Source organism: Babylonia areolata, chromosome 28 (genome assembly GCF_041734735.1).
Source record: "Babylonia areolata isolate BAREFJ2019XMU chromosome 28, ASM4173473v1, whole genome shotgun sequence".
Lineage (NCBI taxonomy): Eukaryota > Metazoa > Mollusca > Gastropoda > Neogastropoda > Buccinidae > Babylonia > Babylonia areolata.
This window is the reverse complement of record NC_134903.1, coordinates 21,400,519-21,460,518: the sequence shown is the minus strand read 5'-3', so window position 1 is coordinate 21,460,518 and position 60,000 is coordinate 21,400,519. Positions and strand designations below refer to the sequence as shown.

General features: G+C 42.1%; 1 protein-coding gene across 1 annotated transcript; it reads right to left on the bottom strand.

The window, feature by feature from the left end:
- Nucleotides 1–10,869: 10,869 nt before the first annotated feature.
- Nucleotides 10,870–43,731, bottom strand: LOC143302094 (guanine nucleotide-binding protein subunit beta). Its single transcript, XM_076616613.1, has 10 exons — nucleotides 43,594–43,731; nucleotides 37,179–37,341; nucleotides 35,874–35,955; nucleotides 34,799–34,944; nucleotides 22,929–22,992; nucleotides 20,232–20,461; nucleotides 19,366–19,495; nucleotides 18,487–18,558; nucleotides 17,663–17,879; nucleotides 10,870–16,597 (listed from the first exon to the last, which is right to left on the bottom strand). Exons 3-10 carry the CDS (start codon nucleotides 35,931–35,933, stop codon nucleotides 16,491–16,493), a joined length of 1,026 nt encoding a protein of 341 aa, XP_076472728.1. The 5' UTR covers nucleotides 35,934–35,955; nucleotides 37,179–37,341; nucleotides 43,594–43,731; the 3' UTR covers nucleotides 10,870–16,490.
- Between the last annotated feature and the right edge of the window lie 16,269 nt (nucleotides 43,732–60,000).

Sequence of the window (60,000 nt, the reverse complement as noted above, 5' to 3'; positions counted from 1 at the left end):
TAATTGGGGAGGGTGGGTGTAGGGGGCATTTACAAGTTGTTCACAGTGCATGTTATCGATATCCGAGACCATGTATCTATCTATGTATGATAGTCGCGTCCGACTTAGACCGTCAGGACGGCAATCAACTCGATCAGTGCTGCTGGGAGAATAGAATTTGATCAGTATCAATATCAGTAGCTCAAGGGGGCGTCACTGCGTTCCGGCGTTCAAATCCATATACGCTACACCACATCTGCCAAGCAGATGCCTGACCAGCAGCGTAACCCAACGCGCTTAGTCAGGCCTTGAGAAAATAAATAAATAAATAAATAAAATAAAATATAAAATACAAATTGAAATAAAATAAAAATAAAATAAAATAAAATAAATAAAGTAAAAGAATTTGATTCTAATGGAGACTGTAGCGGCCCGAGTTCCATTCCCACTCTCCCGGCCAAGAGGGGTTATGGGACATTCGGAGTTGGGCCGGGACGGTTCCCAAAGGCTAACAAGCCCCCCGGCAAGGTTGCAGCACTAAAAACCAGTGCTATCTTAAATTGCCTTCTATAGTTTGAGAGTCATAATTCTTCACACAAGACTAAGCTGTAAAAATCAATTCCAGTTGCAGTGGTGAAACCACTAATGTACAAAAGCGGTGACAATCAAAACGTATTAGAAATAAAATAAATAATTAAAAAAGTGGGGGTGGGGGTATTGTAGAGTGCACCTGCGACATTGAACCATTCCAAAGCCACTGATCTAAAAACAGTTATTTTTACATCAGTGTACCAAAGCCCATGAGTCTCTCGTAGTATGGTTACCACCGTCATGACGTCATCAAAATCGTCATCACGTGAAAATTATGTAGTCGTCACGACCGGCATTTGCGTCACATTCTCAGTGATCACACTGCATGAAGACCTGAGAAGTAAAGGGGAATGTTGTCTGAAATGAATAGCTGCATAGTGACCTTTCCAAGCTCTATAATGCGCTTTATTACTACGTGATCTAGACTTCGATCTCTGCTCCATTTCCAACCAGGTCTGTGTGTGGCGATGCATCGAGTTTGTCAGTGTGTCAAGGTCACATCTGGGGCGGAGGATCAATCGGTGAGGAGGGTGGGGGGTGGAGGGGGTGGAGGAAGGGGGTGTAGGAGAGGGGAGGGAGGTTGTCACTGGATTGACTGACTTGCACGTGATGATCGTCGCCTTTGAAGTCTTGAACAGCTATACCCCAACCCAGTGACTGACTGGAGCCCATGAGGGCCTTGACTGGAGTTTGTTGTACTCCTAGCTACTGCTACTACTACTACCACTGGACATTTATTATACAGCGCGTTATTTATAATTGTTTATTTCCCCCAGAAATACTGCTCAAAGCGTTTTATGTTCGTTCCCCGCCTTCCTCCATACCGCCCCCCCCCTCCCCCCCCCCACACACACAAACACACACACACACACACACACACACTGACACACACACACACTGACACACACGTCTAATATCACTGACTCCGCAAAGTGAAAAGACGTTAAATGAAAGAAGAACACACACACACACACACACATACACGCGCGCGCACACACACATACACACACACTTTCCTCTAATCCATATCATCAACACTTTCTTACACTATTATTCACATGCATTCCCTTTCTTTCATCCACTACTGCTCCTCTTTCTGTCTAATAACACTTATAGTGAATAGACGTTAAACTGAAGATCTCTCTCTCTCTCTCTCTCTGTCTCTGTCTCTGTCTCTCTCTCTCTCTCTCACACACACACACACACACACCCACACACATGCACGCACGCACGCACGCACACACACACTCTTTGCCTCACCACGTCCGTCCGTCACAGCCCCTCCCTGCCTTCCTTTAGATCTAACCTCCAGACTTTCCTCTTCCAGCAGAATTTCCTCTGGACACTCTCTCATACATGAAAGAAAGTAGTTGACTGTGTGGTTCTATTTGTAACGCTGTGTTATGTGTGTGTGTCGGATGTATGTATGTATGTATGCATGGATGGATGTATGCATGCACATATGTATGTAGGCCTATGTATATATGCATGTATTTGTGTTAGTACTGTGCGTACGAGTTTGTATTTGCATATATATATGTTTATTGTGCATGATTTTCAGTTGAGGACTGGGTTTCTTTCGTATGCGTGTCTGTGTGGATTGTAAAGCGCTTTGTGCAATGAGGAAAATGCTAATAAATGTCCAGTTATTATCATTATTGTTACACACACACACACACACACACACACACACACACACACACACACAGAGAGAGAGAGAGAGAGAGAGAGAGAGAGAGAGGTATCAGAATACACTCGCGCAACTGAACCTTCTCTCTCTCTCTCTCACTCTCTCTCTCTTTTCTTTTTTTTTTCCCCTCAAGGCCTGACTAAGCGCGTTGCCGGTTACGCTGCTGGTCATGCATCTGCTTAGCAGATGTCAGTGGTGCAGCGTATATGGATTTGTCCGTACGCAGTGAAGCCTCCTTGAGTAACTGAACTGAACTGAACTGAACTCTCACTCTTGCCTCGTCTGTGTCCGAATTCATTTCATCCTCCCCCCCCTCTCTCTCTCTCTCTGTCTCTGTGTCTCTGTCTGTCTGTCTGTCTGTCTCTCTAAAACAGTAGCCTGTATTTGGGCATCGTCAATTGCAGTACTCTGTTATCTGTCATCTACATTATGACCATTCCATACAATGTATACGACGTACGTATGTGCGAGTCAAAGTTTATTGTCCTTTTTATTCATACCCTACCACCCTTTCATTTACCTTTTTTCTCTTTCTTCCTTCCACTCTCTCTCTCTCTCTCTCTCTCTCTCTCTCTCTCTCTCTCTCTCTCTCTCTCTCTCTCATTTCATTTCAGTTGGTCTGGTCCTCTCTCTCTCTCTCATGACTTCATTGTTATCTTCAGTTGTACTGACGATAGCGGCGTTGTTAGAAATATGTCTCTATAACTGTACAACTGAAATCCTTTCTTTGTGAAGTGATCAAGTGTGTATAGAGAAACTGTTGTTTTCGTAATCTGATCAAAGACTTAATTCTAATATTCATTTCTGTATCATATCCAGTGCTCTTTCACGTCTGGCCTTAACTCTCTCCATACGAACGGCGAAAGAGACGACGTTAACAGCGTTTCACCCCAATTACCATCATCAAAATATTGCAATCGGAAGGCTCTTATACTGAAGAGGTAAATGTTGACAAAGAATACCACAGTTCTGACGACGGAAGCTAAAGGTTGGGTCATCCAGACACCCACTGGACATCCGAGGGGTCTGTGTAGAGGAGAAGAGAGGACTGGCCGTACTGAGTGAGTTAACAACTTTAAAACCCACCTCCTTCTATAATAGCCTCCCTTCCCTGCTTCTTCTTTGTCTGCAGTTTCTCAAGTTCAGAGATATGTATGCGGTTGACTGAATGGTGTGAAAGCGCTTTGATTTCTCTCTGCACAAGATTTACCGCTATATTAGTATATGGATACTAATTATGACTGATCATTATTGTTATTATTGCTATTATAATTATCATTACATATTGTTCACATTCCCCTTCAGGAAGGGCTTAAGCCTTAATGTGAATAAACCATCTTTCAGCCTTCTCTCTCTCTCTCTCTCTTGACCAAACGATTTCACCATCGAACAATGTTATTTGCATGAATTCATGTCAATATCTGCGCAAACGACATGGTCACGTGCCGGATTCACATCCGGGCAACTTTGCTGTCGGCCGCACCCTCTGGTTGCCAGGAGCAACCCTGTGATTGACGTGATGAGAGATGACTTCTTCAGTTTCGCGAACGGCAGTCGACTCGACCTGGGGTGTATTGTGAGAACGCCTTTTTTCTGTTGGTTTTTTTTTTCCTTCTTTTTTTTTTCTCTCTCTCTCTTTTTTTCCCCCGTGCTTCCTTCATGTGACAAGGCATTGATGATGTTGATTAACTTGTGCGGAGAAGACGTTGCAGTGTGCCGTTGTGTGTGTGTGTGTGTGTGTGTGTGTGTGTGTGTGTGGTCAGTACTGTGTATGCGTGTGTCGTAGTGTGCGTGTGTGTGTGTGTGTGTGTGTGTGTGTGTGTGTGTGTGTGTGTGAAGCGACCGTGACACCGGGATGATTAAAATAAATCAATGAATAATCAGTATATATATATATAATATTTGCGAAAAAAGGAAAGGAAGGAACAGCTTTGTGAAATACTTTTGATGAATTATATCCCCTTAAAAAGGCCCTTGAGCTCATTAACGCACTTTCGTCACGTCTTGGAAATGATAAATAAATCGATTAACACACTCACTCACACACACACACACACACACACACACACACACACACACACACACACACACACACACTGAAACAAACAAACACACACACACACACACACACCAAAACAAACACTGAAAAAACCCCACCCAGGTAGATAAATAAATGAATGAATAAATCACTAAGTCAGTTAGTTTGTCTTCAGTAAAGCCTAATCGACAGCAAAGTCACATATCAGTTGAAAACAACACTAAAACTCCTTAGTTAAATCCGGATAAATGGGAGGAGAGAAACTATCTATGGATAGAGTTATACAGATCCATTACGGCAACCCAACCACGCAGATGTTATTGGTTATTGTCTCTGATGTTGGCCATTTCGCCACATCTAGTCGAAAGAAGAAAAAAAAAGAATGACACCGACACGCACACGCACATGCATGCGCCGCCCTTCAGTGTACTCACACACACACACACACACACACACACACACGCGCGCGCGCGCGCGCGCGCGCACACACACGCACACACACACACATGTGAAAAGAATGACAAAACAACAACAACAAAACAAAACAAAACAAACAAAACCCAGACATACAAAGCGTTCATTAAAACTCCGCAACTTTACAACAACAACAACAACAAAAGGCCAGCAAGGCAGTACACTTCTATACAGAGCGTGCCCCCCTCCCTCCCGGCACCCCCGCCACACACACACACACACACACACACACACACACACACACACCAGATTAAAGTTTTTAAACGAAACCATCGATCAAGTAGAGAGAGAGAGGGAGGGAGAGAGAGAGAGAGAGAGAGAGGTTTCTAAAATGAAGTTCCGTTGTATAGGCCTATATAGCTGATGTGTCAAAAGGCAGAAGATTAAAGCGAAAAAGACGAGGAAAAAAGAAAGAAAGGAAGAAAGAAAAAAAAAGAAAGAAAAAAGAATGAAAGAAACAACAGGTGAGGGAGTGAAAGTGATGACTATGGATGGAGGGTGAAGGATAGTAATAATAATGATAGTATTTATATAGCGCTGAATCTTGTGCAGAGATAAATCTAAGCGCTTTCACACCATTCATACACACGCATGTATAACTCTAAACTGAAGAGACCGAAGACAAGGAAGAGGTAGGGAAGGGAGGCTACCTTGTGAAGAGGTGGGTTTTAAGGCCAGACTTGAAAGAGCTGAGTGCGGAGACCTGACGAAGTGAAAGAGGAAGTTCATTCCTTGTCCAGACAAGGCCCCCTTCCTTTCGGACAACTCTCTGGTCTTTGCCTTAGATTAATGGATTTTCTGTCCGTTATTCTGCAATGTTTTGATGATGTTGTTGTTTTCTTCTTCTTCTTCTTTTCTTCCTCTCCGCCTCCCTCCCTCCTTGTTTCTGCCATTGGCCACTGACACCAACGTTGTTTCCTTTTCTTAACCTTCGTCGTACCACGTGGGTGAAAAATTACACACACTTTCATTTGTAACCCTGTCAGTTTGAAAAAAAATCTACTGAACTGAAATTTAATGACTTTGTTTGTTTATTATTTTTACATATCCCGACGAAAAATTGTGTTGTTTTGTTTGTAAACAAAGGAGTAAATAAACAATGAAATCGTTGTATTAAACTGACGTCAGCATATCTTCATGTGGTCCATTGAGCTTCTGCATGGTTAAAGAGCACTTGTTTTTATCAACTGGTCACTAATATAACCAGTCTATCTGATACTTAGTTTCGATAGATCAGAGGTTCTCCTCTGCTGTACCATCAGTACTTCCTGCCGCATGTGGGGAGTAAATCCAACTGAGCTCTGGAGAGCTGTCGGTACTACGGACTTACTGATGTTTACGTAAGTCCGTGATCGGCACTGGCTTCCAGATTTGACTTAATTAACGCTGGCCAGGTCACGATGCATGGACAAAAAAGGTTTGGAAAGTAGAATTCATGCCATGGAAAGGAGGTCATGTTAGATAACAACTGAGATGATAAACATCAAGATACACTGTAAATATAACCATAACAATTGACGGCAATTTTTTGTTTCAGTGGTCGTCGTTAATTAACTGCTAATCTATACTGATGTGTAAATAAGATGAATGACAGGTTTCTTCGTGCCTTTGATATTTTTAGGTGCTATCTATCAACGACTGAGTGACTCATTTTATGTCAAAAGCTTGCTTTCGTCACAGAGAGAGAGAGAGAGAGAGAGGGAGAGAGATCGATAAGTGCGCGCGTGCCAGAGCCAGAATGTCAAAGTGTCAGCCGATGATGTGTCTATATGTGGATTTTGTCGTTTCGTCACGGGCTATAACTGCGTGACGTCCGTTGCAACAGATCGTTTGCGATCGTTACCAACAGCACGCTTCGTCACAATATGTCCGTGTCCAACTGGGCGAGCCACTCGCCCACGGTTCGATCGCTTCCTGTCACTCACGTCAAAGACCGACTTGCCCGAGGCGTAGTCATGTAGCATTTCGTTTCAGCCTCACCTCTCCAATGGGAAAGGGAAGGAACAGATGAATGATTTATTATGAGGTTAATGCATACATAAAAGCGAATTGTTTTCTTTTTCAACCAGCCCTCGCCCCCCCCCCTCCCTCCCCCCACCTTCCCCTGCCTCCACACACACACACAAGCACGCAAACAAAGAAACCTATTTTAACACAAAGAGAGACAATGACAAAGACAAATGTTTTTGAGGGAAGAATGGATAAGCTAGAAGCTTCTTTACACCATGCCCTCACACACGCATACACATACAGCGAGAGAGAGAGAGAGAGAGAGAGAGAGAGAGAGAGACCATGTCCTCACGCACGCATACACATACAGAGAGAGAGAGAGGGAGAAAGAGAGAGAGAGAGAGAGAGAGAGAGAGAGAGAGAGAGAGAGAGAGAGACCATGTCCTCACGCACGCATACACATACAGAGAGAGAGAGAGAGAGAGAGGGAGAAAGAGAGAGAGAGAGAGAGAGAGAGAGAGAGAGAGAGAGACCATGTCCTCACGCACGCATACACATACAGAGAGAGAGAGAGGGAGAAAGAGAGAGAGAGAGAGAGAGAGAGAGAGAGAGAAGATTGTCCACACAAAAAGTATACTGACACTTTTCTCAGGGTTCAGTTCGTCTGGGAAGTAAGTGAAATATTCTGTATGTCTGTGAGAAACGTGAGCATGCTGCAGTGGGAGAATTACCTCAAAATATCCATCTCTCTCAGGAAACTTTCATGCGCAAGAAACTGACTTGGGAGCAAATTGTACACTTTTTTTTTTTTCGTGACAAATGACTTTGTTCAATGCAGATGCGTCATTTCATTTTACTATTATCATCAGCAGCAGCTTTGCTTCAAAGTGTAAAAACCATTTAGATGGCTGTATCCTGTTAGCCTTTAAGAACTTCGATAACAATGTCAGAGAATCAGAACTGTTTTAGTTGGTACGTTCTCTTTGAGTGAGAACTGAAAACAGGTTATATGATTAACACAATAAATCATATATGATATGACTATCATGCCGTGTTGTGTAGTACTGTATTGTACTGTTCTGCATTTGACACATTTCTACGTAATTACGGTTGCCCCCCCCCCCCCCTCCTCCATAACTCAAGTCACCATACCCCCACCACAAAAAAAGGGGGTGGCGGGTGGGAGGGATGGGGGAGATGGCGACATTTGATCAATAATGTATCTTTTTTTTCTGAAGAATTTTGATCGGGACAACTCTTGTTAGCACGAGTTCTTTAATTCGAGTTATGAATGTAAGCTGCATGCGTTACTCAGAGTTATGCTGCTGGTCAGACATCTTCCTGGCAGGATGTGGTGCAGAGTGTATGGATTTGTCCGAATTCAGTGACGCCTCCAATCAGATACTGAAACTGATCAGCGTATAATCAGGACCAGAATTTCATAAACCACCACTCAAGTTTTTTTTTGTTTTTTTTTTTAGTGGAGTGGACAGTGAAAAACTCAATTCTATGTGTGAATCGAATTTTTACAATTTCACAATCATAGGTCACTGTTTTTAGAAAGATATTTTAGTGTGGCTTGTTTTCGTCTTTAGAACATAAACATTCTATTTGTTTATACTATCTTAACCTTTCCAAAATATCACGTGCATGATGGAAAATATGACCAAGTGGTTTCCTGTGAAGAATGTCGACTTCCAGAATAACTTAGCCAACCGATTCTCTTATCGGATTCAGACACGTTTATGAACTCGTGCATGTTGCATGCATGGTGATGCTAGGCGCCATCCAAATTTGTACTTGGAGCACGTGCAGGTGGGGGAGCGAGCCGAAAGCAGGATAGAACGAGGTGTGGCACAATGTCTGGAATCAATGTGCCTGTCGGCGGCGTTCCCATTGATCTGTCACGGTAGCAGGCACGTGCATCTGTTGCACTTTACATTCGCTGTTGCTGATTCTTTGTCTCTTTTGTACTTGTGGCAGTGTGGGTGGTAATTTATGAGATTTGTTGTGTGTGTGTGTGTGTGTGTTGGCCAATGGACAGCGCAACAAATAAAGATGCGTTTCGCTTTTCATCCAGTGCATCAGTTGTCATCCCTGTAAAGAACTGTGCAACACTGAATTAAAACGCCTGAAAAAAAAAGTATGATGCAGCTTTTCTCACAGGAGGGTGTACTTATGCCATTCGACCTTAAGTTTGCTTATTCTATTTTCGTTGTTGATGATGCATGCATGTTCCATGCACCTTTTATGGACACACACAAGTATGAGACTTGTTACCATGGAAAATATGTACTGGCATGTCTTGCTTTCAAATGACAAGGATGATGGGGAGGTAAAAGGTGGATTTGCGTCTGCTTCCCTCCACACAAAGTTTATAATTTTTGAACTTCCAGATTTTAAAGTGTGATTGGGAAAATAAAATATTTCCTGAGTGACGGCAACTCATTTCCGGATCAAAGAATAGTATCTCCAAAGCGACAAACTGGAAAGATTTACTTCCTAGCTAGGGAAAGGTTCCAAGGTGATGTTCAGTAAACTGATGAAAAAAACAAACTTTTTATAATAATAGTTATTTTTCATTTTAGATATATGAAGTAATACCTGTACAATGTGTGCATTTAGTAGTAAGACAATGTTAATTGTGGAATGGTGCCTATGTTGTTGTGCATCGTCAGTCTGTTGGGAACAGCTGCTGCAAAGGTCACATCAATATCTGTAATGATTTCTTGTCAACAAGCATTTCAAATCCTGACAGAATGCCAATGTTAATGTTTACCAGGGACATACACATAAACGTCCCAAACATGATTATTACGAAGACCCACTTTGTTTATATGAAAAAAAGAAAGAAAAAAAAAAGAGGAAATAAAACTTATATCCTGTGCTTGTAGCTACATTGATATAAATTAAATTCGGGAGCATAACTCAAATTATGTTATCTGTGTCATCAAAAATTGCTTACTGATATTGCAATGAGTTTAATTATTTTTGTTGCGTTTGCCATTAAAATTAATTGCCGATATTGACACCAACTCCAAAGCAGAATAGACAGTGGTTCTTTGTACCAATAGTTTTGTTGCGAACAATTTTGTTGTTGCCGTCCCATCATCTGCTCTATTTCAGTGGCATTACACTGCTCATTCCCCCATACACAGCCACAGCTGGGTTCTTCTGTCACAGTCACAGTGTTGGCAGTCCACAAGGAACCACTGATGGTAGTTCAGTAGTGCCTGTTCTGAATTAACGTACTTCGGACACTACCTACTAAGCCCCATACTAAGGACAATAATAGCTTAGTCACAGAGCCACGGTGGCCGAGTGCACCCCTATAGTGGAAACGGCCACCACATCCCTCCAACAACAGTCCCTCATGAATCTGACAACACTGAAGAGTTTGACAGGATTCACCCCAAGCATGGATGTGGAGGGGGATCGAAACAGGTCATCATGAGAACATGGCATGAAAGGCCATAAAATCTGGGACATTTTGTCTTACTGATGATGAAGGTAGAGGATATTGATGACAATGTTGCTACAGAGGTCCATTTAGGTTTGGGACTACACGACAAGGCTGCACTCTGCACTTCCTTTCACGAGGACATCCTGGCGTTAACCAGGCCCAAGAAATACAGACACTTACAGCACTGGTAGGGAAATTTGAGCAACACACCCAAAGATGCATCAGTGAAGTGGATGATGTTTGACTGTGTGGCCCCAGTCTTCCCATTTAAGCCAGCAGCACACTCCAACTTTGGGTAGGAGCTGGCCGCAGGCCAAGAAAAACCCACCTCCACTGGGAATCGAACCTACATCTTCCATTGTCAATGACGCTAATCCCTTCGCCATGGCAGCTGGTTATGATGAATGATTTTCATTATACCTTTCTGGATATTGTTTTCAGTATGCATGAATCATTTTAACTAACTTTTTGGATGTTTTGAATAAGTTTATCTATTATTATTTTTTTTTTTTTTCTCTGTGAATGATGTAACAATGCTCAACATATACCTATATTGCGAATAATCAGACTGACTATGAATGCCCCACACCAAGACCCAACGTTTTACAAGCATCTAAGATGTAAAGCTGACTTCCACAAACTTGACAGAAAAAAAAAAAAAAAAAAAAAACCCACAGAAAATCATTAAAGACAAATAGCTTTATTTGACAAATCAAAAATTACATATACACATACGAAATGAAATGTCACAAAAGGTGAGAACTGTCCACTAGTTATGCAATAGTAGTGTCAGAAGAATGAATAAAGCCTTGCAAATTGTTCTCCATCTGAAAGGGTCTACCAATTCAGTTGTCATGTAAATATCAAACAGTAATCAAACGGCAAGCCGTCTTTACAATTAACTGCATACACACTTTAAGAAGGGGAATTGGTGGGAGGTAGGCGGGGTTGACGGTTTTAAGTGCTTGAACTATATTTTTTTCACTTCCATATTTTATCATATGCACCATGTTTTTATTTTTATTTTTTTTGCCTATTCCCTCTCCATTTACATGAAAGAAAGTGGAAAGTCAGCCACCTTAAAACTTTGATTTGTGAAATTGCGTCAGACAGTGCATCTGGCAGTTGTCATTATGGATATGGAATATTGTCGCGCCTTCATCTATGGAAAACAAGAACACTACTACAGTCACATGGAGGATGTAGTGACAGAGAACCTGTCCCCTGGAGCCAACGACTCCAGAACCCATCAACACCACACAAAGTGACCAGAGAACGATCGCCAAAAACAGTAAAAACTATCCCACGTCGAGAGTCAATGACAGCTGAAGAACATCACAAGAAAGTGATGGAATGAATACCAAGCAGCTGTGCTCCACACCACCAGTAGTTTACAATACTCAATTTGCACAGACTCGTTCACAGTGTTTCTAGATGGAAGTGGTGGCACATCATTACCAAACAGTTACACTAGACATCTGGAGTATTTGACAAAAGAAAAAAAAAAAGAAGAAAACTCCAAGAATGACAGTAAGAAAAGAGTCAAAACTAGCTGCAAGCAGCCAGTCAAGGCAAGCTATGTGGGTAAGGAAGTAACCCTGAATTCAACAGACTGTCACCACCACCCCCACAAATGAGGGGGGAGACTTTCTGCAAGAAACACAAGAGAGAAAAACCTCACTAGGGTGCCATGGCCCTGGACAGACAGACAATGCACTGTCAACCCACTTCACTCTCTACTCATTACCTCACTGATTTCCCCCACAGCCGTGTGGCAGATGCATCCATGCGACACACATTTCACACAGTTCTGGCAGATGGTCACAGGATAAAACCAAAGCCTATCTGGAGGTGAATAAAAACTGGTGGGACTGCTTCAACAGTCTGCTGGTTCCCAGAACATTAAAACCATTCACCAACCTCTCCATGTCGTCCAAGTACAGCTTCAATATGCTTTAACGGGAAAAAAAAGCAAGAAAAAAAAAAGAAAGAAAAAAAAAAAAGCACTGTCTGACTGTGAACCAATGCAATACAAAGTCATACATTATAGCGTGGACTGGACAAAATTGTTCCATCTTCATAAATAATGACATCAACACTTGTACCATAAAAAGCTTTTTTTTTTCTTTTTAATTTTTTTTTTTTAAATTGGTAATGCACATGCTTTCAAAACGGGTGACAGAAAGGGGATGAGACGGGGCAAGAGAGAGAGAGAGAGAGAGAGAGGGAGGCAGAAAGTTGTATGTAACAAAAGGGGAAAAGCATCTACTACCAAATGATACAGGTACTTGTTACTGTACACATAAGATTACAAGTGATGACTTGTAGAGGAGCACGTCTCAAAATCGGCCCTCTTGCTCTCTACACAAAATGTATATCATTCAATATACAGACCACAAATAACCATCACATTCTTCAACATACAGACACTGACTATGGTGTGTTTTGACGTGGAAAGGTGCAAAGACTTGGCCAAGGTGAACAGTCTCCGAAACCACCAGCAACACCTGACGCAATGAAAGGCAAAGCACTTAGCAGTTACGGGCCTACAGGGGGCGGGGGGGGGAGACACGATGACCTCCTGCTTTCACCACAAACACTCTACACCGAGAGGAAAGGCTCCATTCACACAGGCCTAGCCCCCATTTGGTGGCAGTGAGAAATGGGTCTACAGAGCAAGGACATGGGGTGAGACAGTGGGAGGAAGAGAGAGCGGACAATTCTACATACAGACTACATGTTGTACCACTGTCAGGTCAGTGTGGAGGATCTCCGTGTACTACAGAGGAGCAGACACACAAGAGGCACATCTTGAGTGGAGGAGGAAGGGTGGGGAAGAAACAAAAGAACCAAACATAAACTGGCTTCACCATGCAGTTATCCTGTTACACCTACGGATGGTCGTGGTCACAGAAAACAACACAGACATGCATTTCCACTGTAGACCCAAAGACGGGATGATGATGATGACAATGAGGATGATGATGATTCTGGAGAACCACACAGAATTGTAATGACAGTATCAAAATACAGACAAGCTTGTGCCATAAAGGTCTGCTCCTCATACACCCCTCCCCTCCCCCCTACTACTGCACACTGCAGCTGCCGCCTTGCTGGTGGCAGGCTCAGCTGCACTGCAAAGTGCTTGCCATCCCCACACAGCAAAGCTGCACCGTTTGACAGCCAGCAGGGAGCCATAACACACAACCCCCGCATTCAGTCCAACAGACCACAGACGTTGCCACTGAATCTCCTTACAGTGAGAAAGCAGACGTGGTGAACAAAGCTACGACATACAGATTCCAACGTTGGACACAACCACTTGTATCACCAACCACACCCTCAACACCACTCATACACATGCACACTCACCCACAAATGAGCAAGGTCATTTCAATCAATACACTGCTCTCAGATCCAAAAAATGTAAATGTGAAATCAGTTTCCCAGCAAAAACACCTTTTTTTGCACTTCAACAATGAAACAAAAACTTGTATAAGGTTAACACAGCCTCAAGCAACAATTCAAAATACAATATCCGAATGAACACAAAAAAAAGCTAACTTACAAAAAATCCTTGGCAGACAATGTGGATGGTAACTGATTGACCAGCTCCAATGAAGTTGGCTGAATGGACAAAACAATCACACCATGGGTTCACCTGGTTGTACAGCTAGACAACCCACTGCCAGGCAGTGCCAACTTGCAGGCTCTGTTCCTCGTCTCACCACACCTGGTGTTTAATTTGTGACTACAATCACCCCAAGCTTTTGTCTCCCTATTTTTTTTTTTAAACATATAGTTTAAATACCCACCCACCCCAAACAGCTCAATTCTCATACCTTTTTCCAAACAGCACAAATCAAAAACCCTTAACAAAAACCTGGTCTATTGAATATAACTGTTGTGGATTGTATGTATACATCTGCATTTGACAACTTACCATAACAACTAAAGTTTCAAACAATTACCATCCTGGGAGAACCAAGTTCAAAACAAACTAAGGGGCTGGAGATATGCTGTAAACCCAAGGGAGGGGTGGGGGGAGGAAACAGAACAATCAAAACTATGCCCAAGTTATCTGCCTGCAGTGGCCATCTTCTGCTGTTCCCATCCAGTTTCTTGGACACTCTCCATTTGCCCTGAGCGATGATCAAACTACACTCGTGTCCTCTCTCGGCAAACGCTCCAGAACTCCCACACACAAAGGGCCTGCACTCTGGCAATAGACAGTGTAAGAAGAGAGGAACACACCTAGGGTGCCCTGTCCTGATAGTGTATGACCTATCAGAAGAACGAGTGGTACAGCACTGAAAAGACAATGTCACTGATGTGCAGGACATCAAGCCTCCACCCACTGGTGGAGCACAAAGTCAATCAAGGAAACAGGAAAGCTGGACACTCACATGTAGAACAGTGAATAATGCTTGTCTAAGTTGCATTTACACAAAGCTTTAACCACAAAGAATAGACAACAAAATAAGGTTCATCATTCCTGTGATTACATTTACAGACACTCAAAATACAGTCTACAGTTTACATTCTCTCCTGATTTAATTAATCCCCTCCCCACACTTTCTTAAATACTTTTAATGCATACACAGGAGAAATTTCATTAAGACATTGCACACAAAAAATTACCACAGATTCCAAAGGGAGAAGTAAAAGAACATACAGAGTATAACATACACCCACAAGTTCACGCACGAGTCCTGGATAAGTGAATGACAGGTGCATATTCATCCAGTCTGAATAGAAGAGAGAAGGAGAGAGAGAGAGACAGAGAGAGAAACAGAGAGACAGTGAGAGACATGAAAGATAAAAGAGCGACATATCTGAGCGCACAATCAACCATGGTGATTTGACACGACGAAAACAGACACAGAGATGGGTGTGTGAGGGCAGAGAGAAGACAAAGACTCTTCACAGGAGAGTGTGTGTGTGTGTGTGTGTGCGAGTGTATTTGTGTGTGTGTGTGTGTGTGTAGATGTGGTAGCACAGCCCTTTTGGCAAGGATGAAAAGCTTTTCTGCACAGCTGTCCCCTAGCTGTCCTGATCACCACCATCTTGCTTCCCCACAGGCCCACACATACCTGTCTTCCCCACCCGACGGTCTGCAATGCTCGCCTGTCTACATTTACCTACCACCCCCTCACAGCAGTCAGTCTGCCAAACAAGGTCTGCATTTGGCAGACAGACAACTAATTCCACATCCTCCTCCTCTGCTATCCATGATAGAAATCACTGTGGTTATCTTTTATGCTGCACATTTTATTCCACATTCCCCGGTCTTCTTCAACCAAGCAGACTGAGAATGTAAAAATAGCTGGAAAATCAATGGTGTCATTCCCTCCTTCACCAAATGATTATCACTATCCCACCTCTCTTCCAAACAACCCTGTCCTTTTTACCCCCTTTGTCACTATTCAAAAAGTCCCTGTGAGAACTACTCTGGAGACAAGTTTGTAAGTAATATGCACTTAGGTCTTCTGCCAGGCAAGCAAAATCAACCAGACGCAAGTCGGCTGGAGCAAGTTACTTGACATTAAATACTAGCTACCACAGTGAAAACATCTACTTTCATACAAGTACACAAAAAAATCCAGCCCTCGCCTTTTCCTGTGAGGGGCTGTTCCTTCCAACACTTCCAAAGCACGCAATGATCTTGGACAACTAGGAGTCTTAATACTTCACCCACTAACCAAGATGTACACAGCCTGATGGAACTGGGGAGTTTTGATCATCTTCTCCTGAACTGGCAGATTATGCAGCTGGTGGTAAAGGATAGAGGGGACAAAAAAACAATAGGAAACTATAAGTCAGATGATAGAGAGGACAAAAAAAAAAAAAAAAAAAAAAAAAAAAAAAAAAAAAAAAAAAAACAGTGAGAAACTAAAGTCATTCTTTTGTAAAAAAAAAAAAAAAAAAAAAAAAAAAAAAAAAAAAAGGAGACAACTCATTTGCACTACTGAGAGAGAGCAGTTACCATACAGAGCCATCAAGGGCTCAAACCACAAATTTTTAACCTGGGGAAAAAAAAAAAAAGTTTTCAAGTTGTGGACTGGTTGAGCTTGGCTGTGACAAGCTGTACAAGGTCTTATGTGTGGTGTCCCTGCAGCTGTGAAGACCTGACCGAGACGTCGGTGACTGTGTTGGAGGAGGGGAGGGGAGGGAGGAGAGAGGGGAGGGGAGATGTTTTCTTGTTCATACAGGTTTGAAGAGGCTTGCCAAAGGAGAGGACAGGGACTGCACTCCCCACAGGGGCGAGGCGAGAGAGACGGGTGGGGACAGAGAAAAGCGTGCTATCAATTCCAGATCTTCAGGAAGCTGTCCCAGGAGCCTGTGGCCACTGCCGACCCATCGTCGGTCACTCCCAGACAACTGACGCGGTTGTCGTGGCCGGCCAGCACACCTGCACACACAATCATCACCACACTGTCACATGTATATCTGTCAGCATGCAGCCACATGTCCTATCATCAGGACATTTACACATGCACACACACCATGGTTTTTTCACAAGACCTTACCACAGACAGATTTTTAAAGTAAAGTACTGAATCATCAATGCTTACAGCAGAATTTCTTGTCCCCCGCCCTTCCCCCATGAAAAATGACATCAATGTAAACATCACCGTTTGAAATGTCAATGGTATTCCTTTTATGTAGTACTGTTGTTAGTAGTAAAGAAGGATCGATCATTTGTTCATGTTATCTGTACATTAACTTATTCTAATCAATACCGTTTACAAGCATCACTAATTCATCTAAAATATACTTCAAAAGACCCACCAGACTACCTGCAATGTCAGTTCTCCCAACAAACAAATCTCCAAGCATATGACCATCGTCATTTATACCTGACAACCCCTTACTTGACAGCAGAATTATCATAATCTGCTAGTCTCAAGTGCACAGGAATATCAACTGAGTGCTGCCTGCCTCAGACCAAAAAAAAAAAAAAAAGAAGGAAAACTAACTGACTGGAAATTACATGCCACTGACTGCTTACTCCCCTTTCACTCCAGCTCACTAATGTATCAATGTGATCGATCTTTGTTTTCATTACTGATTTTCTTAGTTTTTAATCACTGCTTGATTTTTTTTCATACTTCAGTGTAGCTTTTCTTTTTTTGAATCTTATACTGCAGACATAGTATTCTGAAGCTTGGTGTTGCATGCTAACCTAAAAACATAGCAGCTGGCAAATCGGGTAATTTATCATCCTCATACAAATATTGACAGCATTATATTCATGTTGAAACCAGCTTTATTGAAGTAGTGACAGAATCTGGTCAACACGTAGCAAGATTGAACTCTAAAGTAGCTGCCTCCTTGGCACAGGTATGTGAGACAGATGAAAGAAGCAGAATGACAGAGAAAGAAAGACAGACAGAAAGGAGAGAGAGAGAATCATAGACTCAATGTACAGGTGAAACAGACAGGAGTACATGTAGGGTAGACATCAAGCGCTTACCAGCTCGCTCCTGCTTCAAGACGTCCCACACGTTACAGTTGAAATCATCGTATCCACCCAGTAGAAGGCGACCGCTCTTTGAAAAGGCCACCGACGTTATACCGCAGATGATATTGTCGTGAGAGTACATGCCAATCTCCTGGTCCGCTCGGATGTCAAACAGTCGGCACGTGGCGTCATCAGACCCCGTGGCAAATGCATGTCCATTAGGGAAATACTGCAACAGCATATAAGTAGACAAAAACTGATTATGAGATGGTCAAGTCCTTTTGAATGTACAAATATACAAAAACACTTGCAAATATGGTCACTTTCACACTGATGAAGGGGGAAATAAAAATAAAAAGGAGTCTAGTGGCCGTTCCAGATGCTGAAGTCGATGGAAACAATCAACCAACTCCTTTTTTCATACCTTAGCGCGTGTGTATTTATACATATATAGCTTTAACACCATAATGGCTGGAAGTTGAAGAAAATGCCATTATTTTAGGTTACAAACTGTGACTATTGCTGTGCTTCATATCTTTATCACTCCTCTTTGACACTGATCTACTAAAATCTCAGGAGACAGACTGCTTAAGCTCTCATCATTATTCTTGTTCCCCTGAATGTGGCCATGTGCCTTAAACCTGCAGAGCACAGAAAGCACCAACACTGTGGAACTAGTCAGATATACACAGACGATGCAATCAGACACAATCATAGAGACAAGGATCCTTGTTATACTGAATCAAATAAGCAGTTAAAGTATCATCCAAATACCTTTTTCACACCCAACATTCTTCAAAACCATTCCAAATGCAAAAGGGACAGAGTATACTCACAGTAATTGCATTGATATCTGATTCGTGGCCCGAGAAGGTCTGCTTGCACATGCCATCTCTGATGTCCCACAGCTGAAACAGGGTCATAACACATTTTATCATTATTTTGCACAATTCTAAAACAGCTAATCAGGATACTGACATCTTGATTCACAACATCTCACACAACTAAAACTATCTCACTTACAGATATTTATTCATAACTGTATCAAGACAGGGAAAGCCTAGAGTGACTTGTATGTTGTTCTTGTCAAATCAACCATAGAGAGAGAAAAAAAAAAAAGCAAGAAAAAAAAAGCAACATACATAACCACATATTTGGTCAGCTGCAATGTTTAGTGCACTGAAAGTTTTGTGTCAGACAATCTATAATGAAAGAACATTTGCTGAGGATTAATGATTAAAAAAAAGTTAGGTTTTTTTTGTGGGTTTTTTATTTTATTTTTTAAAGATGACTTCAGATGCACAAACTGAGACAAGAAACACAGACAGCGATCCATGTATAGACTGATTTTGTTCATATAAACTAACCACAAAGGACACCAGCATATGATACTCATTATCCTACAGCTGAAAGAAGGACGCAAATATGTCTTGATTCCCATGACAGAAAGTTTGTGTATGGCTAAAACAGTGAATACTGATTTAATATAATATAAACTGTTCAAACAGCAGCTATGTCAGCATGTGATACTTGTCAACTTTTTATCTTCAGTCATCATGTGATACTTTCACTTCAGACATGTTCTGACAACAAAGCTCACATCAGAAACAAAGATTTCCCTAAGCTGTGTGTGCATGCGCATATGGTCTGACAAAGACTAGTAACATGTGAAAGTGCCAGATGGACAGATCAAAGGAAAAGAAGGATGAACTCACCTTGGCAGAAGCGTCACAGGCGCCAGACACGAAAGTGCGCAAGTCAGGAGACAGGGAAAGACTCATGACATCTCCAGTGTGGCCAGTGAAAGAAGTGGTCTGTTGGCCAGTCTCTATATCCCATAAAGCACTGTAACAAACAAAAATTCACACACATCAAAAGTTTTTCACTTCTCTGAAAATGACATCTAGAAATCATACTGTAACACAGTTTAATACGCTGAAAGCAGAGTGACAAAATTGTAAAAGTTTCTTTTGAAACAACCACTGAAATGGAACAAGTTACGTTTCCAACAAGGAAGAATTTACAAGGCTAAAATCCATTATGAAACATATTCAATGTTTGTTCATCACATGTCTTTCTCTGAACATAATCATGTATGAACTGGAAATAAAACCCTCAAGATTGAAAATACAACTGGAAATTTTGTCTGTGTCACATAATTTCTTTACAATTTATCCAAACAAAATGATACAAAGGGATTAAAGTAGAAACAGTGTGAAGAATACTATGTAAATATAACTTCCCCTTTATCAGTGTCTATTTCCTTTCTGAAATGAAAAACCGTTCAGCGCACCTGACAATTTCTTACGAGTAATGATTAAAAACAGTTAAGATTACACACTGAACTGTGCTGACCCGTCATATTTAAATAAAAGTGAAAAACAAAAACAAAAAACAACCCCCAAATCCACTCTCAGTTCTCTGCCAAGAGCATGGAATGCCAAGTTGAGCATCAACCCACTGTCTGGAATTCATGACAGACCTACACCTAGTGCTTGTAGTCCAACAGAAAGCTGACATGCAAGTATTGTACTGTATTGTGTGCACGTGCACCCCCCCACTCAGTGTTGTTAACACTCACCATGTCATATCACCAGAACTGGTGACGATCTGGGCATCGTCAATGAAGCGACAGCAGGACAGGTATCCTGTGTGGCCAGGCAGCTCGCGAGATACTCGAACGTTGCCTTCCCTGGTCTTCAAGCTGTAGATGGAGCAGATGTTGTCCAAACCTCCGCAGGCAACATAGCCACCAGTAGGGGCATAGGCACAGGTCATCACCCAGCTAGAGCGCAGTGGAATGGCGTGTACCTGGAGAACATGACATGTGTTACACGCGCTGTCCACAGATGGACAAAAGCTTACCTGTTTCTCTTTCCACCTTTGAGAACTTAAACTGGGGTACCCAACAAACGACATATAAATCTTCAATGTATTGCTTGCTCTACCTGGATTTTCAGCCATGTATCAATGCATGCTGAGTAGTGTTGCACACAATCAAGATTCTCTGCAGTAATTCCACTGTCAAATGCAAGAAGACGCAACAGGAAATGTAAGACAGAACAGTACACGATTATGATCTATCTGTGAAACTGCATGTTTGTAGCATATCTGTTATGCATGCATGTGTGCGTGCGTGTGTGTGAATGTGTGTCTGCATGTTCAACATTTATTTGCTTATTTATCATCTTTTTTGGTGTGTGTGTGTGTGTGTGTGTGTGTGCGCGCACACGCGCGTGCGTGTATGTGTGGGTGCGCGCCTAGAGTTGACTTGAGATTTTGCGCCTTTTAAATATTATTATTATGAGTAGTAGTATTCTTATGTATTCACCTATTATTTATTTAAAAAAAATTTTTTTTTTAATTTTAATTTAATTTTTGTTGTTGTTAGTTGTTATTTTATTTATCTTAATTTAATATTTATTTATTTAATTTTAGTTATCTTTTTATTTATTTATTAAAAAAAAAATTTTTTTCTCAAGGCCTAAGTGCGTTGGGTTACACTGCTGGTCAAGCATCTGCTTGGCAGATGTGGTGTAACTTATATGGATTTGACCAAACGCAGTGATGCCTCCTTGAGCTACTGATACTGATCTATCTGAAACATTGTTTTGTTACAATCATCAGTCAATGAACGTGTCTGTCATTTAAAGACTTTTTACTGCTCTTCTTTTTCCCAGAACAATTCAATGTTGTACAAATACTTCACTAATGCTGAAAAACAAAACTACACTGCTTGTTAGCTTCAACTGCTAGTACTCTGCTGTTATACACATATCTGAAACCTGTCATTTCTAAGCAATTTCATCAGCAAAGACCAACACAAAATACTGACAAAAAATACTGTTGGGTCAAATCGCAAAACCATTACTAGCACTTCAAGTGTTAATTTAACTATGGAGTGTTGGCCTAGTGGTAATGCGTCTGCCTAGGAAGTAAAAGAATCTGAGTGCAATGGTTTGAATCCCACACTCGGCAGTATTTTATCCTCCTCCACTAAACCTTGAGGTGTTCTGGATGCTAGTCATCCAGATAAGACAATAAACCTAAGTCCCGTGTTCAGCAAGCACTTAATGCAGGTACTAAAAGAACCCACAGCAACAAAAGGACTGTCGCTGGCAAACTAATGAAGACAAATCCACTTTGATGGGAAAACAAATTAAACTGCAAGCAGAAAAAATGGATTATTATGAACTGGTGGCACTCTCCCTGGGGAGAACAGCTCGAACTTCACACTAAGAAATCTGCTGTAACAAGTGATGCAATAAATAAAAATATATCAGATTCAAGTCCAAAGTGTTTATACAACTGTCACACACAAGTGAAAATATCAGATTCAAGTCGGTTTCACAGCACGGACTGTCAAGACAGCTTAACATAAATCCACAAGCAATGACAGCTCAACCTGAACAGTCGATTTTCTGTTGAAGCAAAACCCATGGATAAGGACCCATCAGTCTTATGTGAATTTGGGAGCCCCACTTGCTCTGGAGCTGTGTAAGGATAATGTTTTCTTTTTCGGGTGAAGTTCTAACTTGTCCTGTCAACAGTCTTTGAGTTAATCATCATTTCTTATGTACAATTGTACAGTTCACTGAACTTCAGCAGCACTGGATGATTATACCACTCAGGAACCTATCATACAAGACAATAAGAGGAACAAATTGCCACATTTTTAGTTAAAAATCCCCCTAAAAACCAATGAGACTTTGGCCGAGTTCAGTAGATGCGACAGGGCCTTATAATTTCAGTTTCTCACAGAAGCATACTGCATTCAGACCAATATAGAAATGCTACACTACATCCGTTAGGCAAATGCCTGACAGGAGCATAACCCGAGGCACTTGTCAGGCCTCGAGTGCATATATATATATATATATACACACACACACATATATATATACATACATATATATATATAATTTATATACCTATCAAAGCTTTTTTTTTTTTTTTTTTTTTAAACCGAATTTTGCCTGAGGACAACACTTTGTTGCCACGGGTTTATCTTCAGTGCGCCGAGCATGTGCTGCACATGGGACCTCAGTTTATTGCCTCATTTGCACGACTCGATGCTCAGTTTGATTTTCCAGTCAAACTTGGGAGAAAGGGTGAGAGCAGAATTCAAACCCAAACCCTCATGGACACTGTCTTAACCATTCTGCCACCTTGCGCCTTAGTTATGTCTTTAATGGGGAGTCCACAATATAAGTGGCCATTTCTTTCCTCCTGTCAATTAGCAATTTGACTGAACCATTGTCAGTGGAGGACTATTTACCTTGTTTGTTGTGTAGCCATCCCAAACTATCAATTTGCCATCCTGAGAAGCAGAGACCAGATTCCTGAAACGAAAGCAACAAGAAAACTTAATCATCATCGCAACTAATAGACAAAAAGTTCCAGCATTTGTCATATATCAGAAAACTGCGAGATAATACACTTCACACAGTATACAATTTCTTAAAAAATTTTTTTTTTAAAACCCCAAAAGACATGACAATTGATATGTTAAGCGGAAAAGTTCATTACTGAAGTGGAAAAATCCCAACGGATCAAAAGCAATTTAACTCCACAGTTCTGCATAATTTTACACTATAATTTTACACTGTGACAGTACTATCAAGCCGTTAGTAAAAAAAAAAAACCCTCTGAAAGAACACACAGTCTCTTCAGAACTTGACTGTAGAAGCAACTTTCTTTTCAGACGAACTCTTGAAATAAAAAGTGAACAATGGTAACTCAATAATATCCCATACGAAGCCTAAAGGATGCTGGCTGGCATGCTCATCATTTGTTCTTCCTTGCAAGCCAGTCCCCTTGAAACAAGTGATTTAAAAAAAAAAAAAAAAAAAAAAAAAAATCATGCAGTGGTTTCTATTTTCTATAAAAAGACAAGATTAAAATGTGCAGTCTTGGCAAAAATGCATCTAGCTGAATTGTGAAAAGAAACATTAAAACATAACACACAAAAATGAAGAAGAAGAAAAAGCAGTAACTTCATAGCTGTTCCACAGATGGAGGAGAGGATGGGAACAGAAAAAGGCAAAAACAAAAGCATAGACTTTCTAATGGACCATAAATGACGAGGGAAAGCATTCAGAATACGGATGTAGCCAGGAACACCAAACAATTACAAATATTGCCAAAAACAACACACGAAACAACCATTGAACTTGAAAAGGAGGGATGACATAAGGTTGCTGTTAACTCAAGCAATGAATCATGCATAAATTAAAATATGAAACTTTTAATGCACATTAACAGAATACTGCTGACCATAGCAAAGCAAATGGAAAGTTCTGTGACTAGGTATGTTCATGTTTCAATCCAATTCCATACAGAGATCTATATCAGCACAAGGAAAAACACCTTCTCTTAATCAGGTCCACAGATGACGAGACAAATATATCTGATAGAAGTCTGGATGTATCAAATTCCATGTCAATCAGACTAGCAACCCCAGAGTACTCATAACAAATAAATGTGGAACTGTTTGGTGATGGTGGTGTTATTCATGTGTGTGTGTTTGTGGGTAAGGACCTAAAACAATTGTGGAACAAAAATATTCAACAATGTTTGTGTACTGTGTGCGCTGCTGTTTCCCCTAAGTGCATATATTTAAGCACTGGAAACTGTATTACATCTGTTGATAAATTTCCTGGCACATTATAACAAAATCAACCCAGCCTAAGGCGTTAGAAGTATCCTTGCAAACCAGTCACAAGACATCCAGACCTACACCCGACATGACATCTTGTTTTGATAACGTTACTTATTATTTCTACTTGTCCATTTGTACACTTGCAGTCGACTGCACCTTACGCTGCTAAGTGGTAGCTGAACTGTCAGAAACAAACAGAAGAGTATACAGCCCTGACCCTGACATAGCCTTTATGGTTGGCTGGGCAATAAGGCAGCATTAAATGAATAAACTTAGTAACTAAACCAAGAAGAAATTACTCCAATCTTATTCTTCACCTTACATATGGGAAAGTCAAGGTGACTTTTATTTTTCTTTACAGCAAGTGTATGACATGTATAAGAGCCCCACTACTGTCACAAGGAGCGGCTGCACACAATGTGTGTGCATGCAGTGTATGAGAAGCATGTTTTCCCCCTCTCTTTTCCCACTCCCACCTTTAATCTGAACTTCCATGTATTCAAACAAGATGGACTTGACACTTTTTACCCTCCTGCAATCCCTCTGGCCACAGCCCTCAACTAAGAAGCCTCTAAATGCAATGTGTGAATGTGAGAGGGTTAAATGGACAGAACTATACTTAGTCCCAGTGTCCCCTCTCTGTAGTACAGACTAGTGGAAGGAAAAAGTGCAGTAAGAGAGCAGCAGTTGGGAGTCGGAACCCCAAAAGATGAAGTGGCCAAGCAGCCCTTGTACTGCCTGCAAAGAAACAAGTTTGACGCTGTGACAGAAAGCAAGCTGGGTAGATTCCACTCAAGAGTTCCTATAATCAGACCATTCTTAGCCATACAGTCTTTCTCCCCCTTTGTGTCTCTCACACACAAGGCTCCCTCCCCAGCCTTTTCAATCAATACAGCTTGGCACCACTCACTCCTTGCCTCCCAACTTTCAATCAATAATGATGTTGCCTTGGCAACCAGCAGACTAGTTCAGCAACCACTTGGCCAGAACAGTCAGTCTGGGAACCCAAGAAGCTGCTGCATTATTCTCTTCTTACAGGAGGAGGCACAACAAAGCTAAAAGGATGGACAAATGTGCGCCATACACTTGGGTATTGTTACCAGTTGTGTACTTGAATGGCAGCAAACATTTAGGACATTGATATATGCATATAATACTGCTCCTTTTCTTTCATCACAAATGAAAATTTTTTTTTGTTTTTTTTTTAAAACAGGGATTATAAATAGTGTTTTCGTTTCCTAAATAAAACAAGTCATAAACTTAAAGCAAAGTTCAAGACATCACACACACACAAATGCACACCAAGGAGAACTGACGCTGACAATACCATAACATATGGTTCAGGATAAAATGCACGATATGATCTTTTTCACAAGATCACCAATTTCAATAACTTGATCTTTGCCCCCACCTCCCATACATTTAAGAATGAACAGAGGAAAACAGCAAGGAGACACCGTGACTGTGAGAAACAACAGTGAGATCCAAGGTTGATGCACACTGGTGAGGCCAGTCAACTCGCCCTCTTAAAAGCAAAAACTCCAACTAAGATCTAACCTGGAAACCAGATGTTTTAACATTCTCCTGAAATTCAAATACATTCACAGAGAGAGAGAGAGAGAGAGAGAGAGAGAGAGAGAGAGAGAGAGAGAGAGGGAGGAGAGAAAAAGGGAATGTTATTATGGATTAATGAGCATGAACGAGTAATATAAGGTTGCAGAGACACCCATATGACAGATAACAGCCAACAAGATTGTGTCACAATCACTTAAGTCATATAACACCAAAATGGCCTCTACTACAACAAATGCACATGGTGCCACAAAAGGATAACCTGTGGACTTGCTACTTCGCCCCCCCCCCCCCCCCTTTTTTTTTTTTTTAAAGGTCACATGGACAGGCTTCACCAAAAATATTTCTCTTCTTAAAAAAAAAAAAAAAAAAAAAAAAAAAAAGGCCACCCATTTATACCTCAGGTCACAACACAAAGGTAATCACAAAAGAACACCAGCTTGTGCCAACAGACACAGGTCCCAACATTTTTTTTTCCTAACCCTGAAAGTTTGACTGTTTTGGCTCACACGCAACACACAAAAATGAGCCTGAAACAGCCAGAGAAACCAGTCCAACCTGACTAGTTTTAGGAAGACAAAATGAGATGTTTGCAGAAACGGTAACGGAGTCCAAATGCACATCTGGGAAACACCAAGAGCATCATCAGTGTGTCAAGACTGTTTCCACAACAAATTTACAAACTGCTACAGACAAGAACCATACACAGCCAAATTCAAAAAGAAAACTTCCACCAAAGGTGAGCACTCAGCCAAATCCATGTCAGTCAGTGCTCACCACCTTCAAATAGAAAGATGTAAAAATACAAACATCCCATACTGAAAGAAAATGTACAGTCTGTGGCTTCACTGAAGATGAGCAACTTTTGGATACTTCCAGCTTGCACAACTGAGACTGATACAGGTCATAAAGGTACTGAAAAAATCTGCTATCCCAAATCTAAACAGCAGCACGCATGATCCAAATGACATGATTTATATCGATAACATAAAAATCCAGGTAGCTCAACATAAATAAATGAATACACATGAGAATAAGAAAATATGTTAAATATGTTGTGTTTTCAGGTAATGGCTTTCTAGATATGCAAAAGTATACAATCTGAAAGGACTTACTGTATGTAAAAAAGATGCAATACAATTCATTTAATAAATTCAATCTGGTTATTGCTCAAAATTTTGAAAACCAGTAAACAGGCACTGAAGGAGTGTTATGCGTTTTCTGAATTTTGACCCGTAAAATTCTGAATTACCACCAGCTGCAGGAATGAAGAACTTAACATTATGGCACATGTGCCACTGGTTTTTGTGTTGGACTGGGGCTGGCACCTTCACAGAGCCTAGTGTCCTGTGGGCTCTATTGGGAAGACAGACAACTTTGTCAACTGTCACCAATATCTGCACCTTTGAAAGTGATTCATTATTGAGAATGACTAACACTGCTGGTGTCTGTCTTTCAAACTTGGTTATGTCAAGGTATATCATGAAATGAAATCTACAGTTCAGCTATGTCACATAGTTCCAGACCCATATGCATGATAGACCACTGCAGTAACATCATCATCATATCCTCATCCTTCATAACAGAAAAATTACAGAAAACTGATTCTTCACAGATCATAGAAAGATGGGTAGGAAAAGAACTTTAAAAAAATATTTTCTTTATTTCAAAGAAGCACACAGATTTTCGTATCACATATACCATGATAAGAGTTATTTTCATGCAGTTTTGAAAAAAAGAAAAAAGAAATCAATCCAATTCACCAGTCAATGCCTTATAATATATATATATATATATACACACACACACACGCACTGATTAACACTGTGCAAATAAGTTGCTTTTTTGCTAGCTACATAAAAAAATGGATAAAATGACACCTTAACTGAAGCGTCATTTTTAATATGAACCATGCAAAATTAGGAATTGAGTGACAAATAATGATTAACCATGCAAAACGGAGTGTCACCCCCCCCACGCCCCACCCCCAACATGTAGGTTTCTCTGGCTTGAAGTGAACCTGGCACCATGATTTTCTTTTGATCATATAAGCCTATATAAGGACATAAGATTTTCTGTCCACTGATGGGTATGATAATAAATGAATGCTGATTTTCTTTCAACAGAACCTTTTTTTCCTTAAAAAAGATGTGAATTATGAGAACTCAACATAGATGGTGAAATTTAAACATAATATTAAAATTGCTCTTGAAAATACTGCAATACTTTCATGTTCGAAGTGGTGAAGATGGTAATTCAAATATATTTAATCATGGAATGTCAACAGGCATTCATTCTTCTTTTTGTTATTCACCTTTACTTTCTTTTCAAATTGAGTCTGACAACTTATGAAGAGGGTAAAGTGGTTTTTGTCAGACTGTCATCGATTACACCTGTGGTGTTTCTATGTGCTATTTATAGTTCTGCAGAAGCCGTTGGTGTGCTTGATCTAAATCTGACCGGGTGATCTAAACCCAACCGATTTAGTCACTTATTTTGGTTCTCAAAGCATTACTGTGAACTGACAGCATATAAATTTGGCTCGCAGACTGTATGTGATTGTAGAATGTCTGTCTTGTTTCCGAGTCCTATTTTTTAGTACTTCAGAAGCCCTTGAGAACGATGGTGTGCCTGATCTAAATCCGACAAGGCTGATCTAAACCTGACCATGCTGATCTAATCACAGAAATATTCGGCTATAGGCTAGAAGCCTTTTGCCCTTGTAATAGTGTCCATTTATGTGCTTTGGGATCACTATATAGTGAACTGTTCCAAGGTTTAATCAGGCATAGTGTATACTACATTTATTTCTGACTCAATAAAGATTTAAATTGATGGAAAATACATAGTCCTTAAAAGTTTGTCAATTTGCTTTTTGAAGGCGTTTTACTGATGATGCATTGATGGTGTCAGAGGAAAGGTTATTCCACAGATTAATGATACGGTTAGTAAAAAGTTTGTGGAACTGGTTAGTGACAAAGTTCGTCTAGTTAAGTCTGAAGTTGTGCCCTCAAGTCTTATCAAATTTAGCAAAGGTGAACACGGAAGAGGTAGTGCGGGGATCATAAATATTGTGCATGATCTTGAATACTTCAATGAGATCACCTCTTAGTCGCATAAGTTCTAGACGGGGCAGTTTAAACAGAGCTAGGCGCTCCTCATAACTAAGGTCTCCAGTACCAGTTATACACTTATGAAATCTGCATTGAATGCCTTCAATCATATTTATGTGCTTTTTTAAGTAGGGGCACCATACTGAGTTACCGTATTCAATTATGGGCCTAACTAAAGCTTTAAATAATTTCTGGAGACTTATTTGTAATATTTTTCAAAAGCGTACCAGAAATTTGATTTCCCTTTTTTTTTTTTTTTTTTACAATATTACTTACATGTGTATCAAACCATGCCGACCAGAGTTCTGAACATGTGAAACTGCATCTGGATATGTTGCTGAGGCTGAACTTAACTGTAACTGCAAGGGGGAGGGGGTTAGTGGGGGTTCCGCACAGGAGTGAATCAAGTGGTGTTGGCTCTGAACTGTCTGCCTGAGGCCAGTTGACGTGATATTGCCGTCAGGCAGTTTGTTCCACTCCCCTGTTGTAAATGTGCATGTGAGCGTGTGCACACGCGCGTTTGTGTCTTGTGCAGTGTGTAAGAATTGGTATAGGGATCTCACACACACACGTCATTGTGTGTGTGTGTGTGTGTGTGTGTGTGTGTGTGTGTGTGTGTCATCCCTATACCAATATATATATATATATATATATATATATATATATATATGTTTCCAAGAAAGGGGATATATTCACTGGAAACAAACACACAAATAAAAATAAAGTCCACTTCACATCTGAACTGGCTGGGATTAGATCCACCAAATCAGTGCATTGACGTCACAGCGATTTGGCGCCAAAATGATTGTCAAGTAAGTTGCACACATATGGGGCATTTTTCGCGCCACTATATGTCACCATCGGGTTCCTGTGATGTTCTCATTGGTCAAAATGATTGGTTTATTTTGTTGGCGAACTGAACAAGGATTTCCAGGGCTACTGTTGTGAATTGATCAGCATTGCTTATCATGGGAAGAAGGTGACTGTGTAAAGCGGTCGGGTTTAGATCCATGAAAAATCAGTCGAAATTTGATCACCTTACCCCACATTTCAGATTTGACAAACAGTGTGGTAAAATGCCCTCTACCTCCCTCACCCTTCAATTAAGCTTCGTAAACTATACTATGATGGGCAAGTGCAACAACTTTAAGTACACCAATAAGTAAAAACTAAAACACATTAACATCCCCTCCACTGGAAACCTACCTCATTTTAGCATGTCAAATTACTGATTAAAAACAACTCAGTGTGTGAGTGTGTGTGTGTGTGTGCTTGCTTGTGTGGGTGTATGACACATAAGCGCATGAAATATTCACTGTGTCAGAGCTACCACAAGCACCAATAAATGTTCTCAACAATGATGCCATTTCATATCAAATATATTTAACAAAAAGTTCTGAAATACAGCTGAACACTTGAACAACACAGTGCAACAGAATATTCCCGCACACACACTGGCAAGCACCTGGCTGGTCAATGACATTCTGCTCTTCCTTTCTCTTTCTCAAAGGTGCATGAACAGACACCAATACATACACACAGTCACGTGTCACCAAAGAGAGAGAGAGAGAGAAAGCTTCACAGGGACCGGACACGACTCCTATACGACAGCAGTGACCGGACAAATCAGCAGTGAAAAGAACAAAGTCAGACAATGAACAGTAAGCAGACAGACATGCGGTGGACACAAAACACTGACCTAGGTCCAGCTACACAAAAGTGAAGTCCAAAAAAGGCAGACAAAAACTGAACACTTTCACTGAAGAATGACGTGATCCTGGTGAAACCACAAGGGAGAAAGTCAGAAATTTTGTACTGTCCTGGGGTTGCTGAGAACAACTGGAAAGAACACCACGGCTGCATGGCTAGGCATGCAATCTACAATACAAATTGTCCAAAAAATGTGAAAAGCAACACAGAAAAGAGTAGAATACAATATGTCTCTTACACAAGAACACATCGTTCATACACGCACACACATACACACTGGTGTCACTGGGGGGGAAAAATGCTATATTTACCCCAAAATCCTGCAGCAAACACAAAATAAATGATTCATGTGTTTAAAGTGGTGGTTAATGATGACTTATAATGTTTGATGCTCAGCCAACTGTAAAGGGTTATCTTGGGGCTGAAACCATATCAAAAAAGAAACACTCAAGAAGAAACTATACAATTCAAAATCTGGCATATAAAATGACATCATCAGACCAATTCAAAAGCTCAAATATTATATCATACCATATGAAAAATTTCAACTTCCAGAAGCTGAAATAATTTTTAATGATGACCCATGCGAAAAAACAACAACCACCGAAGCTCTTCATGAAATCATCAGCAAAGTTCTTGTGCCTGGTTTCATGTAATTCCAAGAAGTTCAGAAGATAATGTTTACTACTGAGAGTGTCATCAAAAGAACACACCATGGAGTTACTTCACCTCTGAAATTTAATTGGGAAAGAAACGATTGACATGTATGCAGTTTGCAGAGAGACAGTTCCCTCTTTCTGGTTTCTCATTACAGAGGCAAGGAAATCCTTTGCATAGCATGAATCTGTAATCATTTTCTGTCGGGACTGACAGTTCTTTCTCTTTGCTCCAGGCTAAGGCCATTTCTTTACTTTTAGGACTGGATCTTGGGTTTGTAATCACATGTAACTGTGATGCCTGGATTTCTGTTACTGTAATTTGTAGGTCTACTTCCTTGTTGCCTTGCATAAACCTCTTGGTGCATAACGCCATCAACAATTTTTCCGCAATTCTGGAGAGCAAAGTCAACAACAGACCGTAAAGACACAAAATCCAGTGAACAGATTTGCTGATAGATATACTAAAGACATTAATCAGACTGCTACCCAGGAACACCCAACCTCAGCACATGGATATCTGAGAATAACAAAAAAGCGCAAAATTTTCAACATGCCAAGAAACTTTTGACAAAACAAGACAATGACTCTGCCAAATCATGATTGTCAGAAATGGCGCTGTAATATATATATAGGTAGTGTCACAGACTTTTAGCATAACAAGGGACTGCTCTGACACATTCTTTATTGATCTGATAATGTGATATGAACTAAAATAAATGCAGCATGTCCGAAAGTTTCAAAAAGAATGTACAGAGTTGTCTGAATTCCCACTTTTTTCTCTTCATCAAGTTCATGCCATTAGTTTCAGGCTTCTTTGGCACAGCTGGCAACTGCCCTAAGACCATAAGATTCTGTATACCTTCAGATTCTTAACAGTCATCAAACTAAAATATGCCAGCAAAACAAGGCCTAGTTTGCATCAGTTTGACATGGTACAGTATATGACACCAAAACATACTTTAACCACCCCCCGCATCCCCTCCACACCTGTCGCAACTTCTCTGACAATTAACTGCATACTTCCATATATTTGTAATGCAGGCGTGTCTAAGTCTGTGTGTGTGTGTGAGAGAGAGTGAGACTTGACGTGGTACTGTTGTGCATTGGCGTGTCCTTTAGTACTTTAATACTCCCTTCACTCTATTAAGCCCTCCCCCTTTATGTCTAATAAATCTAGATAATCAAAGAGAACCAAAGCTTGGGAATACAAATGTGAATGCTTAATGCCTTAGTTTAAATGTGGACCTTAAAACATGAACAGCTCAAAATTATCAACGAAAAGAATGAAACCGACAGAAAGAAAGAAAGAAAAAAGACCCACATTAATATGAACTGTATGTGTCAGAACTACCATGACAATAACTAAACATGGAAAAATAAACAAGAAATGTATTGTGCCAAGTGTATGAAAGTGTGATCAACATTTCTTTATGTTGCTGCTTTTCTTCTTCACACCTCAGTCCAGATTCTCTCTTTTTCTTCTCATCCCACTCACCACCTCAGAGCATAAAGCAAAAGCAAATTATGCGCTACAGTAAAGCAGGAAAAAAAGAGGCATATATTGATATAATTAAGAAATCAATAAATTGTCAGACACACACACACTCATACAAGTGAATGTGCTATTCTGCTTTTCTTGCTTGGAATAAGAATGTTCAATGCAGATACAGGCATTTACTGAATCTTTCAGCAACAAAAAACAAAATCAAACAAAGATTTCAACGCTAACACCTTGCCAGCAAGATATATATTCAGGCTTTTATAGTCTTAGAAAGTAAATAAACAAAAATGCTTTTAACTGACAACGGTGCTTGGCAACAGATGTAAAAAAGAAAGAAAGAAAGAAACAAACAAACAAACAAAAAAAAAAAAACAAAAAAAAAACAAAAAAAACACAACCCTAAAATGCCTTCTACCACTTGAATTAGTGGTTAGTAGTTAAAAAAAAAAAAAAAAAAAGGGAGAGAGAGAGAGAGAAACAGAACAAAATGCAGTCTCTGTGGAATGATTATGTGCACAAAGAAAATGGACTGCAACATAAATGAAAAATGTGAATGCGCTGAGATTACATACAATAAGGGGGGAATGTAAACTGGTGAGTAAATGACCAAGTCAACACATGCATGCATACATTCATCCTCACATACGCAAGAACGTGACATAACAAATCGTACAAGGCAACATCAACTGCGCACAATTAACTTACACAGAAAAGGGGCAAGACAGAGGCAGAGATAGGGAGTGAGATTACACATTATCAGGGAAGACTTTTTTTCAAAACAAAATGTCTGCTACATCCTGACTGTCAGTAAAAGTATTCTACTATCTAAAATCAAACTGGAGAACAGTTTGAACTGGTTAAATGCAATCTATGAAAATGAAATAGAAACTTTTATCTAACAGTAATAACTGCATATAATGTGAATTAGTAACAATCCATTTGTTTTTCCCTCTTTACTCCACCTCCCCAATTAAAAAGAGACCGAGAGAGAAAAGATAGGGAGAGAAAGGGAGGAAGAGAAAGCAAGAGATTATTATTTTTTTTTTTTTGGGGGGGGGGGGGGGGGGGGGGGGGGGAGATTCCTTCCTCCCTTTCCTTTCCTCCAACTACAGCATTTTTTTCATTCAGTATTCTGGGCAGATGAGGTTGTACAGAACGTGTGGGAATGGCAGCTTTGGTATAATTACTAATAATGCTGGTCAGATTTTCTGCTGGATCTGCACACTATAAAATTTTGTTCTACTGTCATTCTGTGTGGTACATTTGCAGGGAAGTCAGTACTAAAATCATTATTATCCACTGATTAAGAACGTAAAGAGGCGGCAGGTGGCCCTTTTTAAATGAAACAATTCATTCATGAAACGAGTTGCTTTCAACAGCCATTTCTGATCCACATCAGAGGCATGCTGTGGGTTAAGTTGTTTCAACAAAAATAAATCATTTCAGAATTTTCTTAGATCTACATTTTTATTTCAAAATCCAGGTGTAACAGAAAGAATGTTTGAAATGGCTCTGTTTTGCTGGTTAAGTTTTCTGGAAGTATTCAGCTCTCATGTAGCCCTGCGTGGTTGGCTGGGCTCAAGCCACATTGATAATTGACACTCTGTCTCAAATGAAGCATTCCAGTAAATCCTTGGTGAACAGACATAGCAAGGGGAAAAAAAACAAAAAGGGTAAACAGTAACAGAGCTGCTTTATAAAACCGCATCAAGAAATACACTTTGCAAAATTTTTTGTCCTTTGTAAAGTTCTGCTGAAATTCTTAAAAAACTTGCCATTTACCACAAAAGGCAGTTAAAAAATTTGGAGGGTGAGGGAAGGGTTCAGTCATCAGTATCATCAATGAGAATGATCTACTGTAAAAGCTTTGGCTTTTAACCAGTGATAAACAAAATACTGATCAAGCACATTACCACATGCTGGTTAACTTACCTAGAATCTGTTGCCCAATGCATGGCATATATTTTTGCAAGATGTCCCCGAAGAGTGCGTCGGGTACGCATTTGTATCCTGCCGACGGGGTCATATGAAGCTGTGGCTTGAGCAAGAGTTGTGTCACCTGCGGCTTTCCGTGCTTCCTGTCAACACCAAAGACATACTGTCTGTTGACCTGGTTGCATTCTGTACATTTATTACAACAGGACTCTTTTCCCCCCACTTTTTTAAATAACTGATTTATTTTCTATGATAAAACGTATAAAAATTTTTTTTTTTAAATCACCAAAGGTATTGGCTTCAAAACAACCACAGTGAAACTACAAAGTGCGTTAAAAGGAAACAAGAAGAATGGTTAAGATTAACACACATATATATGTATACTACTCAAGCAATTACTGTTTAATCTTTTTAATTTGTAATCTTTTATAGAAAAATCAAAATGGCTTAGCTGGGAGAAAAAAAAAAGTTAAGCCTTCAAAAACTAAAATGTGATACAGAATTAAATGACTCATTTGTCTAAAAAAGATTCATTTGTCTGAACTTACCAGAAGCTACCTGGTCAGTGTAAGAAGACAAGCTTGCAAAGTAGTTTTGTGTACTTTCCAAGTTGGAGAAATCTTGGCTTCAGGATTATTCTGGACTAAATTCTAATCTAACCTCTGAAGTGTTACACTATTCACATTTATATGATGGTGTTTGCAAGGGATTCAAAACAACACAAAAGGAACTGCACATCAATTACAACTGAGATGCACTGCATCCAAAAGAATGCTAAAAGGAACACAGTCTAAGTAAAACCAGCAAAATGAGGACTTTGAAACCTTTCCTCACTGAATAACATTCAGTAGTCCAAGACTTGTACTAACAGATTAACACTCCACGATATTGATGGAGTTTGCTCAGAACTGTAAACAGGGAACCAAATATTTCCCCCAAAAAACACACTGAGAATGGCTTACACAAATCCAGCTAACATAATGAAAGCCACATGTGACTGAGTAATATACAGGGAGAAAAAAATCAACACACATGTACAACAAAGTAAAGAAATCTCAAAGAAACCACTTACACGGATCTGGTTTTTGAGCTGTTCTGTTTCTTGTCGCAATGCGTCTAGTTCGGAAGTCATTGTGAGGCAATTTCTGTATCACCTGAAACCAAAGAAGATTCTTTAAACTATAACAGAAGATTTATTCATTTATATGACATAAGAAAGCAACAATACTTTTAATATTCTATCAATCAATTACAATTCATATCAAAATGAGCTTGATAAATTAGTTACCACTGATCATACTAAAAAACATGCATGTATGCTTTCCTTCTTCTAGTTCTACCTTTGCTCACTGGATAAATTATACAACATTCAATGTAAAAACTATAACATTCCTAGAACAAACAAATATTTATTCTGTTAACACCTAATAATACATCTCAGAAGTCCTGTATAACATCAAAGTACATTTACAAAAATTTCTTTTGCATGAAATAGCAAAACCTATGATACCCCCCCCCCCCACCCCCCCAAAAAAAGCCGTGTATAGAACGCATATTCAGTGAATGTTAATCTTTCAAATAGTCTGCTCTCTTAGTCTTATTGATGAAAGATTTTTACAATGACATCAGAGTAAGAGTGGTTTTGACTGGCATAGTACTAATCATCATCAATCCCTTCTAGTTCTATTGTTTACTTTATCCAAACACATACCCTTAGCCAAAACAAATGCTGACAAATGTAAATTGCAAGAAAAAAATAATTTACCAAGTTGTCAAAGTTTTAAGATTCTATCTTTCCAAGTAAACAAAACAAAACCAAAAAAACCCCCCCCAAAAAACAAAACAAAAAAAAAACCACACACAAACAAAAACAACAACAACAAAAAAACACACACACACACCTCAAGTTGTCAAAATTGAAAGATTCAGAGTCCACAAAAACCTACATATACATTAAAACTGCAAGATTCCTTATATTTGGAATGGAAGACAAGACAGCAAGAAGTGAATCTTTCTTCAATTTAAAAAAATACTTTTCTTTTATACCTTAAAAATGAAACCAATCTGTGATATTCCTGACAGATCAATCAAATTTTAAACATCTGTACAATTGTACAGGTCTAAATCTACACTATCTGTTTCCTCCAACATTAACCACAAACAGATTTTGTGGAACAAAAGGGACTGGCAAGAAAGGTCATATATGTAAAAACAAGTAAATATTACAGAATGGGAATAGTGGGGTGATGGAAGTGGGGGAAGCAAGGTGGCTGCAGCCACTCCTTACTCCTGATCCCAACCTCCTCCCCCCACTCACTAACTAGTGGTATTTATTTACTAAAAGAGAATCACCATCTAAAATCAATGTGAAACTGACCTATTAACTATTGGAAGAAAAACCAGCTGGTGTCAGCCAGTGGAGGGAAATGTTAGGAGGGACGGCTGTTGGATAAGTCACTTGGTCCCTCGAGTGGCACTCATATCACCCGCCCAATAACAAGAGTGTCCAGGGGCTCCCAGACTACCCAACACTTCCACACCTGCAGACACAACAGAGAAAAAGACACTTTGAGTTTGTCCACCACAAACTGGTATCTTGAGGGCACAAAATGAGATCTCGAGGGCGGGGAAGGAAAAGGTACAGCATTAACTAACTGATCAAATCTTAAGATGGCAGATTTATAAGAAGGCACTGAAAAAAAAATCAAAATAAATGAATAAAAAACAAAGACAAAAGAAAAAATTATTGAAAAACACAAATATCATACATGTTTAAAACTAAAAGGCTACTGGATTACTGAATGCACCCCAGTGTTTTTGTTCTTAAAAAAAAAAAAATTTTTTTTTTTGAATAATGTAAATGACAGGGCAGTGCAAGCTGACTTCATTACAAAACAAGACAGCAATCCTGTACTGAATTCAATTTCAAGTAAACCAAAACCAGGGACACAATCACTTGATTTAGCAGGAGGAAACAGGAACTGGAGTAGAAATATTATGAAAAGGCTGTTGTAATCCCCTGCAGCATCTGCAAAAAGTCTGTACTACAGCCAAAACCACCTATTTTCAAGTTCTGGGTCATCACTGGGATTAGCGAGATGATACAAAGATTCAGGGCACAGGTCATATTATAGGTGTCACAGGTGCATTGGAAAACTGGCATCCCAAGACAATGTACAGTTATGGGGGTAGGGTTGGTGACGCTGCAGCTTCATGAGCAGAAGTTCAGCAGCAGCAGGAAGACTCCCAACATGAGGATGCATCATGCACCAAATCTTTTCGGTGAGCATCACATACAGCATGCCCCAGGATATCAGTATCACATAAAAGATGCAAGTGGAAGAGTAATGGGTGGGGTAGGGCTATCAAGATCAGTGATTTATAAGAAGTCATATCTGCTGGAACAAAGGTGGTGGGGGTGGGGGTGGAGGTGTGAATCTTTTTATCGTCTGTCACTGCAGCCAAAGCTCATTATTTGGTCACTTTTTCTTATTGACTGCTGTCAATGGACAATGAAACTAAAGTTACATAAGCGATCAATAACTGGCCAATTTCCTACTGTCACTGTGTCAGCCACCATACATTAAAGAACAATGACATCACTGTGTAATTGTATAATCACTGTAAAGCAACAAAGTTTCTGCGGAAGACAAGTCAGTCAACCACTGTTTGATGTGCTGCCAAAATCTTGACCAGAAATAGCTAGCAGCAGAAAGACATTCCAAAGAAACCAAACAGCAGTGATCGGTCAGAAGACCAACATGCTCAATGACATGAATGTAAGCATTAATAGAAATATTGTGGATTTGTTTGCACCACAAAGTACAAGAAAAAATGACAGACTGAATAAAGTGCAATACCTATGACAGAACTGTACCAGCAAAACAAAAAAACACACAAAATGTTGCAAAACCAGAAGCAATTCTAACAAACTATGTGGTCTGTACTTGAGAAACTAGAACACCAAATGAATCCACAATCCTGTTCCGTCTTCCTAAAAGTTTTCAAAGTAAGCTAGGGGCTTGACTAAGCACATTTCAGCAATGGGTACTGGTGGCATGCATGGTTAACGAAACAGAAAAACTCTGGCAAAATGAACAGGCAATGCTGCATATTAAGTTTCTTAAGATATTTTATTTTTATCATTCAGTTGACACAAACAGTCAATGTTTGCTGACTTGGTTCAAAACTTACTTGCTGGCAACTCTCAAAAGTTCGATAACTGATGAAATACACTGGGGGAAGGGAGGTTGGGGGAGAAGAGAGGTAAAATTAATAATCTGAGCATAATGTAAGGTGCAGTTTTATGTCATATAACATGTATTAATAACTAAAATAAACTGCAGTTCAGTTTATGCCCTCATGTTTAGTAAAAATTTTCAATTTAAACCAACAAACAGCGGTTCATACAGCCATTGTAATGAACACGACTAACAACCAGGGGTGCTTTCTTGCACATACACTTCCATTTCTACAATAGCAAACACACACAAAAAGCTACCTTTTAAAAACCACTAAATAACTGAAATTTGTTTTGCCAAATCATACACTTCTCAAGCACATTTTCAAGCCGTTCATGGTGCACATGTGCCTGAAACCTGTTTTCAATGAAAGGCCAGTGGCAGACTATATGCTGCCTGGTATTTAACTTATCTGAATTTTTAAAGCAATTTAAGAAAATACGCTTTTTTTTAAGTAGTCTTCAACTTCCTGTGAACCCAGTATATGTGTGATGGAATAGTGTGATGTGTGACTGAGCAATTAAAAAACCCTCCAAAAATCTATGTCCCAGTCAGACAGAAAATTTGTATAGTGACAGTTAACAATGCTATGCTGTGAATTGGGGGAATATGTTGAGAGGCAGAGAATTTCCTTAGGTTGCTAAAAATAACCGATGACCAAACAGAATGGCGTTGCAATATTTATATCCAGGAATTTCAAAACCAGAGTAAGGATGCAGTCTACACAATTTGGTCTAAGCCAGTCAGTATCATTCTTGCATCTCAATGCCATGAGCTATGCAGCCAAACTTTCCATACATGACCCCCCTCCCCCTTTCATTCAGCTGAAATTCGTACAAAATGGAAAGTAGTCAAATGTATTCATTTGACAGTTTTTTTTTTTAAATCAAGGACTAGCCAATGCCTGCAATTTACCACCAATTTTGAGAAATACAAAATCTACTGGACCTCATTATTTGTACTGTGTTGCAGACCTTAGAAAAGAAAAAAGACATGACATCAGATTCACTGTGTGATAATGTATAGTATGTCCACTGCATTAATCAATAATCACATTTCCATGTACTCATGTATGATAAAAACATTCATGGATGTCTGAGTTTGTAATGAGCAGATTTATGTTTGTACTTGTACAGAAATACACACATGGATATAAATTTTGCAAACTAGGACTACTGGAAAAAGACAAAAAGAAGACAAAGTTTACACAGCCTTTCTGTAAAACTGTTTATTACTTTATATCTGCCTGAGGATTAGAAGAGCCACAACTTAACCGAGTGCTGCCTTCTCCTCCACAAGAAATTTGACACAATAGTGAGGAGCGTTTTTATGACCTTGTAATAAAAAAAACAAAAAAAACCCGCTATAGAGATCAACTGAGTCTCATATTACTACCATGCTGCTACTGAATAGCTGATGACACGCTACTTCTACTCACACATAATGTACTTGAACAAAGAACAAGTAGACTATTCTGAAAAATAAACTTCTAGGAAAAACACAATGGTGGGACGACTGAAATAGCGCTGTCCTTGAAAAGCAATAAAACCAAAGAGGGAATTTTGAGCCCTGTGACATTAAAAAAAGTGAACACAAATTCATGAACAAGAGACAGCAAGCAAAACTTGAAACTGTACGTTGCTGGGCACTCGCCATGTTGTCAACATACATACACTGTGCAACTTGAAGTCCTTAAATTTTCCAGCATGTTTGACTTGAGCATCAATCACTTGCTGATAGCCACTGATTATAACAGGAATTCTTATTAAGAAGCAAAATATTTCAGGTTTGAAGCCTAACAGAACTAATGGAAAGCCGACACATCAATAGTCCTCTTCCACCAAAGGATTTAAGTGCTTTGCATCAATACAGTTCAGTATTCATCTTGGTGTAAAAACAGCAATGGTTAACTGACCCATCAGTTCATATTTCCAGGGTCAATCTCAAGTGCTCCAGCCATCCAGGCCACTGTTGCTATTATTTCTTAAGTACTGACTGACCAGTACATGTGCATAAACTCATGTGGTTGTGATTGTCAGATCTGCAGCACTGAAGTGGAGGGTGCAGGGGGAAGTAAAGGAAAATTCTGTCATTTCAGCAGTTTTCTTTTCTTTTTCTTTTTTTTGCCAACACAAGTGTAAACAGACATGTATACTTGTCCTAGCAATGCATGCACTGACACTAACATTAGTGACTCGAGTCAATCATGCAGATCAATTTATCAGGATATATTCTGCCATGGTTTCACATTACCTGAACCTAGGCTAAAGCCTATGTGTCCCATTTGTAGTGTGGTTTCCCAAGTACAGAGTGCACAATGAGTGCATGATCAGTTTGACTTTGCTTACTTCATCTGCCTAATCTTCCTTTTCAGTTTGGAAAATAATCCACAAACAAAAAAACTATTACAGTATTAGTATTATAACTGAACAGACTAAAAAACTCAGCAGACATTGCTTGGTTAAATGTGGTTTGCACTCCCATGGTGGTGCTTCCAGTGGTGAAAACGTCCCTGAATTTTACTGGCTAAATTAACAAGAGCACAAAATATTAACAATCAGACAAGACCTTTGAAACAAAACATTAATAAGCAAATTGATTCATAACAGAAAACATCAGTGAGTCCATGTTTACATTTTTGAGTCATGTTCATAGATTGTATCAATAATGCACAGCATTGCATAAAAATGAATAAACTGAACCTGGAAATATTTTTATTTGTCCCTTGTGTAATATGCACAGAAACAAAACAGAAAAGGAACCCAAAAGGAACAAGACAGATCTTGAACAATTTAACTCAAAGTTTTTTTTAAAAATCAACCTGAGAGACAGGTGAACAAATGTAATGGTCAAGACCATACACTGAACTAAAATAATTTGAATGCATTTCTCCAATCTCTGAAATGTCATGAAGAAATCACAAGATCAACAGATTCTACAACTGATTAGCTGGTGATCCAATCCCTACTCTTGAAGCTTACGCTTGCATTTAAAAAGAGACAAGAGAGTCTAATAATCTCTCTCTCTCCTTTGTATGCTCACTTGTTTTCGCATGGTCTTGAATTTACAAATTTAAAAGAATTTTCACCTTCTTTAAAAATAAGTGCAAAGTCTTAGCTTCAAACAACAGTAAAAGCCTTAGCTTTTTTTTCTCTCTCTCAAATACCCTGAAATAGCAAATCAAGCACAGAACCGGTAGCTCTTGTTAACAAATGAAACCACCAGACATACAAAATTCTGGGAAAAAATTTGCACATGAACAGTAATAAGAATTGTACTGCTCAAGCATAATGGATCAAAGTAGCTTTCAAAGGTCCAGAAAAGAATGGGCAAGTCATTTTGACTACCTGCTGGGGGCATCAGCAAGAAATTTATCAGAAACCTGTATCCCTGATCACCTGCAACTCTTCCAATGCTGTGCCAGTGAGTATGATGCAAACGGTTTCAAGTACCGGTATACATCCTATAAATACCTAATTAGCATCACTCATGACATGAAATTTCACCAGAATATCAGCATACTGAAGTATGTCTTAGAAGCTGTGGAGCCACACATTGGCAGACTGTCATGGTCTAAGCTTCATAATTAGCAGACAGACATGCACTCAATTAAGAATGCTTTACATAATGCTTAACCACACTTACAATCAGCAAAGCAAACACAAGGGCAGTGCAGCTGTCACAATCACAAAACTCCTTGAATTAGTAGAAAATATATGGTACAGGCGCTGTCAACCTGATTCTAAAATGCAGACAAGACATGGACGGAAACGCGCCCTTAGCAGAAAGCACTGAAGCAGAGGCGGGGTGACCACGCATAGATTAGGCCGAGGATGCTTGCTGTCTGCTACCACTGTTTATCAGCCAACTGTTAACTGATCAAACGAGTTCGTAGCTCAAGGCATAAACTGTTGAAAGTGTTATCTGAGCTTAGTGAATCAGCTTAAATCGACATCTGCTGTACAGCACGGATATTTTTTTAAACAAATAACACAGTCTCTTCCTTTCAAGCACAACGCCCGGCTAACATGGCGGCTGGCTGGACGGCTGCATAATAATCAATATCAAATATGCCGGTGCATCACTGGCCAAATTCAAGGAGATCGCACAGGATTTGATTTCACCATCTTCATCAGGAAAATATAATAAAGCAAGAAAATAGCAGATGATGAGCAGAATAAAACAGGCATTGTGACCGCAAGCTGTTTTTCGACGAAAAATGCAGCAGACGAGAATTGACACAGCCTCTCACACAACTCTTAGTCATAGATTTTCAACATGTAAGTAGCATTGTTTTTTTTGCAGCTCAGGCATACTTACCTTTGCCGCAATAATCTTAAGGTATTATTCTTTTCACTAGCACTTGTGTAGCGAGGTATTTGACGACCACGACTCAAAATATGCTCTGAACTGTCACACCGATAACTCTTCTTCCGTACACAGAACAAAATTTGCATACAGCTAAACTGATGGCGAATAAACTGTTCGCTTTGCACATCGCATCTAGATGGCAATCAGAGTAATTTTTCGAATGCAGATAGATTTACTTACCCTAATGGTACCTCCTGAAACAGAACATTCAGCTACAGTGTCACAAACTAATCAAAAATGGTCCTCGTAGACAACATAAATCAGCACAATGTTTTTGATCGACTATGAGGGTGCGGTGCCCGTGCATTGGCAAGAAGGAACCCCGTAGAAATCGGAAAGAATTGTGCGCATGCGTCGTTGCGAACAGCGACGCCAATGGGGCTTCTACTTCCTAAATGGTTTTTGGAACTGAAACGAAGATCGCGCAGAGAATCATGTCCCTTGTATCAGGAATTATTTACGTGTTATTGATGAATTGTTTCACCTTTAAATTTCAGGGAATTATGTATTAAAATGTGCGTCAGTCATATATCACAGCGGATGCGTGTTCAGACAGCAATTCGGAATTACACGGCCTTACTTTCAGATTCGCCAGTGCCTTGCTGAGCACATCAGTATACAGCCTTGACATGTGCTTGCGCTGGGCACCGTGGGCACGGATGTCGATCTGATGAAACGCCTTTCGGTAATGAGAAGGTATAAAGAAGTTCTGCAACGTTCATTGGACGATGTCATATAGATATGCAGCAAGTTTTATAAGTAAAAACATTTATCCGGAGCAAATAGTTAAACTGATATTTATATATTCACGACACGGAGTGCCAGTTCAGAACGTGAAGATTTATGAATATTAATGTCCATTCATTTGACATATACTGGAAGTTCAGCTTCAGTGTGCACCCTCCGTTGCACTGACACACAGACACAGACGCAGACACCACACACTGACACTGACACTGACACGGCACACACTGACACACCGTCCGGTCAGTAATCATACACACACACCGTGGTGACACTGTGACACACACACAAACACAGGCTGTGACACACACACACACACACACACACACACACTCTCTCTCTCTCTATTGCAATATGCACTGAACTGAAGCTGCCCCGATACTCACGTCATACTGATACCGTGGCTCGGCACCGGCCGAGTGTCAGTGCTAGTTTTCTTTGCAGTACTATCTGATACACTCATTCTAATACACCCCAACCCCTTAGTGCGCGCGCGCGCGCGCACACACACACACACACATACACTCGTGACACACACTGACGCGCGCACACACACACTGACACACACACACACACTCAGTCGGCTGACACACACACATCAGCACACACACACACTGAGACACACTGGGACGCATGCAGCACGCACTGGCACGCACGGGCACTAACTGAGTCGGGCGTCAGTCGGACGTACACTCATAGACATATGATAGTAAACATAGATATATCTCGGCGGTCAGTGCCAGTGGTGACGGACACTGTGACACTGACATAAGCGACTAGACTTGAAAGCAGCGGTAAGTAACACATGGCTAAGAACAGCTGTATCAGTCGCGCAGTGGCAGTGGCTGACTAGAATCGCAGTTATATGCCACTCAGTGAAAAATGACAAGGTCAGTAATACCTGTAAAACTGACACAGGGGAGAATTAACAAAGGAGTGGTCGTCACAGTCGTTCGTTGAGTCAGTCAGAACCGTACGGCAACACCCAATGTCAACATGCAATGGCATCATCATCATCATCATCATCATCATCATCAGCAGCAGCAGCAGCAGCAGCTGTACTGAGTCTGGAACTGCTGCCGAGTCTGACTGAGTGGTACTGAGCAGCAGCTTTTCAGTTTTTAGTCAGTTTCTTAGTCAGGGTCTAAGCAACCGACCACGACTGATAATCATTTGCAACACTGACGGAGTCGTCAGCAGTACTATCGGGAGAACGACAACAGACAAGTCACTATCAGTAGTCTCCAGTAGTCTGGTCAGTGTCCGAGTAGCCGGCACTGAACCGGACAGGAGTGCCGGTAGCAGCAACAAGTACCAGTCACAGCAGCAGGAGCGGCTGCAGAAACCCGACATAATTACAGTAGAAGGATCAGGAACAGTTCTTCACTGCTTAGTATTTTGGTGAAGGACTAGGACTCTCAGACTAGGACGAGAGGCGGCAAGCTTGCACTGGCTCTTCGTGCTGAACATGAGAGCCTAATTGGGGGCCGGGGGGGGGGGGGGGGGGGGGGGGGGGGGTAGTTGGCATTTGGGAACCATCCCAACGCCGACTGTCCTAAAACCATCTTGACCGCGATAGAGTGGGGATATAACTTGGGCAAGATATTCTCCACAATGATCATAGAATTTCAGCCCAGATAGTTGGAACAGCAGTTGCCTCCTCTGCTGTTCGACCTGGCTGACTCACTGAGAAGCACACGGCATTCTGACGTCACTTGTCATAACTGCAACGGCAACTGACGTCAGCAGCTACACTGAACAGTAGTCGTCGCAGTAGCAGCAGCAACCATGCAGGCATGCCTGATAACACTAGCAGCAGTAAGTAATAATAATAATATTTTATTTTTATATAGCGCTATAATACAAGCATAAGCAAGCTCTAAGCGCTTTACAAATCAGTACCTAAAGTGAAACAAGAAAGCACATAAAAAGTAGTAGAAACATAAAACAGAATCATTAATATTATAAAAACACAATGCATAAAACTCACAAAGTAACCTAGGCTACTATCAATACTACAACTGTTACACTCCAACACTCACACCAACACACAAGCACAGACACACACACTGATGATTAAACGGCTGAGATGACAGCGGCAATTTTCACTAAGTAGTGCTAGTGTATATAATAACAGTAACCATGATACTGAACACTGACCAGCAACACTGCAATGGTGCCGTAATTCAATTCAAAAACACTTTATCAATCCACACGGAAATTAACGTGTGCAGCAATCATGATAGTAAATAGTATTAGCGTATATAATAACAACAACCATAATACTGAACACCATCAACGCTGCAATGTTATAGTAGGCAGTAGTAGCAGCAATCATGATAGTAAATAGAATTAGCGTATATAATAACAACCATAATACTTAACACCAGCAACACTGCAATAGTATAGTAGTCAGTAGTAGCAGCAATCATGATAGTAAATAGTATTAGCGTATATAATAACAACAACCATAATACTGAACACCAGTTTCAGTTTCAGTTTCAGTAGCTCAAGGAGGCGTCACTGCGTTCGGACAAATCCATATACGCTACACCACATCTGCCAAGCAGATGCCTGACCAGCAGCGTAACCCAACGCGCTTAGTCAGGCCTTGAGAAAAAAAATATATAGATAAGCGTACATACATAAATAAATAATAATTATGATATAAAAAAAGATAGTAGTAATGAAAATAATGCCAGCAACACTGCAATAGTATAACAGCAGTAGTAGCGGCAATCATGATAGTAACTTATAGTATTAGCGTATATACTGTAATAACAGCAACCATAATAGTGAACACCAGCAACCGTGACTGCGACAGTATCAGCAGCAGTAGCAGCAGTAAAGATAGCAGTAGCACCGTGAACAGCAGCAGTAGCAGCAGTCATGATAGCAGTAGCACCGTGAACAGCAGCAGTAGCAGCAGTAAAGATAGCAGTAGCACCGTGAACAGCAGCAGTAGCAGCAGTCATGATAGCAGTAGCACCGTGAACAGCAGCAGTAGCAGCAGTCATGATAGCAGTAGCACAGTGAACAGCAGCAGTAGCAGCAGTAAAGATAGCAGTAGCACCGTGAACAGCAGCAGTAGCAGCAGTAAAGATAGCAGTAGCACCGTGAACAGCAGCAGTAGCAGCAGTCATGATAGCAGTAGCACAGTGAACAGCAGCAGTAGCAGCAGTCATGATAGCAGTAGCACCGTGAACAGCAGCAGTAGCAGCAGTCATGATAGCAGTAGCACCGTGAACAGCAGCAGTAGCAGCAGTCAAGATAGCAGTAGCACCGTGAACAGCAGCAGTAGCAGCAGTCATGATAGCAGTAGCACCGTGAACAGCAGCAGTAGCAGCAGTCATGATAGCAGTAGCACCGTGAACAGCAGCAGTAGCAGCAGTCATGATAGCAGTAGCACCGTGAACAGCAGCAGTAGCAGCAGTCATGATAGCAGTAGCACCGTGAACAGCAGAACGTAGCGGCAGCAGCACTAAATGCTGAAGCAGGCAAGTTGCAGTGACCAATCTGTATCAAATACTGGAACTACACAGTACACCGACATGCCTTGGGTGCCCTCCAGTACTGATTCAGGTAGATTTTGTATTTGTATTTCTTTTTATCGCAACGTGACAGATTTCTGTCCCCAGGTAGAGAGCGCGTCGCCTACTGACTACAGCGCCACCTGCCATTTTTGTTGTTGTTTGTTTGTATTTTTTCCTGAATGCAGTTTTATTTGTTTTTCCTATCGAAGTGGATTTTTCTACAGAATTTTGCCAGGAACACCTTTTATTTTTTTTTCTGCTGTGGGTTCTTTTACGTGCACTAAGTGCATGCTGCACACGGGACCTCGGTTTATCGTCAGATTCTCAGCGCTTCCTATGCGGACGGACGCCGGTTACCTCTAGGCCATCACTCCACATTGTAATCAGTTGTTGTAAGAGGTCCGGGCTGAGTCATGGTTTTCTCACTGCGGTTCCATCGTCCCGACGGTCAGTAGAAACTGAGTTCGTCTCATGAGTCACGGTCTCATCTCCCTGAACTCTGTGAAGGGGGAAGGTGGCAGAATGGTTAAGACGCTCAGCTGCCAATACTACAGACAGTCCGTGAGGGTGTGGGTTCGAATCCCCGCTGCGGCGGCTCTCACCCTTTCTCTTCTCCCAAGCCAGTTGACTGGAAAGTCCAACTGAGCGTCTAGTCATTCGGATTTGACGATAAACCGAGGTCTCGCCGTGTGCATGCCTGAGCACTCACCCCCGCACTGAAAAAGAACCCATGGCAACGAGAGCCGTGTTAGTTGTCCTCCGTCTGGCAAAATTCTGTCAGAAGAAGTCCACCGTGATAGGTACCCACAAATAAAAATGATAAGCATGCACTCGAGGCCTGACTAAGCACGTTGGGTTATGCTGCTGGTCAGGTATCTGCCGGCGGGCCTAGCAGGTGTGGTGTTGCGCACGGTATATAGATGGATTTGTCCGAACTGAACAGTGCAGCGACACCTCCCTGACGGACACTGAAACTGAAACTGTGAAGTCACAGGGCCGCCGCACAGATCCAGACATGAAGAACTATTCACCACATGGCTCCAGGTCTGTCGAGTTGACACCGTGAGTGTTAGTGAGGCAGCAGCATTTGTCTTTCTGTCACTTTCCGTCAGTCTTTCAGTTCACTCTGAGTGATATTAAACGCCCGGGGGTGGGGGGTTAGGGGGGGAGGGGAAGCGAGATGCCGGAGCCGGTGAGGTGTGACTGTCCGTGTGCGTATCTCAAGCCGATCCCCCCCCCTCCACCACCCCCGCCCCACACCCCCTTCCCTGCTTATCCTCAAATTCATGCGCCGGCGCGCGACGCACACACCCACCCGCCCCAAAACACACACATTATCTCTCTCTCTCTCTCTCTCACTCTCTCTCACACACACACTCTCTCTCTCCCCTTCACGCACGCACACATTCTCCCCATCTCTCTCTCCGAGTCTCTCTCACATGACACACAACTATGACACACACGCCACACGAACAAACACACCACACACACACACACACACACACACACACACACACACACACACACACACACACAACTATGACACACGCGCGCGTGAACACACACACACACACACACACACACACACACACACACACACCGACACTCTTTCCTACCCCCCACACCCTCCAACCTCCCTCCCCCCTCCCCCCGGGCAGCCACCCACGGCCATCAGTCCCCAACGTCACCACGGCCGTTTGCACGTGGTCTGCTGATCCATCTCTCCCACCTCAGTGTTGTTGTTGTTCAACTGATTGTCACGGTCAACCTTTGCCGGCTGATTCCAACAGCATGTTATCACTATCAGTAGAAGTGTTATAGCTTGTTAAGTCAGTGGATTGGACCGATATCTCCACAGTGCAATCGTTCAGTTTCGACATGGCTCGTTAACCGACTTAACTAATCCAGGCAGGCTGCCGCAGAACTACTGATCTCTCAGATCCAGATTGGTGTGATTATAATAAATGCTCAACTAATGAGATTTAAATTCCACTACCCCGGCGGCAACACATTCCCCACTACCCCCCGCACGCCCCCCCACACCTATGACCCCCCCCCCCACACACACACACACACAACTGACAACTGATTATTATGATTATAATAATGCTCAACTGATGAGATTTCGATTGCACCCCACAGGCGGCAACCAACTCCCCACTACCCCCCTCCCCCCTCTCCCATGGCCCCTCCCCTCCCACACACACAACACACACACACAACCGGACAATGCACACACACACACACACACACACACACACACGCACACACACACACACTACAACTGATTCACACACGCAAACACACACACACACCTGACAACTGATGCACACACACTCACACACACACACACATTGAGTAGAATTGATGCACCCCCCCACCCCCACACAATAACTGATGCACACACACACACACATGCACACACACACACACACTCTGTAACTGATGCACACACACACACACACACACACACACACACACACTGACTGATACACACACGCACACACACACACACACACTCTATAACTGATGCACACACACAATCACTCCGCACCCCTCCCCTCGCACACACACTACTGACAACTGATGCACACACACACACACACACACACACACATACACGCGCGCGGCAAACACTCAAAACACTGACGTACACAGACGAACACATGCATACATGCTTCCACTGACAACATCTATGACAGAGTCCCCACACTCATCCTTACTCTCTCTCTCTCTGTGCCTTTTGGCCAAGATCAAAGCGTAGTATCTATTCTTATCAGCTTCCGTCTCTATCTCTTTCTCTCTCTTCCCGTCACACACACACACACACACACACACACACACACACACACCACAGCGACATTTTTTTCTACAATGGGTGCATTCATTCATGCACTGAAAAACCATCTCAGTCTCAGCGCCTCAGTCACACACACACACACACACACACACAATGTGAAAAATCACAGCGCACGTTGAACGCAGATCCACTGAAGCACATTCAAGTGCTTCTCTCTCCCCCACCTCTCTCTCTCTCTCACCCTGTGTCTGTCTCTCCCCCTCTCTCTGTCTACATGCCTCTCTCATTCAAGTGCTTCTCTCTCCTCTCTCTCTCTCACCCCTCCTCTCTCTCTTCCTGTGCCTGTCTCTCCCCCTCTCTCTTCCTGTGCCTGTCTCCCCCCCCTCTCTCTCACCCCTCTCTCTCTTCCTCTCTTCCTGTGCCTGTCTCCCCCCTCTCTCTCTCTCACCCCTCTCTCTCTCTTCCTGTGCCTGTCTCCCCCCCTCTCTCTCCCCCCTCTCTCTTCCTGTGCCTGTCTCCCCCCTCTCTCTCTCACCCCCCCTCTCTCTTCCTGTGTCTGTCTCCCCCCTCTCTCTCTCACCCCCTCTCTCTCTTCCTGTGTCTGTCTCCCCCCCCCCTCTTTCACACCCCTCTCTCTCTCTCTTCCTGTGTCTGTCTCCGCCCTCTCTCTCTTCCTGCGCCTGTCTCCCCCCCTCTCTCTCACCCCCTCTCTCTCTTCCTGTGTCTGTCTCCCCCCCCCTCTTTCACACCCCTCTCTCTCTCTTCATGTGTCTGCCCCCCTCTCTCTCACCCCCTCTCTCTCTTCCTGTGTCCGTCTCCCCCCCCTCTCTCTCACCCCTCTCTCTTCCTGTGTCTGTCTCCTCCCCCCCTCTCTGTCTATAAGCCTCTCATTCAAGTGCTTTTCTCCCCTCTCTCCCTCCCCCCTCTCTCTCTTCCCGTGTCTGTCTCCCTCCCTCTCTCTTCATGTGTCTGCAAGCCTCTCTCATTCAAGTGCTTCTCTCTCCTCCCTCTCTCTCTCTCTCATTCTGTGTCTGTGTCCCTCTCTCTCATCCCCTGTCTCTCTCTCTCTCTCTCTCTCACACACACACATCGTACATGCTGTTGGGGGTACACTTCAACCAGGTTGTAACTAAATCCCCCCCCGCCCCACTCCCCTTCCTGACTTACATGGCAAGCCTGGTTAGTTCACCCACTAGTGATGTAGCAGCTCTGGTGTGAGTGTGTACAGTACTAAAAGGAGCCAACAACTTCGCCACTGCTCTAATTTCCAATTTGCTGAAGGCCGCTCACTGTTCGGTTCCAAAAAGCGGGGAATCTGTGTGCCTTCGTTTCCGAGTCAGAGTCTCAGAGCTGAGATATATATATATATATATATATATATATATATATATTTACACACACACACACACACACACACACACAGTTGGTAGGTAGCTGGCACAGCATCACCTACATGAAACCCTGCCTTCTTCTCCTTCTTCTGTTCCCCCAACACCGGCATACACTGTATGCTGGGCGGGCAGGAGACGTGAGTTTTAGCACGTACAACACTCGAACGTCCTTGTTTTTTGGACTTGCAATTCACTGGCACGCACGCACACCCCGAACCCCCAACGCACGCGGCAAAATCGGTGTGAGAATCTATTCCCGCTGAACTGGCTCCTTGTGGAAGCTCGGGCGCGGCCGTAAGCGCGGTGAGAGCGCGCGCGTGCACACGCGCCGCTCGCAGGCACGCATTCGCAGCATGCAAACTTGATATGGCCCTGCACCTTTTTTTTTCTTTTTTTTTTTTTAAATGTCCGACTAGTACTGAAGTTCGCGGCATATAGCGGTATATATATATATATATATTTTTTTTTTTGGGGGGGGGGGGGGGGGAGGGAGGGGAGGGAGGGTAGGTGGGTGGGTGCAGGATTGTTTTGCTACTTTCGTTTCATCATTTTGAATCATTCACACTCAGTTCAGCTATCTGCAGAGGCGGTGTTATGTTCGTGGAGTGTGGAAAACGTACCCGGTTGCACGTGCTGTTTTAATTGATCTGTGGGTACCCATATACATCCGGCGGCCCGGTTTCAGTTCGGAGGCATGTGAGAGTGAGATATCATGTATGATTGTCAGTCCTGTCCGACCATGACCATCAGAAACAGCAGAGGAGGCAATGCTGCTCCAGCTATCCAGGCGATGATTTGATTATAGTGGAGAATGTCCTGACCAAGTTACACCCCCACTCTCGCCAAGCGTCGGCAAGAGGGTTTTAGGCACATGTCAGATGATCGGTATAAGGACAGGCCCGGCGCTTCCTTTTTTGAGGAAGTGTCCGGGTTTCACGGTTCCAATGAATCTTTTATTTACCTGTGTGCTAGGTGAACTCGGTAGCGTAAGCAGCACTGACTTGAAGTTGTGTACCATGTGAATGGATAAAGTTACCACTCTTTACTATTTGCCTATGCCAGTCCCAAGCCCGGAGGGAAAAGTGAGGTGGGTTGGGCGTGGGGCTAGCAACCCTACCCTGTAAAAAACCAGCTTGCTACAGAAACGCCAGCAACAGACCAAGAGATTACTACCCTGGAGGAGGAAGGACCCTCGTCAAGAGGACATATGACGCCATGTGGTGAAAGCCGTCAGTTTACGGAAGCTACAGGGCCGACCCCCCTGCTATCGACTAGGACCCCCCCAGGGCAAACGGAAGAGAGAAGGCCAAGAAATACCTGGTGACATGACCTCGAGGCAGACACCAAGAAGATGGGGCACACGTGGAGACAGTTAGAAAGGGCAGCCCAGGACAGAGGACTGGCGGACTGTTGTGAGCGGCCTATGCTCCGGGGGGAGTGATGGGCATAACTGACTGACTATTTGCTCGGCATTGGGATGGTTCCTAAAGTCGGCCAACCCCAGGCTACAGCACAGAGCCAGTGTAATTTTGCCTGCCAGTCAGAGAGTCATAGTCCTTCACAAAAGACTAGGCCGGGTGTAAATGACTTCTCACTGCTGAGCGGAGAAACCAGTGATCACACAGCTCTCACTTTGCTCTTGGCCCTTGAAATGTAAGCTTATGTCAACTTCTGTCATGTAAGCTGAGCCGCGCTGGGTATAATTATGAGAAACGTATTAACTTGATTAACAAGCTGGTTGTGACACTCTTCATGTGGTGTAACTAAGACAGCATTGACAGCCCCCGCTTGGCAGCACCCATCCCTCTCCAAGCTGTTGACCAAAGCGGTCGAGTCCTACTGTAACTTAGATGGTCGCCTTGGCCCCGCACAAGCAGTGATTAGTTGTTTTTTTAATTGTACTTTGAAAAAATATTTTTATCCTTGCCTGGAAGTAGATGCTGACGTGGCAAAACTAGCCTCGATATGGCCTTAGTGGTCGGGGAGACTCTAAAGCACCATGGTCAGTTTGGTTTGATTTTGCCCACGGTTCACTTGGACGTCGACCTGTCAGTCTTTCGCTCTGACCGTTGCTCGGAGTTCATGTGAAGTCAAGTTCCTCCACTGACCCACACCCGTCAGGGTTCCTCTTCTTCAGTCTTCGTTCGTGGGCTGCAACTTCCACGTTCACTCATATGTACACGAGCGGGCTTTTACGTGTATGACCGTTTTAACCCCGCCATGTAGGCAGCCATACTTCGTTTTCGGGGATGTGCATGCTGGGTATGTATTTGTTTCCATAACCCACCCAACGCTGACATCAGTGGATTACAGCATCTTTAACGAGCGTATTTGATTTTCTGCTTGCCGTATACACACGAAGGGGGTTCAGGCACTAACTATAAGGTGTGCTGCACATACGTTGACCTGGGAGATCGGAAAAATCTCCACTCTTTACCCGGCCACCACTGGCAGGCGACGTTACCGAGATTCGAACACGGGGCCCTCAGATTGAAAGTCCAACGCTTTAACCACTCGGCTATTGCGCCCGTCTACTCAGCCGGGTTAACAACATAAACCTTTGGTCAGCCACGACCACGACCACGACCACGACCACCTCGTGACGCAGAAGGAGACTCGTCGGAGGAGGGCGAGGTCGTCCACTGAGTTCCAGTGCAGGTGCAGGCACCAGACCTGCCCGCTGAAGAACTTGAGAGATGGGAGGACAGCACCCTGTGTGAGACAGGCAGAGGGTCACTGCGACAACCGCCGCGAGGGATGGACGGAGGAGGCTGGTTGCCATGCAGCCGTGTGCTGGTGTCCTCACGTCGGTTCTACGACGGAAGAAGGCAAGCGCCGAAATTTTTGCTGTTGGACAGTGGTGTTGTTTTCTCTCTCTCTCTCTCTCTCTCTATATATATATATATATAATTAAATACCATCGTTAGGATACACCTGTCCACAGCTTTGCAGCGGTGTAAATCTGAAGTGAGGACGTTTCGCACAGCAAAGTGGACCATCTTTGGCTGAAGACACACACACGCCGCGGCACACACTGCATACTTATGCACACTGACACGCGCGCGCCGGCGTGGGTGTGCACACACACTGTGACGGACACACACGCACGCACACACACGCGCACGCACAATACACATACACACACACTTAAGCACACACACACACACACACACACACACACACACACACACACGGCGCGCACAACACACACACACACACACACACACACACTGATCAGATATGCATTATATGCCAAGAACTGATGCACGGAATGACGCTGGCGAATTGTAAGTGAAGAAATCGCCGACCTGTCGCCAGACGTGTCAGACACTGACTAACTCAATGGCCCGCGACACAAGCAACAGACACACACGCGAACCGTGATTATGAGGTAGCACCCCGACTCTAAAAGAATCTAAACTATGCCTTCAAATCAGAGCGGGTGAGAGAGAGAAATAGAGAGAGAGAGGAGAGAGACAGAGATAGAGGAGAGAGAGAGGGAGAGAGAGATAGATGAGAGAGCCGGAGAGAGAGGGAGAGAGAGGGGGAGAGAGAGAGGAGAGAGAGAGAGAGGGGAGAGAGAGAGGGGGGAGAGAGAAAGAGAGAGAGACAGGAGAGAGGGAGAGACAGGAGAGATGGAGAGAGAGAGGAGGGGGGAGAGAGAGAGGGAGAGAGAGAGGGGGGAGCCAAGAGAGGGAGAGAGAGGAAGGGTGAGAGAGAGACAGAGGAGAAAGAGAGAGAGAGAGAGAGGAAGTGACTGAGGGGTAGAACGAGGTTTCGAGGTTTGAAAAAAAAAAGAAACGAAGAAGAAGAATGATTGCTTGATAGAATCTTTAATGGGTAAAGAATTAGGCGCAGTAAAGGTCTTTTTACAATTCTGCCCATTTAACGACACAAAACATAAAAATAAAGAACGACACAAAACATAGAAGAAGAAGAAGAAGAAGAAAAGAGAGACAGACAGACAGAAATTTACACAGGCAGACCAAAAGCCGGGAAACACACACACACACACACACACACACAGTACTACCAAACTTGACAACCGTGTTCAGTGACTGAGTCATTATACTCTCGTTATCAACAGTGTCAAAACTAACCCCACCCCCACAAGATATTTTCCCACGGAGAGCTTTTATCTTAACATTTCATGGCAGCGAATTTAACAACTTCTTTTCTCCAGCTAGCCTTCGATTATCGGCTATGAGGTTAAGCCGTCTGTAAAGTGTAATACTACCGAAAGTAGAAAAAAAAAAAACGACAAAGAAAAGAAAGAAAAAATACCCAACAGCCCACCCTAAAAAAACAACAACAACCCCCCCCAAACAAACAAACCCACACACCAATGACCATGCGTTTTTCCCTTACCCGAGCGCTACAGTAGTAAACACACACACACACACACACACACACACACACAGACGCACAGACACTGACACACACACACTCGAGCGAAAGTTTCACTGATACGCTCATTCACATATCTACATACTGTATTGATACGAACGGACATTCAATGAGACCCACCGTGTATATTGTCTGACCGACAAAAAGAGTTTATTTCCCCTCTCTCCTCCTCACTCCGTCCACTAAAAACAGCCAAGAGCAGCTTAGGTATACATACATACATATATATGTGGAGTGATGGCCTAGAGGTAACGCGTCCGCCTAGGAAGCGAGAGAATCTGAGCGCGCTGGTTCGATTCACGGCTCAGCCGCCGATATTTTTTCCCCCCCTCCACCAGATCTCGAGTGATGGCCGGTCTGGACGCTAGTCATTCGGATGAGACGATAAACCGAGGTCCCGTGTGCAGCATGCACTTAGAGCACGTAAAAGAACCCACGGCAACAAAAGGGGTGTTCTTGGCAAAATTCTGCAGAAAAATCCACTTCGATTGGAAAAATAAATAAAACTGGACGAAGGGGGAAAAAAAAAAAAAAAAAAAAAAAGAAGAAGAAGAAGAAGAAAAAAAAAGGGCGGCGCTGAAGTGCAGCGACGTGCTCTCCCTGGGGAGAGCAGCCCGAGAAATCTGTTGTGATAAAAAGAAATACAGATAGAAATATAAATATATATATATATATATATAAATAAACTAGGGGTGGGTTGCATGAGCGAACTTAGCAGAGCTAAATTTGCTTGTCGTTGGTTCCTTTATGTGCGCTAAGTGCATGCTAGCACACAGGACCTCGGTTTATCGTCTCATCCGAATGACTAGCGTCCAGACCGGCCACCACTCAAGGTCTAGTGGAGGGGGAGAAAATATCGGCGGCTGAGCCGTGATTCGAGCCAGCGCGCTCAGATTCTCTCGCTTCATAGGCGGACGCGTTACCTCTAGGCCATCACTCCAATTATTATCATCATCATCATTATTATTGTTATTATTATTATTATTAGTAGTAGTATTAGTAGTATTACTATTACTAGTATTGTTTTGATCATCATCATCACCATTACTATTATTACTACTATTTATTGTTTTAAAAATCTTATTATTATTGTTGTTGTTTTTGTTGTTTGTTGTTGTTGTCATAGCCCGGGGGTGGAGGTGGTTAGGTGAGGGTGGTGGTGGTGGTGGTGGGGGGGTGATGTTTGTCAGTGTGCACCCACTGGTGACCTAAGTGGGGCAACATTGCAGCGTGTGCCGGTGTGTGTACTATGACTCAGTCAGTTGTGTGAGCGATGAGGAAGTTTACACACTTCCGTGTCCCGCCTCGCGTGGCCGTGGCCGTGGCCAGTGACGAGGGTGAGGGTGAGGGTGAGGGCGAGTGACAGAAGAAGGCAACGAGTCATTACAGTCCAAAGTCCTTGTGTGGTACATGATATATATCTATATCTATATATATGTCTGACCCACTCTCAGTCAGTTGAGAAAAAGAAAAATCAGGACTCGTGTGTGTGTGTGTGTGTGTGTGTGTGTGTGTGTGTGTGTGTGTGTGTGTGTGTGTGTGTGTGTGTGCGTGTGTATGTGTGTGTGTGTGATTTTAACTGTTGAGGTCTGGGCACTAATTTTGTGGTACAGTGAATTTCAGTCGTCAGTCTCACCGAGTCTGTCAGTCGGTGGCGTCAATCGGCAGCCACTACGTCTGTGTGTATGTATGCCTGTGGTTGAGTCAACCCCCAACGCACTCTACACACACACACACACACACACACACACACACACACACACACACACACACACACATATATATATATATATACACACACACACACACACACACACACACACATATATATATATATATATATCACCGGCAGTCATCATTTATAGTGTGTACTGCGCCCATTGCCATTTTTACTTGTACTCACGACAACAACAACAACAACAAAACAACAATAACAACAACAAAACAACAACGACAACGACAAGAACAAAACCACACAATCAAAACCGACAACAAAAAATGAACAACAAAAACAACAACAATCAAACAAAAGCAAGAACAAGAACATGGAATAAAACCCCCCCCAAAAAAACCCAACCCCCCCAAACAACATATAATTCAGATTGTGTACAGCGCTTATTGTCATTTCATGCTTGCATGTAAAATCTTTTAAATTTTATTTATATCTTACTTTGCTTAATTTTATTATTTTCAGATTTAGATATTACATATAATCATGAATGAATAAGGTGTCAGAGATGTGTTTGTTTACTTTTCGCAGTAAATGCCAAAAATGGTTTTTTCAATTTTTTAAGTAGTCAATCAGATAATTGAAACTCAGTGATAAATCAGTCTGTCAGATAAACTAAAGACTCACACCCACACAAAGACAGTCTGTCAGATAAACTAAAGACTCACACCCACACAAAGACAGTCTGTCAGATAAACTAAAGACTCACACCCACACAAAGACAGTCTGTCAGATAAACTAAAGACTCACACCCACACAAAGACAGTTGTCAGATAAACTAAAGACTCACACCCAGACAAAGACAGTCTGTCAGATAAACTAAAGACTCACACCCATACAAAGACAGTTGTCAGATAAACTAAAGACTCACACCCACACAAAGACAGTCTGTCAGATAAACTAAAGACTCACACCCACACAAAGACAGTCTGTCAGATAAACTAAAGACTCTCACCCACACAAAGACAGTCTGTCAGATAAACTAAAGACACACACCCACACAAAGACAGTCTGTCAGATAAACTAAAGACTCACACCCACACAAAGACAGTCTGTCAGATAAACTAAAGACTCACACCCAGACAAAGACAGTCTGTCAGATAAACTAAAGACTCACACCCACACAAAGACAGTCTGTCAGATAAACTAAAGACTCACAGCCATACAAAGACAGTTGTCAGATAAACTAAAGACTCACACCCAGACAAAGACAGTCTGTCAGATAAACTAAAGACTCACACCCAGACAAAGACAGTTGTCAGATAAACTAAAGACTCACACCCACACAAAGACAGTCTGTCAGATAAACTAAAGACTCACAGCCATACAAAGACAGTCTGTCAGATAAACTAAAGACTCACACCAACACAAAGACAGTCTGTCAGATAAACTAAAGACTCACAGCCACACAAAGACAGTCTGTCAGATAAACTAAAGACTCACACCCAGACAAAGACAGTCTGTCAGATAAACTAAAGACACACCCAGACAAAGACAGTCTGTCAGATAAACTAAAGACTCACACCCACACAAAGACAGTCTGTCAGATAAACTAAAGACACACCCACACAAAGACAGTCTGTCAGATAAACTAAAGACTCACACCCACACAAAGACAGTCTGTCAGATAAACTAAAGACTCACACCCACACAAAGACAGTCTGTCAGATAAACTAAAGACTCACACCCACACAAAGACAACACTTGACACACGCATCAGTGAGGACAATGTATAAAAGCCAGGATGCGATGTCCTGCTGAAGTTCAGGACAGAGTCGGCGAGGACCTCCCTCGGACTGCCAGCCAGGACTTCCCTGGGCCACCCAACAAGGGCCAGGACGCTGCGACGACCTCCCCTCGGACCGCCAGCTAGGACTTTCCCCACCCGACTGACAGCAGCCAGGACTGACACAGCGCCGACCTCCCCTCGGACCCCAAACCAGGACTTCCCTCACCTGACAACAGCCATGACTGACGCAGCGA

Excerpts from the sequence above, each read along its gene's own strand:
- LOC143302094 (XM_076616613.1), bottom strand. The coding sequence starts at position 35,933 with ATGACTTCCGAACTAGACGCATTGCGACAAGAAACAGAACAGCTCAAA. Across the intron at positions 22,993-34,798 it reads CATTGGGCAACAGATTCTAG|GAATCTGGTCTCTGCTTCTC; the intron begins GTAAGTTAACCA and ends CTTTCGTTTCAG. Across the intron at positions 18,559-19,365 it reads CCTGTGACGCTTCTGCCAAG|CTGTGGGACATCAGAGATGG; the intron begins GTGAGTTCATCC and ends ACCCTGTTTCAG.